Here is a 72,089-nt window from a genome sequence, read left to right as displayed (position 1 = left end):
AGTTAATAGGCTTTGGAACCTAAACCAGTATCTGTGTATTTTCTATAGTGTTAAGTGTTCACTTGAGCGTCGGTGACGCTCAAGCAGCTTTGTAGTTAGTCAGGTTACACAAGGTTGCACTTACACCCTGTATTCACATTAAGTTATTCTGTGTATTTCATTGGTATAAGGTTTAAACATTAAGGTATAGCGTTGTGAGCGTCTGCGCCGCTGGTGATCTCCTCGTGGTCTCGAGCGTCCGCTACGCCATAGCGAATCATTACTCTAGTCATAGCCAATAACGTGTCCTGTGATCGCTGGGCCGTGAGCGAACGTGACGCTTGAGCGTCTCGCCTACGGCTGAGCGATCGTTACGCAACTAGCGTACCATTACGGTACTTCTTAAGTAAACAGCGTACAGTGTTCTTAGCTTCATAAAGGGTTGTTTATACGACAAAGGAATCCAGCATTGTCAATTGGGGACTCGTCCTATCCTTCTCATATCTGCACTAGGTAGATCAGCAGACATTATCCCCCCAGCAAAGGGTGGGAGGTTGTCTCGCTGTGCTGACGGGATAAGCGTCTGCTTCGCTTAGATAAAGAGTGCTGAAGGAATCCGGGAACCGGAAGTAAGAACAAAACGCTTGTGTCTTTTAAAACTGTTTTATTTCTCTTCTGTCTTGCGTATACACGCACGCATACATTTATCTGCATTTCTTTTTCAAATTTCGTATATCACTATTCCTGTTTGCCAAGTTTTATAGTTGATAGAAAGTGCAAAAAGAGATTTGCTGTTATTTCATAGTAGAGGTAATAGTTAAAGTATAGACCAACACACGGCTTGTCTGGGAGATAAGACAGTCAGTGTGGTGTGCGGTAGATGATCAGGGATCACCTACATTGATAAAGGTAGAAATTGTGTTACGGTGGATCTTTGTTTTGCGTACACGTGTCCCTAACAAAAGACTTGCGTACGCAATCCAAACGGCAGACGCACGCAGCGTACATTACGCAACGTAGCGTCTGGTTACGCAACGTAGCTCAAGTCACGAAAAGTTGAATTAGCGCAAAGGCGATAAGTAACGCACAGCGGTAGATAACGCGAAGCGGTAAATAACGCAAATCTATTTTTGAAAAAAAAAAAAAATCTGAAATTTAGTTTAACAGATCCTGCTCCTAATTGGTAACACTGTTGGACTGAAGACAATTTCTGCGCAGAAATAGATATAGAAACAAAAGTGTACATGTGTTGAGTGAGTGTGGTTTTGTATACAAAAGTTTATATAACTTTAAGGTGGAACCAAAAGGAAAGTCGGGTACTCGTCAAGGGACACACGTGTAAGTGACATATACGGTGGCTAGGGAGGCATCCCTGGTTAAATAATATTTGAGCATTAGAGTATAGCGGACCATAAGGTAACAGACCAGGAGGTCACTAACAGAAGGTAACAAGACCAGGAGGTCGTAAGGTACTAAAGAGGTCCGCTATAAAAGTCCAGTGGCACAACGCCTGGGGTGTTGGTGCAGAACCCATATAGGCCATAAGCTCTTGCTGAAGGAATCGCGGCCGGAAACATCGATTCCATTGATCTTTCAGTACATGACAAGTAGTGCTTGTGTACTGAACGATTGGACCACACGTAATTGTGTGCAGTAGTTAGTAATCTGACCTAATACCATTAGAGTAAAGTGGTCACAAACGCTATCTGTACATTCTGACGTGATTTGTGTAATTTTTTATTTTTGGAAGGGAAGTTCGCTGGTCACTCAGGAACTATCTAACAACCCCAACTTTACTGGAAAGAGTAAGTGTCCTGCGGGTAACCCTCATATGTTCCAGTAAACTGAAGGTTCCATAGGGGCCCTGTATCGAGTACGCCAGCACCACGTCGGTGTGATCAGGTCGTATTGGTCGAGGTGGGCGAGTGAGTGGGGTACTCGGTAAACCGCCACCGCCGGCCTACTGTGGAGTAATTTGGTTGTCTGTAAAGGCTTGCTGAAAACCTTGATACAGAAATCCAAGGAGGACTAAGCAACACCTGCAGACTATGGGGGCCAGTTGCTCAGGTAGGGGGCGATCAACCCTGGTTCAGGTTGATTCTGTGAACCGACCAGTTGGGTCGGCACGATATGTAATGTGTGAAAAATATGGAATTCACACCGAATCTTTATGTGATGAATGGGAGAGAATGACTGTACAAGACAGGGACAAATTCCCAAGAATAGGTAGCTTTAGTCCAGAAGTGTTACAAAATTTAAGGAGGAGGATATGTCTCGTAAAATCAGCAAAGAGACGAATTCAGCATCATGATTATTTACAGTTATGGCACCAGGAAGGTGAGATACAGAGAGGTTTGGCTCTGGCGGCAGGATCTGGGGCAGTCAGGAAGCTGATAGCCACAGCTCCTCCTCCACCATACATTGCAGGAGAGAAGTTGATTGCGGAGAGAAACGCACTGGGTTGTAAAACACAAACTCTTAGTAACCCTGTAAATGTTAATGATGTTAACCAAATAACTCATGCAAGTATTAACCCGTGCAAGATGTACCCTGTTTTGAACCTTCCTCAGGAGTGTGATCAAGAAGACGATTCAGCAACAATTTCAGCTCTCTCTCTTGCAGCCACCATAGCAGAGACCACAGTAGGCACAGCGACACCCACGAGATTAGTGAAAGCCCCTAGCGGAGGGATAGGTGAGGTCGTGTCAACAGGTAAGTACGGCACCATGCACTACACTGAAACAATTGTACCACAACAAGCTGTAGAATCTACACAGGAAGAGGCTGTTAGAATTGCTCCTGTAAGGGTAATAGCAGTTCCCAATGGAAAAACAGATGTGTGTGGAGCCACTCCCATAAGGAACATTGCCATGTACACTCCATTTTCCAGAATGGAATTAAGAACAATAGTGTCCGAATTTCCTGACCCCAGAAAGGACTTAGTTGCTAGCCAAAAATACATCAGGGATCTAGGTAACACTGTAGAACCCAACAACAAGGATTGGCAGATACTGCTAAGAGCTTGTTTACCTTCCAATGTCGACGCAACTCAATTCTTAGTTGACTGCGCCTTGGATAAAGATGTACCGCTTACAGACGTGTACAACAAGGATAATGTAAAAAGGATAAATTTACAGCTAAAGGAGTATTTCCCAGCCGTTGTTAAATGGAATAAAATATTTTCCATTAAGCAAAAGGAGTCCGAAACGGCAGCAGAATATTTCCACCGGGCACTATCAGAAATGGCAAAATACACTGGTATAGAAGACATTAAGACCAATCCAAACCATCGAGAAGTAGCAGTATCTGTACTGATGGATGGTTTGAAAGAAACATTAAAAGCTAGGGTACAGACCACACAACCATGTTGGCGAGGTCTGTCAGTGTCCACCTTGAGAGAGGCTGCTATTGATCACGACAGAAACATCACTAGGCACAGGGAGTCGCAAAGTGATAAGTTGATGTCAGTAAGTATACAGGCGCTGACCACAAAGCAGCCTGCGTATGTACCACCGAATCCTGTGGGTAAGGCAAGTGTAATAACATGTTTTTCTTGTAACAGACCGGGACACTTTGCACGAGAATGTAGAACAAAGAATGTACAAAGATCTTTTCAACCCCCTAGACAACAACACAACACACGACATTGGGAGCAGGGTCCACAGAGGCGGAGTTTTGAGCCACATACAGGGGAAACCAAAAGATATCCCCCGAACAGAGATTGGCATGCCTCTGGTAGTTCCCAGCTAACCCCCGCACAAGTAGTCGCTGCCAGCGGGATTCAGGGAGGTCAGCATACCCACTAGGGGTGTGGCCATACCTGTAATCTGCAGCCAGTTAAGTTGATTGCCAGTCTTGGAAGTGAACCAGAGATTGCAATCAATGTAGCTGGTAAAACTTTAAACTTTCTTGTAGACACAGGGGCGGCCAAGTCAGTGATAAATTCGACAGTGGGCATGAGAACCACTGGTAGGACAATTCCAGCCATGGGAGTAACAGGAGTAGTCCAGCACTACCCTGTTAGCAAACCAGCCGAGATTACAATAGGGCCTTTGCATACCAAGCATTCCTTTTTGCTGGCTGCATCGGCACCAACTAATCTCCTGGGGAGAGACTTACTATGTAAAATGGGTTGCGTCATTTATTGTACTCCTGAAGGTGTATTCTTGAACATTCCTGAGAGTCACGCTCAGGAGGTACGAGACATATTAGACTCCCCATCAAAATTAATGTCACATTCCATTATGACAAATAGGAACCCATCCCAAGTAGAAGAGATGACATCTCAGATACCAGAGTCACTTTGGACAAAAGATGGACAGGACACTGGATTAATGGCAAATGTAGCTCCAGTAGTTGTACAAGTAAAAGATGGTAGGATAGCTCCAAAAATCCCACAGTATCCTCTGAAGCCAGAGGTGGAGTTAGGAGTTTTCCCAGTAATAGAGCGCTTGCTACAACAGGGCATTCTAGTAAGAACGTCCAGCACAGCAAATAGTCCCATCTTCCCTGTTAAAAAGAGTGGGGGGAGGGGTTACAGGCTAGTGCAGGATCTAAGGGGGATTAACAAAATAGTTGAAAGTCAGTTCCCCGTAGTGCCTAATCCAGCTGTCATCCTAATGCAAATTCCTCCCACTGCCAAATTTTTCACTGTTATTGACCTCTGCTCCGCATTCTTTTCGGTACCTCTGCACCCTGACAGCCAATATTTGTTTGCATTCACATACAGAGGAGTCCAATACACGTGGACTCGGTTACCCCAAGGTTTCATAGATAGTCCAAGTATATTTTCTCAGGCTTTGCATGATTGTTTACAGTCTTTCCAACCAGACAGTGGATCAGTATTGATACAGTATGTGGACGATTTATTACTGTGTTCAGATTCACTGGAAGCATCTCTGAAGGATACGAAACAGCTCCTGTTTCATCTTTCAGACACAGGTCACAAGGTTTCCAAAGACAAGTTGCAATTATGCCAAGCTAAGGTAAAATATTTGGGACACTGTCTAACACAAGGACTGAGACACCTGACCGCTGATAGAATCCAAGCCATTAGAGACATGACACTGCCACAAACCCAACAACAGATCAGGACGTTTCTAGGAATGTGTGGGTATTGCCGTAATTGGATCCCAGGGTTTTCCATATTGGCGCTACCTTTGCAGGAAATGGTCTCTTCAAACAAACCTGATCGGATTTCGCATACAGACGAATCTGAAACAGCATTTGAGAGACTCAAACAGTGCCTAACGCAGGCACCAGCACTAGGTATGCCAGACTATGGGAAACCCTTTGAACTATACGGAACAGAAAGTGCTGGGTGCGCAGCAGGTGTACTAACACAAAAACACGGTGACGCCAGCAGGCCAATTGCATACTACAGCGCCCAGCTAGACACGGTAGCGCGATCCCTCCCCACATGCTTGCGTAGCGTTGCGGCGATAGCATTGCTAGTGACAAAAAGCGAAGATGTTGTGCTAGGCCACAACCTCACAATCCATACACCGCATGCGGTATCTGCCTTATTGAATTCTGCCCAAACCAGACACGTCTCATCAGCAAGGTTTACGAGATGGGAATTGGCATTAATGGCCCCAGTAAACATCACCATAAGGAGATGCAGTGCATTAAACCCTGCAACATTTCTCCCAGGTGTGCCTGGTCAGACACAAAGGGTGGAAGGTGAGAGTGATGGGGAAGGAGGATTTAATGCAAAGGAAGATACACATGATTGTATGGAATATTTGACCCAAAATTTTACCGCAAGGCCTGACATCAGTGACAACCCACTGGAAGATGCAGAACTAACGTTCTACACGGACGGTAGTTGTCATAGACAGTCAGACTCGGGAGACTTGTGTACTGGATACGCAGTCGTAGATGACCAAGACACCATAGAAGCGGAACCGCTAGGCCCACCTCACTCAGCCCAGGTTGCTGAACTGGTCGCCCTAACCAGAGCATGTGAATTGGCTAAGGGTAAGTCAGCCAATATCTACACCGATTCTAGATACGCCTTCGGGGTAGTACATGATTTCGGAGCCCTATGGCGGCTCAGAAATTTCATGACGGCGGCTGGTACACCGATAGAGTGGCTGTTATCAAATGTAAAGCACATACATATAGCCAAGACCCAGTATCCCTTGGTAACAGCCGAGCAGACGAAGCCGCAAAGCTTGCAGCTGCTACCCCCATACAGACAGACACCACACAACTGATGGTATTTAATACCATCAACACACAGAAGTTGTGTGAGATGCAGAATTTGTGTTCCACACAGGAAAGAGCAGTCTGGAAGGCAAAGGGATATGGCCAGGAGTCCTCAGGGCTCTGGACGGATGGACATGGTAAACCGGTGGCCCCCAGGGCATACCTTCCATGTCTGGCTGAAGCAGCTCACGGGCTGACTCATCTAGGCAAGGAGGGGATGTGCAAATTGGTAAGAGCATACTGGTGCGCCCCAGGATTCTCCTCTCATGCGAGTAAAAGAGCAATGTCATGCCTTACCTGTCTGAGAAAGAATATTGGAAAAGCAATACCTACAGAACCATCCCATATCCCACCTGCCGGCGGCCCTTTCCAGGTAATACAAATTGACTTCATTCAATTACCCCCATGTCGAAATTTGAAATATGTACTTGTTTGTATAGATGTTTTCTCGAATTGGGTCGAAGCTGTCCCAGCAGCTACAAATACCGCTATGTTTACTGCTAAGAAAATTGTGCAGGAATTTGTATGTAGATATGGTATCCCTAGAATCATTGAAAGTGATAGGGGTACCCATTTTACAGGTGATGTCTTTCAAGGAATGTGTAAGTTGATGGGAATTGATAGTAAGCTGCACACTCCGTACCGTCCACAGGCGAGTGCGAAGGTCGAAAGAGTGAACAGCACTATTAAAAATAAATTGAGTAAAGTAATGACAGAGACAGGATTGACGTGGCCAGAAGCTTTACCCATTGTTTTGTATAGCATCAGAACCACTCCCAGGTCCCCCCTTAATCTGTCTCCTTTTGAAATCTTGTTTGGTCGACAACCGCATGTCATGATTAACCCTCAGGATGATTTGAAATGTAACAATGAAGTAACTGTAAAGTACTTGATTAACATGAGTAAACAGTTGAGGAATCAAAATGATAATCTGAAGTTGGTGATTCCTGATTTACCAGGTAGTAATTGTCATGACATTGAACCTGGGGATTATGTAATGATACGAAATTTTCTACGCTCAGGTTGTCTTATTGATAGATGGGAAGGACCATACCAGGTCTTATTGACTAGCACCACAGCATTGAAGGTTGCTGAGAGAGAGACTTGGGTCCATTCATCCCACTGCAAAAAGGTTGCCGATCCAGAGAAGTCCCGTGATAAGGAACAGACGGTAGAGGTTGTATCACTGGAGTGTCTGTTCCAGGAGGACTGAGGCGGCACCTGAGCCTTGAAGACCGAAAGCAGTTGTCGACTCCCTTCTCCCTTTTATTGTTTTTCTCCACTTCCCAGCCCCTCTCCCTTAAGATTTCTTTTTCCCCCTTCTCATTCTTCTCTATTTTTTCCTCAAAGATGGACTTGCCCCAAGAGACTGTGATCCGGATTTTGATGTTAACCATGATGTTGACCAGAGCAGTCTGTTCCGGCGAGAGTACCATAGAGGTCGAAAGAGGTTCTGGAATGGGTTCCGATTATGATGATGGAGGCGTAGTTTTCCAAGATCAACCAAACCAACAAGCAAAGGCGAGTATCAGAAAACGATCCGATAGAAGAAATTGTGATGGATTGTTAGCTGAAGAAAATTGTATCTGTAGGCTCTGTGATAATCTGGTTGAAGATGGATGCATAAAGAAATGCCAATCTAGTTTTAATATCCATATGGACCGGCATCCATTGAGTGACTATCACTCCTTAGTGGGTAACGTGTTAAACCAAACAGATTGTTGGGTATGCTCTCAAGTACCTCAGGGTCACAGCAAATCAGGGCTAGTACCATTTCCTTTAACGTTAGGGGAGGTACTTGAGCTAAGTGGTGGGAGACCGGTGGATCGGAGGTTTAACATCTCCAGCCCTCCTAGTTTGAAGCTCCACCAATACCATGTGGATAGGTCCCTCATATGTTTTAACATCTCCAATCCCAGAAAACCGGGAAATTGGGAAGTGTCATGGAGCAACCTTACCATGACCTTTTCACACAGAGCAGATAGAATGCCTACAGATGCAGAGCTCGTACGCCATATAGCCAGTAGAGGAAAATCTTTTCGGTATCGATATACCTTAGGAAATAGGATTACTAGAGTTGGAGAGGTATCACCAGGATACTGTGCACATATCGTACAAACTGATACGTGCATTAAGCAGATGGAAGAATTAGGGTCAGGAGATTTCACCTGGAAGGTTTGTAACATGGTCATGTCCTTCTCCGTCCCTTATGTTCTCCCCGATGATGCATATTTCATATGCGGGAGAAAGGCGTACAAGTGGCTTGCCCCAAACTCTGAAGGATTGTGTTATATTGGAAAGGTATTGCCTGAAGTGATGACTGTAACACATGACAAAATGAAGGACATACACCGTGGTGCCCAAGCTCCTTATACTCACACTCATTACGAGCACCGAGTTAAAAGACAACTGTCAGAAAGGTTAGAGCATCCGGCCTCTGATCTTATCCATGAATCCACCGGGATTCAGGTTCTGGTAGCGTTAGATTTCACTCGCACCGCTCGAGGTGTGATGAATTATAGATACATTTCCGCACTCGCCAATTTGTTAGATAATATCACTGAAATGTATGATGACACGTTTAGATACACTGGAAGAGAACTTCAAGCTTACAAAACAGAACTAGTTCAGCATAGGATGGTTCTTAATTATCTTACAGCAGTAACAGGCGGATATTGTGTTACATTGGCAACACAGTACGGCATAAAGTGTTGCACGTATATCACGAATAGCACCGAGGATCCGGTAGAGGTCATAGACCAAAAGATGGACGATATTCTCCAATTGAAGTGGGAATTTCGTCGAAAACACAATCTCACCCTTGCTGCTGTAGGTAATGAGCTGACTGGTTGGGTGTCATGGTTGAACCCGCGAAATTGGTTCTCCGGTTTGGGAGACTGGGCTCAAGGAGTCATAATGGATGTTGGAAAGTTTCTACTATGTATCTTGGGTGTCGTTATATCGATTGGATTGATATTTAGATGCGGGCAGGCTTTAATGAAGTGCAAACAAAGTACAAAAGTGATGAGCTTGAGGAGCGAGGAAACCGTAATTAACCTGGATTTGATTTATGACCCAATGATAGAAACCAGAATGTGATGAAAATGCGATTATACGGTCCGTTTCTTTCACCTGTTTTTCTGCTTTTCTCCAAGATACAAAGACCCCCTTGGACGAGGAAGTTGACGAGACGCTATACAGACAACAGACAAGCACCAAAGAAGAAGATTTGACAACTTTAAATATGGACACTTGATGAACTTTGCCATGGATCCCCAGTTTCCCTAGTATTTTTAAACTCACGCTAGCCCAACATTTTTGTAAATCTGATGGCACTGACAAAGCTTGTTGCTCATGCCTAAGGAGCAAAACAGCGCAAAGAAGACGACTCTCAACAGATACCGAACACAACTTCAACAACAGATGTACATTTCCCTGACATAGAATATCATTGCATTTTTCGTAAGTGTTCTTTATCTTCATCTCTACAACCCTCAGGTAACGACACACATAGACGATAGGGAATACAGGCACAGATATCAGCAACCACATACCTCCCCCATTCATGTATCATCAACTAAAATGTGCATCCCCATTTTGTTACAACCACAGCCGAAATGAGCTCGGTAGAGTTTGACAGCCCATCCACAGACCTGTACCACAGGATAAGAAGGAATTCAAATGTATACTTCGCAATACCTCGAAGCTAGATTTACCACACGTACGGCACGATGATACATGACCCTCCAAACATGGACTCATACACACATGCTTCTACTTTCTCACTAGGTCATACCCTCTTCACACCTACTCCACTCTTCTCCCCTACCCAACCATGGAAATCAATTAACCCCTGACTTACATTTTTCTCCTTAAATATTTTAGAAGGTGGCAGTTATTATTGACTGCCAAAGGGTGGACTGTCAAAGTCAGAAAAATGTCTCTATGCACGTTGCCATATTTGCACCGCACACTGGTCCGTGCTGCGCATGCGTACGCTCTCCCGTGAAGGCGCATACCCGCAATAGCGTGCACTCGCAGGCGCGGTATGCGTATTTACGGTAGAGTTTATGTAGTCGTAGCGTGCGACTCATTCGTTACAAATGTTCACAATTAATGTAGTTTGTAGATCATGGTCCCCTTGATAGATTCTGAAAGTTTGGTTAAAATAGAAGGTCCCTGGTTAAAGGAATCCCTCTTTGTATTGTACGAAGGGTCTGACAGGAATCATACAGCAGTGTTTGGTACCCATCGGAAGAGTATTTAATTAGTAATATTCCGGTGTTGGTTTGGAGCGTATTAATCGCTCGTGCGAATAGTTATGGACATAAGAAGTTTATGTCCATTTCTATTATTTACACATACTCAGGTATGCGGCGGGAAACCCAGTTTCCCACCCACCTGAGCTGTTGGAAATCGTCACAGCCCACCTGTATGAAACACCCTATGACCTTTTGTTATGATGCAGGGCCGAATTCCTTCGGCCAATGGACAATGGGATTGTAGGACCATGAGATTGCATTGTGTGTGGGGCATAAATAGGCAGGCCGACCACATCCAGCTCTCACTCTCTCATCAACGGTTATCTGCTGATAGCCGGGAGCTGGATATCGAGGCGCAGGCGATCATACCCTTTGTGCGTAAGTTTCTCTCCGTAATCATTGTCTTTCTGTGAGCCAATTTCTCTCATCTCTCCCCGTCTCTCTCTCTCTCTCTCTCTCTCTCTCTCTCTCTCCTCTTTTCTCTTATATCTCTCATAGTATTATAGCATTGTATTGTATTGCATTTAGGTCAGTGTAGTATTGTCTTTTTGTATTTATTGTTTAGTTCTGTGGTTAGGAAGTCTTTGTTATATTGTAGTGTATCATTTGTACTGTTATCCCCTTTTTACAAGTATATTAGATATAATACAGTTAATAGGCTTTGGAACCTAAACCAGTATCTGTGTATTTTCTATAGTGTTAAGTGTTCACTTGAGCGTCGGTGACGCTCAAGCAGCTTTGTAGTTAGTCAGGTTACACAAGGTTGCATTTACACCCTGTATTCACATTAAGTTATTCTGTGTATTTCATTGGTATAAGGTTTAAACATTAAGGTATAGCGTTGTGAGCGTCTGCGCCGCTGGTGATCTCCTCGTGGTCTCGAGCGTCCGCTACGCCATAGCGAATCATTACTCTAGTCATAGCCAATAACGTGTCCTGTGATCGCTGGGCCGTGAGCGAACGTGACGCTTGAGCGTCTCGCCTACGGCTGAGCGATCGTTACGCAACTAGCGTACCATTACGGTACTTCTTAAGTAAACAGCGTACAGTGTTCTTAGCTTCATAAAGGGTTGATTATACGACAAAGGAATCCAGCATTGTCAAGCTTATACACACTTCAGTTATTTTTTGCTAAGTCGTAAGGACACTTGTAAAACTGCATTACTGTCTGTCTGTGTGCAAAGCAGCTTGTCTGCAATAACAGTGATAGTGCGTTACATGAACTATGAGGTGTGATGGCTGATTTGAAGAACGTGTGGTGGCTAAGTCTGATTCAAGGTTAATGCCGTCTGAGCAGCCAGAGTGGGCTCTGGATATTTCAATAACTTTTCATGGTTCAATTTCTAAAGGTAATCATTGTTTGGCTTATAATTTACCTCAGTGTTACATTCAAACAATTCAATGCCACACCTCATGTCTCTGGAAGAAAGGCCAGGGTCACCTAGTGAGGTCACTCAGGGCCCGGTCCTTGAGAAACTCATCAGGGAGGTACACCAGGTGGTAGACTTCACTAACACATTGTTTACTAAGAGACAAAGTGGCGACTGTGTATTTCCTCATTCGGATTCCCTTAATAAGCAGTTGGCGTAAGCATGAAAAAGAAATCCAGATAAACATTTTTCTATGCCACAGCGATTTCCAGGTTATGACCACTAAATGGGAAAATGCGCCACCAATGGATTATTCAGTTTCAAAACTGTCAAAAAAGGAACTATTCCAGTCCCAGCTGCAACGACGCTAAAGCATGTGTCGGAGCGTAAACTGGAGGGAGTGTTAAAATCCAGGTATACAGCAGCGGGAGCGTTGCTAAGACCTGCTTTCGTTGGAATTTGCATTAACAAGGCGTGGTTGCATAGGCAAAACAACTCCGGTTAGGCCTACAACAGGGTCTTTCCTCAGACCAGCTTACACATTTCGCTGATCACATTAGTCAATCGACTGGGTACTTAGATTTCAGCTTCACTAATTACGGCCCGAAAGGCGCTTTGGTTACGTTCTTGGTTATCCAAGGCAGAGTCAAAACGAAGAATAGAAGCATTGCCTTATACTGGTGATATGTTATTTGGTCCTGCATTGGACAAATGTATTTCTCAGGCTACTGGGGGAAAGTCTGTTTTCCTACCATTTCCAGCACCAGTTCCTAAAAGACAATATGCTAGACCAGCGTTCAAATCTTTTAGAGCTCAGTCCTTTCGCGGCTGGGCTCAAGGAACAACCGTATAAAGTAGACCTGGTAGAGGATGTGGTTTTCAACAAACTACTAGCCGTCATCAAGACACAAAGTTAGCTGACAAACCAGTGGCATGACAGGCTTCCAGCCCATCTCGGATCTTCAGTTGTGGGAGCACGCCTTCAAACATTTCACTTGGCGTGGTTTCAAGACAGGTCTGCCTGTGTCAGCAGTTCAGTCTCTCGTACATTCAACAGTTTTAATTCAGGTACCCATACACCAACAAGGTCAGGAGTTTTATCCCAATCCTTTGTAGTACTAAGGCCAGACGGCTCTGTCACACCGATACTGAACCTAAAAGGGCTCAATCAGTGGTCACTTACTACAACTTCAAGATGGAATCCCTGCAGTCATAATATTGCAGGTTTAAAACCACAGGAATTCAGGATTCTGCTGGATCTCAAGAATGCGTACTTACACATTCCAATTTGGTCACCGCATCACGCGTACTTAACGTTTGCAGTATAATTTCAGGCACTACCGTTTGGCCTCTCATCAACACCTCGGGTATTTACAAAAGTGATGTCTGATGATAGCTCATCTCAGATCCCTGGTAGTGATAATAGTTCCGTACTTAAACGACCTTCTCATCAAGGCTTCGTCTCAACAAATACTCCTTCAAAATGCCTTAATGGACGTACAATGTACTAGTTCAGCACGGTTCGCTTGTCAACTTAAAAAAAAAAAATCAAGCCCGGTCCAATCTCAAATTAAATTTCTAGGAATGATTCTGGATACGGTAGACCAACGCATTTACCTGCCAGATGAGAACGCACAAAGTAATCATCATTTAGTAGTCTTGGTGCACTTGTGCATTCGACTGTTAAGAAAGATGGTGGCGTCTTTCGAAGCACTCCAGTTTGGAAGATTTCACTCACATCCTTTTCAACTGGATCTTCTCACAGAGTGGTCAGGCTCTCATTTACAAATTCATCATATGATGTGGTTGTCTCCAAGGGCCAGAGTATCACTACTCTAGTGGCTCCACATACAAAATCTCATCGCAGGAAAAAGGTTCGGAGTCTGGAATTGGATAATTCTGACGACGGATGCAAGTCTCAGAGGTTGGGGAGCAGTGGTCCTACATTGTCAGCTTCAGGATCTATGGTCAGACCGAGAACAATTACTGCCAATAAATATCCTGGAACTCAGTGCAAATTTCTACGCTCTGCGACAGGCAGTTCACATACTCCAGTCTCAGACTGTTCAAGTTCAGTCAGACAATGCAGACGGCAGTCGTATACATCAACAAACAAGGGACTCGAAGTCGCATGGCCATGCGAGAAGCTGCTTGAATCCTAAATTGGGCTGAGCATCACCAAGTGATATTGTCAGCAGTCCTCATTCCAGGAGTGGACAACTGGAAAGCAGATTATCTCAGTCGTCAGGATTTTCATCCAGGAAAATGGGCTTTACATCCAGGTGTTCCAGATGTTAGTCCAGTGGCGAGGTTACCCACAGGTGGATCTAATGGCATATCACCAAGATCAGACAGCCAAGTATGTGTCCAGAACAAGAGATCCAAAGGCAGTGGATGCTCTCACAATAGTGTGGCCGTACAGCCTCGTGTATCTTTTCCACCGTTTCCGCTGCTTCCTCGGGTGCTAAAGCGAATCAAACGAGTGTCCACAACAGTCATACTTAGTGGCAACTCATTGGCCTTGGAGAGCCAAGTACTCGGATCTCCGCAGTCTACTCGCAGACCATCCGTGTCCGCTTCCGCTACGTCCAGACCTTCTATAACAGGGTCCATTTCTTTACCCCGATTTAGCACTGCTGCGTTTGACGGGGTAGCTGTTGAAACCGCTCTCTTAGGACGAGAGGGCATTCCACAGTCGGTTATAACAACCATGGGGGTAATTCCAAGTTGATTGCAGCAGGAATTTTGTTAGCAGTTGGACAAAACCATGTGCACTGCAGGGGAGGCAGATATAACATGTGCAGAAAGAGCAAGATTTGGGTGGGTTATTTTATTTCTGTGCAGGGTAAATACTGGCTGCTTTATTTTTACACTGCAAATTAGATGTAGATTGAACACACCACACCCAAATCTAACTCTCTCTGCACATGTTAAATCTGCCTCCCCTGCAGTGCACATGGTTTTGCCCAACTGCTAACAAAATTCCTGCTGCGATCAACTTGGAATTACCCCCCATGTTAGGTGCTACAAAGCCAGTTACAGCAGTTCATTATCACAGGATTTGGCGAACTTATATTGGTTAGTGCGAAGTTTGAAAATTTCCGACATCATCTTTTAAGTTATCCAGTCTTGCTATTTTTACAGACAGGGATAGATGGAGGATTACGTTTAGCGACACTAAAGGTGCAGGTTCTGCTTTGTCAATTTTCTTTCAGCACAGTTTGGCTCTTTTGCCAACAGTGCATACGTTCCTGCAAGGTGTCCTTAGAGTTCAACTTCCGTTTATACCACCTACAGCTCCATGGAACTTGAATTTAGATTTACACTTGCAGTCCTCAACTTTTGAACCCTTACAACAAGTGGATGTTAAGTTTCTAACTTGGAAAATAGTTTTTCTATTAGCCGTAGCTTCGGCAAGGCGTGTTTCAGAATCGAGTGTGTTGTCATGCATGATGACACCGTAGCTGGTGTTTCATGATAACGGAGCGGACTTCAGACAAATCCCGCTTTTCTACCAAGGGTAGTATCCTCTTTTCATATAAATTAACCAATCGTAGTTCCTGTTTCTCAGAAGGTTGAGAAAATCCAGCTTCTTTGGATGTAGTTCATGCCCTTTGACTTTATGTAGTCCGAACATCAACAGTACGTAAAACAAATACATTGTTCTCTATTATACAGTCACGGTAGGTTGGCCAGCTTCCAAACAGACCATGGCTAGATGGATTAAGATGACCATTCGTCAAGCTTACTTTCATGTTAGTCTACAACCGCCTGCATCTATTTCAGCATATTCCACGCGTTCTGTGGGAACGTCATGGGTAGCAGGTCGTGGAGCTTCCACGACGCAACTTTGCCGTGCAGCTACATGGTCATCGGTGCACGTTTGTGCTTTTTCAAATTTCATAATTCTACGGCAGCAGCATCTAGCTTTGGGCGTCTACTGTTACAGGTGCTAACCAGCTCTCCCGCCCAAGGGAGAAACTTTGTAACATCTCAAGAGTACTCCAGTGACCCCTAGTGGATGAAAAATAAGAGTATTTTGGTACTTACCAGGTAAATCCTTTTCTTTGAATCCATATAGGTCACTGGACGTCCGCCCAGAGTAGTTTCACCTGTCTTGTGGTAGGTTCAGTAGATCTTATAGTAACACGTTATCACCAGCTTGTTGGAATGTTATGGTGATGGTTATCTGTTGTCGTGTTAACAATATGGTTGTCCGTTACGTTCTAGTGTTATATGTAATTCTCTATTGTTCATCCTCTTTCGCTCCAGCAAAAAACACTGAGGCATCTTGGGAGTATGGAGGCGAAGGAGGGTTATACATTTAAATATTTAAATGTGCCTATCCCTGCTATCGCACCTTCCATATCCCAAGAGTACTCCAATGAACCCTATGGATTCAAAGAAAAGGATTTACCTGGTAAGTACCAAAATCCTCTTTTTTCTTTTGTCTGAAAGCTGTACATAGCACGGAAGTCAAAGGGAAAAAGCAGCCCCACTCCTGTTGTGCTGCACCATTTTTATGACCCCTGACCTTGCAGTCAATAAAGGGCGCATGTGCAGACTGCAAAGACCGACACCATTGACGGGTACACACTAGATTCAAGCCGCACAGAGCTACCAGGGAAGTCTCCACATTCACTGGGTACGCACTACAATGTGCAACTAGCAGTACCAAGGGGGGTTATCAACATGGCTTGCGGCTCCAAGAGGTGTGTCGCCAGGTTGAATAACTGCAAGGTAAGCCCTGCTGCAGGAAGAATATAACAAACATCCCTACCTAAAAACAGGAAACAAAGACAGAGGGTAAATGGAGGCGCTAGACTATAAGGAGTGAGTGGTTAGTCTGTTTTAGAAGTTTCTGTCTCTACCTTGGGAACAGGTTACTAACCCATAGTAAGGCTGCCATGGGGGGCTGAAGAAGAAATAATGCTGCATTTTATCAAGACAGATGTGGGAACCTGTAAGGGACGCCCATGGTAATAGCTTCTTGGCTACCCTAAAACCCCTTTCACACCGCAGCTTATACCCGGTATTTTGCCGTTTTAACTGGCTTCCTAAACGGGTCAAGCTGCGATGTGAAAGGGTCCCCTTCAATTTACCGTTTTCAAAATACCGGTATTTTGAAACGGTAAAAAAGCAGGGTCCTACCCGTTTCAGTCCCATTTCACTGTGCAGTGTGAAAGGGTCTGAAACGGTATTTGCAAGCCCCAGAAGATGATAGGCTGTCTCCATGTGTGATGTCACCAGCCACAACCAGGAAACAGCTTGGAAAACACAGGAGACACATGAGAGAGTGGCTTTATAAACGTTTAAATGTGAAAAACACGGAAAAAAATGGCGTGGGGTCCCCCCTCCAAAGCATAACCAGCCTCGGGCTCTTCGAGCTGGTCCTGGTTCTAAAAATGCGGGGAAAAAATTGACAGGGGATCCCCCGTATTTTTAAAACCAGCACCGGGCTCTGCGCCTGGTGCTGGTGCAAAAAATACGGGGGACAAAACGAGTAGGGGTCCCCCGTATTTTTCACACCAGCATCGGGCTCCACTAGCTGGACAGATGATGCCACAGCCGGGGGTCACTTTTATGCCGTGCCCTGCGGCCGTGGCATTAAATATCCAACTAGTCACCCCTGGCCGGGGTACCCTGGGGGAGTGGGGACCCCTTCAATCATGGGGTCCCCCCCCCCCCCAGCCACCCAAGGGCCAGGGGTGAAGCCCGAGGCTGTCCCCCCCCATCCAATGGGCTGCGGATGGGGGGGCTGATAGCCTTTGTTGTAAATGAAAAGATATTGTTTTTTCCAGTAGTACTACAAGTCCCAGCAAGCCTCCCCCGCAAGCTGGTACTTGGAGAACCACAAGTACCAGCATGCGGGAGAAAAACTGGCCCGCTGGTACCTGTAGTTCTAATGGAAAAAAAATACCCAAATAAAAACAGGACACAGACACCGTCGACAGTAAAACTTTATTACACACTGCCGACACACACATACTTACCTATGTTCACACGCCGACATCGGTCCTCTTCTCCATGTAGAATCCAGGGGTACCTGAAAATAAAAGTTCAATATACTCACCTCAGCCATGGTCCAGAGATAAATCCACGGACTTGGCAAAAAAAGAAAACGAACACCCGGACCTGCGGACCGAAAGGGGTCCCATGCTAACATATGAGACCCCTCTCCCCGAATGCCGGGACATCACGTGACTCCTGTCACTGAAGTCCCTTCAGCCAATCAGGAAGCGCTACTTCCGTGGCGCTCACCTGATTGGCTGTGCACTGTCTGAGCTGTCAGACAGCGCATCGCAAAGCCGCTCCATTACTTTCAATGGTGGGAAGTTTGCGGCTAGCGGTGGGGTGACCCCACCGCTAGCCGCAAACTTCCCACCATTGAAAGTAATGGAGCGGCTTTGCGATGCGCTGTCTGACAGCTCAGACAGTGCACAGCCAATCAGGTGAGCGCCACGGAAGTAGCGCTTCCTGATTGGCTGAAGGGACTTCAGTGACAGGAGTCACGTGATGTCCCGGCATTCGGGGAGAGGGGTCTCATATGTTAGCATGGGACCCCTTTCGGTCCGCAGGTCCGGGTGTTCGTTTTCTTTTTTTGCCAAGTCCGTGGATTTATCTCTGGACCATGGCTGAGGTGAGTATATTGAACTTTTATTTTCAGGTACCCCTGGATTCTACATGGAGAAGAGGACCGATGTCGGCGTGTGAACATAGGTAAGTATGTGTGTGTCGGCAGTGTGTAATAAAGTTTTACTGTCGACGGTGTCTGTGTCCTGTTTTTATTTGGGTATTTTTTTTCCATTAGAACTACAGGTACCAGCGGGCCAGTTTTTCTCCCGCATGCTGGTACTTGTGGTTCTCCAAGTACCAGCTTGCGGGGGAGGCTTGCTGGGACTTGTAGTACTACTGGAAAAAACAATATCTTTTCATTTACAACAAAGGCTATCAGCCCCCCCATCCGCAGCCCATTGGATGGGGGGGGGACAGCCTCGGGCTTCACCCCTGGCCCTTGGGTGGCTGGGGGGGGGACCCCATGATTGAAGGGGTCCCCACTCCCCCAGGGTACCCCGGCCAGGGGTGACTAGTTGGATATTTAATGCCACGGCCGCAGGGCACGGCATAAAAGTGACCCCCGGCTGTGGCATTATCTGTCCAGCTAGTGGAGCCCGATGCTGGTGTGAAAAATACGGGGGACCCCTACTCGTTTTGTCCCCCGTATTTTTTGCACCAGCACCAGGCGCAGAGCCCGGTGCTGGTTTTAAAAATACGGGGGATCCCCTGTCAATTTTTCCCCCGCATTTTTAGAACCAGGACCAGCTCGAAGAGCCCGAGGCTGGTTATGCTTTGGAGGGGGGACCCCACGCCATTTTTTTCCGTGTTTTTAACCATTCCATCTTTAAAAAAAAATAATAATTTTAAAAAATATATAAATAATACTTGTGCCTCCAAAAAAGACAAACCAAGTACCTAATCCCATCTAATAAAAATAGATATGCTTCAAGCTGCTGGGTTCCATCGTACGACTATCCAAATTATTAATAATGAATTAATTAGTGATTAATAATAATGTGTGGGCCAGAAAAGTCCATTTATAATGACAACCACTGTTTTCTATGGGTGAAACGGGTTCAGTGTGAAAGGTACCAAAACGGGAATGAAATGGTAATTTACTGGTTACAACATGAGATGTGAAAGGGGTTTAACTGCTCAGACCCGTTTTAAGAACCGTTTCAAATACCATTTCAAAAGCAGGTTTTGCGATGTGAAAGCAGCATAAGATTGAGGGATCACATGCCAATCCCAGTAGAGACTGTTCCCTACATGCACATTCAGAGTGCACGCAACAGCTGCCAACAACACTACTGCATAAAAACTCATCACCATCATCTTGGATTAAAACAGAAATTAAATAAAAAAGTATAAATCTGTAACTTTTTTTTTTTTTTTTAAATGGTCAAACTATAAAAGACACGTTTAAAATGCAGCAAGATTTTAGCTAATACACTCCTCAAAGAAATAAATACAAACATACTGAGACATGCAATAACGTTAACAAATAAACCTTTATTTCAGAAACAGAATTTTCTGCTAAAAATAAATTAGAATAACGAAGGTGTAAACTTGTCACTGTGTTAGATCTCACTGAAACACTTTATACTTCTGTACACAGGTCATGGTAAGAGTACAGTCCAGAGGACTTCGCTTTAGTCATGATTGGCACCACAGAGACCCTGGCTCCAGTTTAAAAAGGAGATATTAATTTATGTTGGCAATTGCCTGTCGGATATAAAAATGTAACAAGCTGGGATCACCTCCAAGAGATGCAAGAAAATGAGAAAGATAAACAGCCAAAGAAAGCACTGCCATCAGTCCCCAACTTCTGGCATTTCACATATAACGAAGTGACACTTCCAAGGACGGACCTGGCAAACAGACAATTACCTGCTCTATTAGGTGCTCACTTTCTAGCACTTACGGTCTTGCTAGGTACACGTCTCTCACACCATCACTGTTGCGTAGTAACACTTACTCAAGCCGACACATGTTTTTGACACAAAAACAACAAAACACATTTTGTAAAATAAATAAGTAGGTGTTTAAATCTCGGGATAAATACTGCTCTGATCTCACAAGACTTCATAAGTCTCACAAAGAGTGTTGTACAGCTAAACACTACACAGCCATAGTTAATAAATAAACTAAGCAAAAAAGGCTAAACTCGCCATGGAAAGACATTTTTTGTGAGCTTTAAAACATCTTGGCATTGCGGCACCCCTTTATAACCATCATATGGCAAAATAATACCTAAACCCGGCTGCCAACACAACTAATACACTACAGCAGAAGCCATGGAAAATTGTAAGTGGAATAAAAATCAAAAAATACTTAACTGTTTATCCATTTGCCTGCCTGGGAGGTTGTCTGTGGTGGTCAAGTAGGGCAGGTGCACCTTCCAATCAGAGTCCAGTTCTACACTGAGTGTAAGCCACACAGCTGACACTCAGTAATACCCCTTTCACACCGCAGCTTGTACCCGGTATTTTGCCGTTTTAACTGGCTTCCTAAACGGGTCAAGCTGCGATGTGAAAGGGTCCCCTTCAATTTACTGTTTTCAAAATACCTGTATTTTGAAACGGTAAAAAAGAAGGGTCCTACCCGTTTCAGTCCCATTTCACTGTGCAGTGTGAAAGGGTCTGAAACGGTATTTGCAAGCCCCAGCAGGTCATAGGCTGTCTCCATGTGTGATGTCAGCAGCCACAACCAGGAAACAGCTTGGAAAACACAGGAGACACATGTGAGAGTGGCTTTATAAACATTTAGACTGCAAAGCCATTATAAAATGTCTAATTGGAGTGATGAAGAGGTGAGGGAGCTGCTTTAGGATCAGAGGGGATGAGGAAATCTGCTGCCAAATTACTGGGACAGTCAAGGATACCCTCATATATAAAAACATAGCAAAAATGCTTCAAGCTGCTGGGTTCCATCGTACGACTATCCAAATTATTAATAATGAATTAATTAATAATTATTAATAATGTGTGGGCCAGAAAAGTCCATTTATAATGACAACCACTGTTTTCTATGGGTGAAACGGGTTCAGTGTGAAAGGTACCAAAACGGTAATGAAATGGTAATTTACTGGTTACAACATGAGATGTGAAAGGGGTTTAACTGCTCAGACCCGTTTTAAGAACCATTCTAGTTAACCTCTTGCGCTATTGAATTAAAGGTAACATGACTTGAAGACACTTAATTAATGATTGAAATAGATTTAATATCCATAAAATAAATTATAAACATAAAAATGAATAGTTAAGTATGCGCATACACATAAAAAGATAAATACTAAACTTTACTAATGAGCATAAGAGGTGGATCATATAATTAATTGTGACCATGTATGACTAATCAGTATTCATACGTTGACAGTGTCCTTTAATTGGTATTTTCAACATGGAACAGTCCCATTAATTGTGCTCGTAGAAATGAGTTTAGGTGTATACCAAGTGGGTAAACCGAACCACTATATCAGTTGTAAATGGTCCTTTTGTACATGGAGAAAATCTCCAAACAGCACGGAGAGGATAAATGTCACCTGGGGTTTGGTGCACAGCAAGCACCTATGTGAAACTCCCGGTTACCACTGTCCGTGGATGGTGTACTCCGTCTTCTGCTGTGTCAGGTTATCACACACACACACACCTTACTTCGCATTAGGGGATGGAGGTCGTATCCGGCTCCCGGAGCTTTGCGCACTGCAGGCGCTGATTAGATGATTCCGCTCCCGTCTTCAAGCCGCCGCATATAGCGTCCTCCCGTCTCCCGCTTATCGGTCTCAGGCAGTATTGTGCATCAATAGGACCTACTGTCAATTGTCCGTTAGGTCACACAGGGAGAGAGAAGGAGCCCTGTGTGACCTAACGGACAATTGACAGTAGGTCCTATTGATGCACAATACTGCCTGAGACCGATAAGCGGGAGACGGGAGGACGCTATATGCGGCGGCTTGAAGACGGGAGCGGAATCATCTAATCAGCGCCTGCAGTGCGCAAAGCTCCGGGAGCCGGATACGACCTCCATCCCCTAATGCGAAGTAAGGTGTGTGTGTGTGATAACCTGACACAGCAGAAGACGGAGTACACCATCCACGGACAGTGGTAACCGGGAGTTTCACATAGGTGCTTGCTGTGCACCAAACCCCAGGTGACATTTATCCTCTCCGTGCGGTTTGGAGATTTTCTCCATGTACAAAAGGACCATTTACAACTGATATAGTGGTTCGGTTTACCCACTTGGTATACACCTAAACTCATTTCTACGAGCACAATTAATGGGACTGTTCCATGTTGAAAATACCAATTAAAGGACACTGTCAACGTATGAATACTGATTAGTCATACATGGTCACAATTAATTATATGATCCACCTCTTATGCTCATTAGTAAAGTTTAGTATTTATCTTTTTATGTGTATGCGCATACTTAACTATTCATTTTTATGTTTATAATTTATTTTATGGATATTAAATCTATTTCAATCATTAATTAAGTGTCTTCAAGTCATGTTACCTTTAATTCAATAGCGCAAGAGGTTAACTAGAATTATTTTTGCTACACCTGGTTTTAATCAGGTGTGATTGTGTTGGCCATTTCCACAGGCCATTTCACCTTGTTTGCGGCTATTTAAATTGTATGAGCTGTAAGAGAATTATCTATTTATTTATACACTATTTATAACTGTTGATAGCGCCTGACATTAGTACTAGTATTTAGACCGTTTTAAGAACCGTTTCAAATACCATTTCAAAAGCAGGTTTTGCGATGTGAAAGCAGCATGAGTAACATTTGTAAGATAGTGTCACATACCACGTACTAAGCAGACAAAACACTCTGTTACCTACCACAGAGTTACGAATGGGCCATGAGGAGAAAACAGCTAGTTAAGAGCGTGAAACATGTAAAGCAACCAATGTAATAAGTCTGATTTGTAGCCCCATAGCGTAACAACTGTGCAGGCAACATTTTGTAAATGGCCAGCTAATAACTAAAATAATTAACAGGAATTATCTGTGAGCAACTGAGCATCCAATTAGCAAATGTTTTCATTACTTGCGACATGTTCAGGTTTAGCAACATTTCATAAAAGACCAATTAATGATGAGAATAATTAACAGAAATGACCTGTCAGAGTAAGTATTGATTAGCTACATGTGTATTGTTTGTATATTTTACAACAATGTAATTACAATATCTGATTAGTGTGTTGCTTTCTCCCGTTACATTTTTAATACAGATTTTCCATAGCAACCACCCTGGGGAATGTACTCCTGTCCTATTCCACTGCAGGCAACTCTCCTCACTGACACTACATACATGCAAGCTGGGCAGGAACACAAAGCACAGATTGAATCATCTATCAATCTCATTCTAATAATACCATTTGTATAGTTGTATTGGCGAGACCTAAGATACTGCTTACATATAGGCAAGTTAGTGTAATCAGGGACACTGATTCTGTAGTGGAAATACAATTAGCTCTCATGAAGTGTCATCCTGTGTTTGCATTTAGTTCTCTGCTGCAATCATTCACATTCATGGCATTAATCTATTCTGGACCTTTGGTGCCACTTTAATAAAGTAGTGTAGTACGCGCAGTCACTATACGTATGTACAAGTTTACTACTAGCAATACAGTCTATGCTAACTGGACGTAGACATAAAATCAGTGGAAAGGAGGAAAATACAGAGAGGAAGATCCGCTACTTCCGCTTGCTCTTGGTGTCTGTGGTCTGGAAAACACTGGAAGCCGACATGAGATTCTCAATGTACTGTCCAAGAACTTGATTTTCTGACTTGAGCTTCAAGTTTTCCTCTTTAACAGCGTCAACTCGAGCAGAGAGATCTATGTGGGAGAAAAGTGTACATTACCAAATATGACTGCACATTATACACAAGCTCTAAGCCACCAAGACATAGAGGAGGCTACATTTGGAAGTGTCCAGTCATACTGTAGTACATAAGAGTCCTGGATGCATACTGATTTACAGTTATTAGGTAGCAATTGAATTCAACAACTGAGCAAAAAACAAACCAGAAGTAAAACACAGAGGATGATAAACGTTACTGTGTGGGACTCAGGGTGCCAGCGTCATCACCCTATTCTGTCTAACACTGGGTGCGTTGGTTAATGCAATTTGATTGATTCTGATTGGATTATCTCAGGTGTCTGCCTCATTTTTGCACGACTTGTGCTGTGATATCAGGCCAACTGCCTGGCACTGTACCAGGCTCAGAGAGTAGCACCTGCTTCATAGTTTTATAGTATTGTAATTCTTTTATGAACAATGATTGGCATTACAATTAAGCTGCCAATGTTATAAAGCAGAGAGATGTGGTCCCTGTATCCACCAATGTTTTAGATCCATTATAAACAGATTGCAAATGCATGTAAACTTGTCTTTCTCTAACGTCCTTGAGGATGCTGGGACTCCGTAAGGACCATGGGGAATAGACGGGCTCTGCAGGAGATAGGGCACTTTAAGAAAGCTTTGGACTCTGGGTGTGCACTGGCTCCTCCCTCTATGTCCCTCCTCCAGACCTCAGTTTTACACTGTGCCCAGAGCAAGATGGGTGCACTGCAGAGAGCTCTCCAGAGTTCTCTGCCTAGAAGCATTTTTGTTTGGATTTTTTTTTTCTACCTTTTACTACTTTTTCACATGGAGCACTGCTGGCAACAGGCTCCCTGCATCGAGGGACTGAGGAGAGAGGAGCAGACCTTCTTGTCAAAGATAGGCTCTGCTTCCTCGGCTACTGGACACCATTAGCTCCAGAGGGGGTGAACGCAGGTTCTTACTGAGCGTCCACCCCCAGAGCCACGCCGCCGTTCTCCTCACAGAGCTAGAAGTACAGAAGACAGAAGTCGTCAGGCGGCAGAAGCCTTCAGCTTCACTGAGGTAACGCACAGCACTGCAGCTGTGCGTCATTGCTCCCATACACCTCACATACTCCGGTCACTGTAAGGGTGCAGGGCGCAGGGGGGGGGGGGCGCCCTGGGCAGCTATATAAACCTCTGCATGGCAAAAAGACTATATACATGTACAGGTGGGCGCTGTACATGTATATAAAAGAGCCCCCACCATATTTTACTAAGTTTGAGCGGGACAGAAGCCCGCCGCCGAGGGGGCAGGGCTTCTCCCTCAGCACTCACCAGCGCCATTTTCTCTCCACAGCACTGCTGAGAGGAAGCTCCCCGGACTCTCCCCTGCTTACACACGGTGAAAGGGTGCTTAAAAGAGGGGGGGGGGGGCACATAATTGGCGGTTTACATATTATACAGCGCTGCTGGGGAAAAACATTTTGTGTTGGTCTCCAGGGTTATTGCGCTGGGGTGTGTGCTGGCATACTCTCCCTCTCCAAAGGGCCTTGAAAGGGATACTGTCTTCAGGAAAGGGGTTCCGTGTGTGTGTGTGTGTGTGTGTGTACGTACGTACGTACGTACGTACGCGTGTGTCGACATGTTTGACGAGGAAGGCTCGCTTAATGTGGAGGGGGAGTGCTTGAATGTCAGGTCGCCGTCGGCAACGCTGACACCGGAATGGGTGGATATGCTGAATGTCTTGAATGCAAATGTCAATCTATTGCATAAAAGATTAGACAAGGCAGAAGCTAGGGATCAGTCAGGTAGCCAGTCCATGCCTGTCCCTGGGGCGCCAGGTCCTTCGGGGTCTCAGAAGCGCACCATATCCCAGATCGATGACACAGATACTGACTGTAGTGTCGACTATGAAGATGCAAAATTACAGCCGAATGTGGCTAAGGGTATACGGTACATGATTATTGCCATTAAAGAGGTTTTGCATATTACTGAGGAATCCCCTGTCCCTGACACGAGGGTACACATGTATAAAGGGAAAAAGCCTGAAGTCACTTTTCCATCCTCATTTGAATTAAGTGACTTGTGCGAAAAGGCTTGGGAATCTCCGGATAGGAGACCACAAGTTCCCAAAAGGATTCTCATGGCGTATCCTTTTCCACAAACTGATAGGATACGCTGGGAATCTTCGCCAAAAGTTGACAAGGCGCCGACACGTTTGTCCAAAAAGGTGGCACTGCCTTCTCAGGATACGGCTTCCCTCAAGGAACCTGCTGATCGCAGGCAGGAAATTACCTTAAAGCACATTTACAATCATTCCGGTACTATTGCTCGACCGGCTATGGCGTCGGCCTGGGTTTGTAGTGCGGTTGTGGCATGGGCAGATTCCTTATCTATGGAAATTGACACCTTAGATAGGGACGCCATTCAAATGACCATAGAGCATATCAGAGATGCTGCCTTGTATATGAGGGATGCTCAGAGAGACATTTGTTTATTAAGCTCCAGAATAAATGCTAAGTCTATTTCTGCTAGGCGGCTCTTGTGGACCCGACAGTGGACGGGAGATGCCGATTCAAAGCGGCATATGGAGTCCTTGCCTTACAAAGGGGTGGAGTTGTTTGGAGACGGCCTCTCGGATCTTGTCTCTACGGCTACGGCTGGTAAGTCAAATTTCTTACCTTATGTCCCCCAGCAGCATACAAAAAAGGTACCTCATTATCAAATGCAGTCCTTTCGTTCCAATAAAAACAAGAAGGTACGTGGATCATCCTTTGTTGCCACAGGGAAAGGCAGGGGAAAAAAGCTGCACACAGCTAGTTCCCAAGAGCAGAAGTCCTCCCCTGCGTCTGCAAAGTCCACCGCATGACGCTGGGGTTTTCCGAGGGGAGGCAGATCTGGTGGGGGCTCGTCTTCGGTTTTTCAGCCACGTCTGGGTTCACTCGCAGGTGGATCCCTGGGCATTAGAGATTGTTTCTCAGGGATACAGGCTGAAATTCGAAGACTTGCCTCCTCGCCGATTTTTCAAATCGGCTCTGCCGGCTTCCCCGTCAGAGACGGAGCTAGTGTTGGCAGCAATCCAAAAATTGTATATTCAACAGGTGATTGTCACAGTTCCTCATCTCCAGCAAGGAGAGGGATATTACTCAACCCTGTTTGTGGTCCCGAAACCGGATGGTTTGGTCAGACCCATTTTAAACCTGAAATCTCTGAACCTGTACTTGAAGAGGTTCAAGTTCAAAATGGAATCACTCAGGGCGGTCATCGCCAGCCTGGAGGGGGGGGATTGGATGGTGTCTCTGGACATAAAGGATGCTTACCTTCATGTTCCGATATTCCCCCCGCATCAGCGTTCCTGAGATTTGCAGTGCAGGACTGTCACTACCAATTTCAGACGTTGCCGTTTGGGCTTTCCACGGCCCCGAGAATTTTCACCAAGGTAATGGCGGAAATGATGGTGCTCCTGCGCAGGCAGGGGGTCACAATTATCCCATACTTGGACGATCTCCTCATAAAAGCGAGATCTCGGGAGAGGTTGCTGGACAGCGTGTCTCTGTCCATGAAGACGTTGCAGATACACGGCTGGATTCTCAATATACCGAAGTCCCAGCTAATCCCTACAACGCGTCTGACCTTTTTGGGGCTGATTCTAGACACAGACCAGAAAAAGGTTTTTCTTCCGATCGAAAAGGTTCAGGAACTCATAGCCATGGTCAGGAACCTATTAAAACCAAAAAAGGTTTCAGTGCATCATTGCACGCGGGTCCTGGGGAAGATGGTGGCTTCCTACGAGGCCATCCCTTTCGGCAGGTTCCATGCGAGGACTTTTCAATGGGACCTCTTGGACAAGTGGTCCGGGTCCCATTTACAAATGCATCAAAGGATCACCCTGTCTCCCAGGACCAGGGTATCTCTCCTGTGGTGGCTGAACAGTGCTCACCTACTAGAAGGTCGCAGGTTCGGCATTCAAGACTGGGTCCTGGTGACCACGGACGCAAGCCTCCGAGGCTGGGGAGCAGTGACACTGGGAAGAAATTTCCAAGGTCTCTGGTCAAGCCTAGAGTCTTGTCTCCACATCAACATCCTGGAGTTGAGGGCCATATACAACGCCCTGCGTCAAGCGGAGGAATTGCTTCGGAGAAAACCGGTTCTGATTCTGTCAGACAATGTCACGGCAGTGGCTCATATAAACCGCCAAGGCGGAACAAGGAGCAGAATGGCCATGGCAGAAGCAACCAGGATTCTACGCTGGGCGGAAGGCCATGTAAGCGCGCTGTCAGCGGTGTTCATCCCGGGGGTGGACAACTGGGAGGCGGACTTCCTCAGCAGGCACGACCTGCATCCGGGAGAGTGGGGACTTCATCAAGAAGTCTTCGCACAGATCACGGATCGTTGGGGACTGACTCAAATCGACATGATGGCATCCCGTCTCAACAAAAAGCTAAAGCGGTATTGCGCCAGGTTAAGGGACCTTGAGGCGGTAGCAGTAGACGCTCTGGTGACACCTTGGGTGTTCAGATTGGTCTATGTGTTTCCTCCTCTTCCTCTCATACCCAAGGTGTTGAGAATAATACGAAGAAGCAGGGTCAGAACAATACTCATTGTTCCGGATTGGCCACGGAGGACTTGGTATCCGGAGCTGCAAGAGTTGCTCGCAGGGGATCCGTGGCCTCTTCCTCTAAGGCAGGACCTGCTGCGACAGGGGCCCTGTCTGTTCTAAGACTTACCGCGGCTGCGTTTGACGGCATGGCTGTTGAACGCCGGATCCTAGCGGCAAAAGGGATTTCGGAGGAAGTCATTCCTACCCTGATCAAGGCTAGGAAAGATGTGACGTTAAAACATTATCACCGTATATGGCGGAAATATGTTTCTTGGTGTGAGGCCAGAGCTGCTCCTACGGAGGAGTTCCATTTGGGCCGTCTACTTCACTTCCTTCAAACAGGAGTGACTTTGGGCCTAAAATTAGGGTCCATAAAGGTCCAGATTTCGGCCTTATCCATTTTCTTTCAAAGAGAATTGGCCTCTATTCCTGAAGTACAGACCTTTGTGAAGGGAGTGCTGCATATTCAGCCTCCCTTTGTGCCTCCGGTGGCGCCTTGGGATCTTAACGTGGTGTTACGTTTCCTCAAGTCACCTTGGTTTGAACCACTCAAAACTGTGGAGTTGAAATACCTCACGTGGAAAGTGGTCATGTTGTTGGCGTTAGCTTCGGCAAGACGTGTTTCCGAATTGGCGGCTTTATCACATAAAAGGCCATACTTGGTTTTTCACCTGGATAGGGCGGAGTTGAGGACTCGCCCTCACTTTCTGCCAAAAGTGGTCTCATCTTTTCATGTGAACCAACCTATTGTCGTGCCTGTGGCTACACGGGACTTGGAGGATTCCGAGTCCCTGTATGTAGTCAGGGCTTTGAAGATTTATGTGACCAGAACGGCTAGAATCAGGAAGACTGAAGCTTTGTTCGTTCTGTATGCGGCCAACAAGGTTGGTGCTCCTGCTTCAAAGCAGACTATTGCTCGCTGGATCTGTAACACGATTCAGCAGGCGCATTCTACGGCAGGATTGCAGTTACCGAAATCGGTTAAGGCCCACTCTACTAGGGAAGTGGGCTCTTCTTGGGCGGCTGCCCGAGGGGTCTCGGCATTACAGTTGTGCCGAGCAGCTACTTGGTCGGGGACAAACACCTTTGCAAAGTTCTATAAGTTTGATACCCTGGCTGAGGAGGACCTCCTGTTTGCTCAATCGGTGCTGCAGAGTCATCCGCACTCTCCCGCCCGTTTGGGAGCTTTGGTATAATCACCATGGTCCTTACGGAGTCCCAGCATCCTCAAGGACGTTAGAGAAAATAAGATTTTACTTACCGGTAAATCTATTTCTCGTAGTCCGTAGAGGATGCTGGGCGCCCGTCCCACGTGCGGACTTCTGCAAGACTTGTATATAGTTATTGCTTACATAAGGGTTATGTTATAGTTTTTCGGTGGAACCGTGGCTATGTTGTTGTTCATACTGTTAACTGGGTAAGTTTATCACAAGTTATACGGTGTGATTGGTGTGGCTGGTATGGATCTCGCCCTTAGATTTACAAAAATCCTTCCTCGTACTGTCCATCTCCTCTGGGCACAGTTTCCCTGACTGAGGTCTGGAGGAGGGGCATAGAGGGAGGAGCCAGTGCACACCCAGAGTCCAAAGCTTTCTTAAAGTGCCCTATCTCCTGCGGAGCCAGTCTATTCCCCATGGTCCTTACGGAGTCCCAGCATCCTCTACGGACTACGAGAAAAAGATTTACCGGTAAGTAAAATCTTATTATTACCCTCCTATGCACCACTCTATGATATTGGGCAGAAGGTACACGCTGATCCATGTCTCCAATCTACCACTGCAAAAGCAACCTGTATCTACTGTAAGAGCCCGTCACGCTGTTAGAACACCGCTTACAGCAATGTAATATGATCTATAGACATGCTTTAGAAGGGGATTTAACAGGTTTGTGTAGTCAGTTTGTGCTGAGAAATACTGCATTACCATGTAACTAATGGCCCAGGTCCCTCTATGACTGTTTATCCACAAATATTCTTGGTTTTCCATAAGTAATGCATGTCAAAATATTTTTCCCCAGTTCACAATTCAAAAGTACCTGATGACTTTCCCACTACGTACAGAGCACAAACTGACGTAACAAAACATTAGCATTCAATATAATAGAAACTTTCCTATATAATGGTAAGCAATAACATTGTGTTTAGCAATAACAACTCTTGGAGTGGTGATGGCCTGTCAGTTATTTCCTACTGAGAAAACAGGCACGCAGGTGCTTTCCTCAGCACAGTAAAGGGGGGTACACACGGAAAGATCAGAGGGGTACACACCTAGAGATGTGTGCTGAGCGATCTATCACGGGTCGGGGGGGAGGGACTGTTCACTTCATACAGCACTGAAGTGAGCGACCTGCGGCTCAATCTAGCACAGACAATAGCAATGTGTGGGGCCGCGTATCGCGATCGCTGGGGGCATAAACACGAGAGATCTGTGCTTAATTTCTAAGCAATCTAGTCAGATTGCTTAGATTTTAACCACGGATCTCTCCGTGTGTACCCCCCTATCCATGCTTAATTTCTAAGCAATCTGATTAGATGGCTTAGAAATTAGGCACGGATCTCTCCGTGTGTATGCCCCATAGCGATAGTGATGCACAGCCCCACTCATCGCTATCGCCGGTACTAGATTGGCCTGCATGCAGGCACAATCTAGCAGATCGCTCACTTTACCGCTGTGTGAAGTGAGCGTGCCCCTCCCCCCCTCGCTCAGCACACATCTCCACGTGTGTACCCCCCTTAAGGATGAACAAACATTCGAAAAAAGTAAACTGAGCAGGAATAAGTGACAGAAGAAAGCAGAGACACACACAATCTTATACCTTCTAATGTATGTTGAAGTTCCAAAACCTGGTTGATGAGTCGCGTCTTTTCCTCTAGTTCCACTTGGTTTTCTAATTCAAGCGCTATGAAAAGAATCACTTATTAATATTAAATAATACAACAGACAGGATTTCGGCAACAATTATAGTAGTGTAACCTGTGTACACTGCATTTATAAAACCTGAGCAACAAAAAACTGTAATGGACTAAAAATTTCATTTATTTATAAATACTGGATTTAGTTTATCTAGATGTAACCCCATATTGCAGCTAAACTGGTACTTACCATTTTGTAAGTGTTGTGCCCAATTTGTTTGCAGGAAGAGGAAATATCCTCTTTGGGGCAGTACAGAGGGTGTAATAATTAGCATTACTGCCTCACAGTACTGATGTCATGGGTTTGATCCCTAGAACAGCCCTGTGTGGAGTTTGTATATTCTCCCCATGCTTGCATGGATTTCCTCCCACCCTCCAAAAATATCCTTGTAGGTTATTTGGCTCCTGACAAAAAAAATTACCTTACTATGGGGGTAATTGATTGCAGCAGCAAATTTGTTAGCAGTTGGGCAAAACCATGTGCACTGCAGGGGAGGCAGATATAACATTTGCAGAGAGCGTTAGATTAGGGTGGGTTATATTGTTTCTGTGCAGGGTAAATACTGACTGCTTTATTTTTACACTGCAATTCAGATTTCAGTTTGAATACACCACACCCAAATCTAACTCTCTCTGCACATGTTATATCTGCCCCTGCCCCCCCCCCTGCAGTGCACATAGTTTTGCCCAACTGGTAACAAATTTGCTGCTGCGATCAACTCTGAATTAGGCCCTATGTGTTTGCATGTACATGTGTTAAGAGCAGACTAGATGGGCCAGGTGGTTCTCATCTGCCTTCAAAAGTCTCAGTTTCTATGTCCTGTACTGGACCCGATTCAGTAGGAGTTTAAATTAGCAAAACTGCTAACGATCACATGCTGGGGGCCACCCAGCACAGGGAGGGGCGCCCAGCATGCTAAACACAACGCTGTCCCCGCAAAATAAGGGATGCCCCGCTGCCTGCACAGCCTGGCTACGAAGGTAGGCGCATCGCGGCCATCTTACCTGTTGCAGCGTCCACATGTAACATCACAAGGCTTCCCCAAAAAATGGCCCGGACATGCCTGCGTTCCCGTCACCACAACCCCCGCAATGTCGCCCCGCGAATGCCTCTGCCTGCTAATCAGGCAGAGGTGTTAGCATCAATGCGCATGTGTAACACGGACCCTGCACATGCGCACTGGGTCGAAAATCGTCCACATGCAAACGCATGGCTCTTGCGATGCTAGCTGCATAGGGCCCTCTGTGCATTATAAATGTAGTACTATTGCATACATACAGAGAAATTCTTCCACAATTGCACTATAAAGTCAGGGCCTGGCTTAACTCGCCAACTAAAACTGGTTCTAATTGTGTAGGCATACATAATAATGGCAGTAGGAGAGGTTTATTAGAAAAACCCTAATCAAAATAAACTGTGGGGGGGGGGGGTGAGGAGAGATAAAACAGATGTACAATACCCCTCACCTGCTTGCATATTAACAGAGACTGAATGCACACTCTGAAAATGTATTAGGACAAAAAAAGAAAACCAGCAAAAAATAGGATTTTAATACCTACTGGTAAATCCTTTTCTCTTAGTCCGTAAAGGATGCTGGGGATGCTTCAAGAACCATGGGGTATAGACGGGACCCGCAGGAGACATGGGCACTTTAAGACTTTAAATGGGTGTGAACTGGCTCCTCCCTCTATGCCCCTCCTCCAGACTCCAGTTATAGGAACTGTGCCCAGGGAGACGGACATTTCGAGGAAAAGGATTTATTGTTAAACTAAGGGTGAGATACACACCAGCTCACACCACAAACACGCCGTACAACATGGCATTAGCAAAAAAGTCCAGTCAACGGCTTGAACAAAATCAGCAACAGGCTGACCATAACCGAAACACAACCTTTGTGTAACACAAGCAATAACTATTAAACAAGTACTGCAGATAGTGTCCGCACAGGGACAGGCGCCTAGCATCCTCTAAGGACTAAGAGAAAAGGATTTACCAGTAGGTATTAAAATCCTATTTTCTCATACGTCCTAGAGGATGCTGGGGATGCTTTAAGAACCATGGGGTTTATACCAAAGCTCTAGAACGGGCGGGAGAGTGTGGATGACTCTGTAGCACCGATTGACCAAACAAGAGGTCCTCCTCAGCCAGGGTATCAAACTTGTAAAACTTTGCAAAGGTGTTTGAACCCGACCAAGTAGCAGCTCGGCAAAGCTGTAATGCCGAGACCCCTCGGGCAGCCGCCCAGGATGAGCCCACCTTTCTGGTAGAATGGGCTTTTACCGATTTCGGTAACGGCAATCCTGCCGTAGAATGAGCCTGCTCAATCGTATACAGATCCAGCATGCAATAGTCTGCTTTGATGCAGGAGTCCCAATCTTGTTGGGAGCCCACAGGACAAACAGAGCCTCTGTTTTCCTAATCTGCGCCGTTCTGGCGACATAGATCTTCAAAGCTCTGACCACATCGAGAGACTTCAAAACCACCAAAGCAGCAGTAGCCACCGGCACCACAATAGGCTGGTTTACGTGAAATGATGAAACCACTTTTGGCAGAAATTTCTGACGCGTTCTCAACTCCGCTCTATCAGCATAGAAGATTAAATAGGGGCTTTTGTGAGACAAAGCCGCCTACTCAGATACCCGCCTTGCGGATGCCAAGGCCAACAACATGACTACTTTCCAAGTAAGGAATTTTAGCTCAACCTTACGTAAAAGGTTCAAACCAATGAGATTGCAGGAACCGCAAAATCACATTAAGATCCCACGGTGCCACAGGGGGCACAAATGGAGGTTGGATGTGCAACACGCCTTTCACGAAGGTCTGAACTTCTGGAAGGGAAGCCAATTCTTTCTGAAAGAAGATTGACAAAGCCGAAATTTGTACTGTAATAGAGCCCAAGATTAGGCCCGCATCCACACCTGCTTGCAAAAAATGGAGCAAACGCCCCAGCTGAAATTCTTCCATAGGAGCCTTCTTGGATTCACATCAAGACACATATTTCCTCCAAATACGGTGGTAATACTTTGCCGTTACTTCTTTTCTAGCCTGAAGAAGTGTGGGAATGACTTCACTGGGAATACCCTTTCGGGCTAGGATTTGGCGTTCAACCGCCATGCCATCCAATGCAGCCGCGGTAAGTCTTGATACACGCACGGTCCTTGCTGTAACAGGTCCTCCCATAGAGGAAGAGGCCAGGTATCTTCTATGAGTAATTCTTGAAGATCTGGATACCAGGCCCTCCTTGGCCAATCTGAAACAATGAGTATCGCCTGAACCCTTGTTGTTCTTATCATCTTTATCACTTTTGATGAAGACCCCACTCTCCTGGATGGAGATCGTGTCTGCTGAGGAAGTCCGCTTCCCAGTTGTCGACTCCTGGAATGAAGACCGCTGACAGAGCGCTTGACTGTCTTTCCGCCCAGCGAAGAACCTTCGTGGCCTCGGCAATTGCCGCTCTGCTCTTTGTTCCGCCCTGGCGGTTTATGTACGCCACTGCTGTTATGTTGTCTGACTGAATCAATGCGGGCAGACCGCGAAGATGTTCCGCTTGCAGAATGCCGTTGTAAATGGCCCTTAATTCCAGAATATTTATGTGCAGACAAGCTTCCTGGCTTGACCATTTTCCCTGAAAATTTCTCCCGTGTGACTGCTCCCCAGCCTCGGAGACTTGCATATGTGGTCACCAGGATCCAATCCTGAATCCCGAACCTGCGTCCCTCCAGAAGGTGAGAACTGTGCAGCCACCACAGAAGGGAGATCCTAGTCCTGGAAGATAGGATTATTTTCCGGTGCATGTACAGGTGAGACCTGGACCACTTGTCCAACAGGTCCCATTGAAACACCCTGGCATGGAACCTGCCATACTGAATGGCCTCGTAGGCCGCCACCATCTTCCCCAGCAACCGTGTGCATTGAAGAATCGACACTCTTGACGGTTTCAGAATCTGTTTTACCATGTTCTGTATTTCCAGAGCCTTTTCCACTGGAAGAAAGACTCTCTGTAATTCTGTATCCAGAATCATACCCAGGAACGACAGCCGTGTCGTCGGAACCAATTGTGATTTTGGCAAGTTTAGGAGCCAACCATGTTGTTGCAGAATCATCATCGTCCAAGTACGGGATAATTGTGATTCCCTGCTTGCGCAGGAGAACCATCATTTCCGCCATAACCTTGGTGAAAATCTTCGGAGCCGTGGACAGACCAAACGGCAACGTCTGAAATTGGTAATGACAATCCTGAACAACAAACCTCAGGTAAGCCGGATGTGGAGGATATATAGGGACGTGTAAGTAGGCATCCTTTATGTCGACCGACACCATAAAATCCCCTTCCTACAGACTGGAGATCACTGCTCGGAGAGATTCCATCTTGAATTTGAATTATTTTAGAAAGAAATTGAGGGATTTTAGATTCAGAATCGGTCTAACTGAGCCATCCGGCTTTGGTACCACAAACAGACTTGAATAAAAACCCTCCCCCTGTTGTTACGGGGGTACCGTAACAATGACTTGATTTTGACACAGCTTTAGTATCGCGGCGCATACCACCTCCATTTCTGGAAGAGAAGTTGGCAAGGCCGATTTTAAAAAAAATCGGTGAGGGGGCACGTCTTGAAACTCTAATTTGTACCCTTGGGTCACTATTTCTAATATCCAAGGCCGAGCGAGCCCAGACCTGACTGAAGAGTTTGAGACGTGCCCCACTGGTGCGGACTCCCGCAGAGGAGCCCCAGCGTCATGCGGTGGATTTGGTAGAAGCCGGAGAGGACTTCTGTTCTTGGGAACTTGCCACAGCCTGTGACCTTTTTCCCTTTCTTCTTCCTCTCGCAGCAAGGAAGGAGGATCCTCATCCTTTTTTGTATTTATTGGGCCGAAAAGGACTGCATCTGATAGTGGGGCGTTTTCTTTTGTTGCGCAGGAACATAAGGTAAAAATTATGACTTACCCGCGGTAGCCGTAGATACCAAGACAGTGAGGCCGTCACCAAACAAGACACTACCGTTAAACGGTAGAGACTCCATAGCCTTCTTCGAGTCAGCATCAGCATTCCATTGATGAATCCACAATGCCCTTCTAGCCGAGACAGCCATGGCATTGGCCCTTGCTCCCAAAAGGCCAATATCCCTTGCAGCTTCTTTTAAATATGCTGCAGCGTCCCTGATATGACCTAGAGTCAAAAGCACGTTATCCCTGTCCAGGGTATCTATCTCAGACGACAAGTTATCTGCCCATTTTTCAATAACGCTACTCACCCATGCCGAAGCAACGGCAGGCCTGAGTAGCGAACCTGTAGTGACAAATGGATTTTAGTGTATTTTCCTGCTTACGATCCACAGGATCCTTTAGGGCTGCCGTGTCCGGAGATGGAAGCGCCACCTTCTTGGACAGGCGCGATAGAGCTTTGTCCACTGTGGGGGTTGACTCCCACTTTACCCTGTCCCCCGAGGGAAACGGATATGCCACTGGAATTCTTTTGGGAACCTGTACCTTCTTGTCAGGAATTTCCCAAGCCTTTTCAAAAAGAGCGTTCAGTTCACGAGAGGGAGGAAACGTTACCTCAGGTTTCTTTCCTTTAAACATACAGACCCTAGTATCAGGAACAGCAGGGTCCTCCGTGATATGTAATACGTCTTTTATCACCACAATCATGTACTGAATGCTTTTAGCCAGTTTAGGATTGAATCTGGCATCACTATAGTCGACACTGGAATCAGAGTCCGTGTCGGTATCTGCTATCTGGGTAAATGCACGTTTCTGTGACCCCCGAAGGGGTCTGAGCTTGTGACAATGCATCTTCCATGGATTTCCTCAATGTCTGGTTCTTAGACTCTGATTTATCTAATCTCTTAGTCAACCGAGTCACATTTGCATTCAAAACACTCAACATATTTACCCACTCAGCAGTCGGCGGTGCCGACAGGGTCACTCCCACCTCCTTTTCTGTCCCCACTCTGGCTTCCTCCTGGGAAGAGCACTCAGCCTCAGAAATGTCAACACACACGTACCGACACCTACAATCACACTGGGCTATAGGGGATAGACCCACAGCAAAGCCTGTTAGAAAGACACAGAGGGAGTTTGCCAGCTCACAACCCAGCGCCCAACCCGGTATTGAGACTTTACATACAATGCCTCAGACCTGCTAGCGCTTTTATAATAAAGATAATAGCACCAAATCTACTGTGCCACAGAAGTAGGTCTGCTTCTCTCCCCTCAGTCCCACGATGCAGGGAGCCTGTTGCCAGCAGTGCTCCCTGAACATAAAAAACCTAACATAAGTCTTTTTTCAGAGAAACTCAGTAGAGCTCCCCTGTGTGTGACCAGTCTCCCTGGGCACAGAATCTAACTGGAGTCTGGAGGAGGGGCATAGAGGGAGGAGCCAGTTCACACCCATTTAAAGTCTTAAAGTGCCCATGTCTCCTGCGGATCCCGTCTATACCCCATGGTTCTTGAAGCATCCCCAGCATCCTCTAGGACGTATGAGAAATATATTGTATTTTTTCATATTGATTTGTTTATAAGTTTGCATGTATTCCTATGGAGGATGCAATAAATGGGGAAAAAAATAAGAATTTACTTACCGATAATTCTATTTCTCGGAGTCCGTAGTGGATGCTGGGGTTCCTGAAAGGACCATGGGGAATAGCGGCTCCGCAGGAGACAGGGCACAAAAAAGTAAAGCTTTTACCAGATCAGGTGGTGTGCACTGGCTCCTCCCCCTATGACCCTCCTCCAGACTCCAGTTAGGTACTGTGCCCGGACGAGCGTACACAATAAGGGAGGCAATTTGAATCCCGGGTAAGACTCATACCAGCCACACCAATCACACCGTACAACTTGTGATCTAAACCCAGTTAACAGTATGATAACAGAAAGAGCCTCTTAAAGATGGCTCCTTAACAATATAACCCGAATTTGTTAACAATAACTATGTACAGTATTGCAGATAATCCGCACTTGGGATGGGCGCCCAGCATCCACTACGGACTCCGAGAAATAGAATTATCGGTAAGTAAATTCTTATTTTCTCTATCGTCCTAAGTGGATGCTGGGGTTCCTGAAAGGACCATGGGGATTATACCAAAGCTCCCAAACGGGCGGGAGAGTGCGGATGACTCTGCAGCACCGAATGAGAGAATTCCAAGTCCTCTTTTGCCAGGGTATCAAATTTGTAGAATTTTACAAACGTGTTTTCCCCCGACCACGTAGCTGCTCGACAGAATTGTAATGCCGAGACCCCTCGGGCAGCCGCCCAAGATGAGCCCACCTTCCTTGTGGAATGGGCCTTAACAGATTTAGGCTGTGGCAGGCCTGCCACAGAATGAGCAAGTTGAATTGTGTTACAAATCCAACGAGCAATCGTCTGCTTAGAAGCAGGGGCACCCAACTTGTTGGGTGCATATAGTATCAACAGCGAGTCAGATTTTCTGACTTCAGCCGTCCTTGAAATGTATATTTTTAAGGCTCTGACAACGTCCAACAACTTGGAGTCCTCCAAGTCGCCAGTGGCCGCAGGCACCACAATAGGTTGGTTCAGGTGAAACGCTGATACCACCTTAGGGAGAAAATGCGGACGAGTCCTCAGTTCTGCCCTATCCGAATGGAAGATTAGATAAGGGCTTTTATAAGATAAAGCCGCCAATTTAGATACTCTCCTGGCGGAAGCCAGGGCCAGTAACATAGTCACTTTCCATGTGAGATATTTAAAATCCACCTTTTTCAATGGTTCAAACCAATGGGATTTGAGGAAATCTAAAACTACATTTAGATCCCACGGTGCCACCGGAGGCACCACAGGAGGCTGTATATGCAGTACTCCTTTAACAAAAGTCTGTACCTCAGGAACTGAGGCCAATTCTTTTTGGAAGAATATTGACAGGGCCGAAATTTGAACCTTAATAGATCTCAATTTGAGACCCATAGACAATCCTGATTGTAGGAAATGTAGGAAACGACCCAGTTGAAATTCCTCCGTCGGAACACTCCGATCCTCGCACCACGCGACATATTTTCGCCAAATGCGGTGATAATGTTTCGCGGTGACTTCCTTCCTTGCCTTAATCAAGGTAGGAATGACTTCTTCTGGAATGCCTTTCCCTTTTAGGATCTGGCGTTCAACCGCCATGCCGTCAAACGCAGCCGCGGTAAGTCTTGAAAGAGACAGGGACCCTGTTGTAGCAGGTCCCTTCTCAGAAGTAGAGGGCACGGGTCGTCCGTGACCAACTCTTGAAGTTCCGGGTACCAAGTCCTTCTTGGCCAATCCGGAGCCACTAGTATTGTTCTTACTCCTCCTCACCGTATAATCTTCAATACCTTTGGTATGAGAGGCAGAGGAGGAAACACATATACTGATTTGTACACCCAAGGTGTTACCAGTGCGTCCACAGCTATTGCCTGTGGATCTCTTGACCTGGCGCAATACTTGTCCAGTTTCTTGTTGAGGCGAGACGCCATCATGTCTACCATTGGTCTTTCCCAACAGTTTATTAGCATGTGGAAGACTTCTGGATGAAGACCCCCCTCTCCCGGGTGAATATCGTGTCTGCTGAGGAAGTCTGCTTCCCAGTTGTCCACGCCCGGGAAGAACACTGCTGACAGTGCTATTACGTGATTCTCCGCCCAGCGAAGAATCTTGGCAGCTTCTGCCATTGCACTCCTGCTTCTTGTGCCGCCCTGTCTGTTTACATGGGCGACCGCCGTGATGTTGTCCGACTGAATCAACACCGGTTTTCCTTGCAGGAGTGGTTCCGCCTGGCTTAGAGCATTTTAGATTGCTCTTAGTACCAGAATGTTTATGTGAAGAGACTTTTCCAGGTTCGTCCATACCCCCTGGAAGTTTCTTCCTTGTGTGACTGCTCCCCAACCTCTCAGGCTGGCGTCCGTGGTCACCAGGATCAAATCCTGTATGCCGAATCTGCGGCCCTCCAATAGATGAGCCTTTTGCAACCACCACAGAAGATATACCCTTGTCCTTGGCGACAGGGTTATTCGCAGGTGCATCTGAGGATGCGACCCTGACCATTTGTCCAACAGATCCCTTTGGAAAATTCTTGCATGGAATCTGCCGAATGGAATTGCTTCGTAAAAAGCCACCATTTTTCCCAGGACTCTTGTGCATTGATGTACAGACACCTTTCCTGGTTTTAGGAGGTTCCTGACAGGTCGGATAACTCCTTGGCTTTTTCCTCGGGAAGAAAAACCTTTTTCTGAACCGTGTCCAGAATCATCCCTAGGAACAGCAGACGTATCGTCGGAAAACAGCTGCGATTCTTGGAATATTTAGAATCCAGTCGTGCCGTCGAAGAACTACTTTAGATAGTGCTCTTCCGACCTCCAACTGTTCTCTGGAACTTGCCCTTTTTAGGTCGTGCAAGTAAGGGATAATTTAGATGCCTTTTTTCTTTGAAGAAACATCTTTTCGGCCATTACCTTGGTAAAAAGGCCCGGGGTGCCGTGGATAATTCAAACGGCATCGTCTGAAACTGATATTGACAGTTCTGTACCACGAACCAGAGGTACCCTTGATGAGAAGGACAAAATTTGGACATGGAGGTAATCCTTGATGTCCAGGGACACCATATAGTCCCCTTTTTTCCGGTTCGCTATCACTGCTCTGAGTGACTTTATCTCGATTTGAACCTTTTATGTAAGTGTTCAAAACATTTTAGATTTAGACTATGTGTCACCAAGCCGTCTGGCTTCAGTACCACAATATAGTGTGGAAAAATAATACCCTTTTCCTTGTCGTAGGAGGGGTACTTTGATTATCACCTGCTGGATATACAGCTTGTGAATTGTTTCCAATGCTGCCTCCCTGTCGGAGGGAGCCGTTGGTAAAGCAGACTTCAGGAACCTGCGAGGAGAAGATGTCTCGACTCTCCAATCTTTACCCCTGGGATAATACTCGTACGATCTAGGGGTCAACTTGCGAGTGATCCCACTGCGCCCTGAGACTCTTGAGACTACCCCCCCACCTTGAGTCCGCTTGCACGGCCCCAGCGTCATGCTGAGGACTTGGCAGACGCGGTGGAGGGCTTCTTTTCCTGGGAAAGGGCTGCCTGCTGCAGTCTACTTCCCTTACCTCTATGTCTGGGCAGATATGACTGGCCTTTTGCCTGCATGCCCTCATGGGAAAGGAAAGATTGAGGCTGAAAAGACGGTGTCTTTTTTAGCTGAGATGTAACTTGGGGTAAAAAAAGGTTGGATTTCCCAGCTGTTGCTGTGGTCCCCAGGTCCGATGGACCGACCCCCAAATAACTCCTTCCCTTTATACAGCAATACTTCCATCTGCCGTATGGGATCTGTATCACCTGACCACTGTCGTGTCCCTGACATCTTCTGGGAGATATGGACAACGCACTTATCTTGATGCCAGAGAGCAAATATCCCTCTGTGCATCTCACATACATATATATAGAATGCATCCTATTAAATGCTCTACATGAATAAAATATTTTCAGTCAGGGAATCCGACCAAGCCAACCCAGCACTGCATCTCCAGGCTGATGGCGATCGCTGGTCGCAGTATAACCACCGTATGTGTGTATATACTTTTTAGGATATTTTTCCAGCTTCCTATCAGCTGGCTCCTTGAGGGCGGCCGTATCTGGAGACGGTAACGCCACTTGATAAGCGTGTGAGCGCCTTATCACCCTAAGGGGTGTTTCCCAACGTACCCTAATTTCTGGCGGGAAAGGGTATAACGCCAATATTTGCTATCGGGGTAACCCTACGCATCATCACACACTTCATTTTATTTTATCTGATTCAGGAAAAACTACAGGTAGTTTTTTCCACTCCCACATAATACCCTTTCTTGTGGTACTTGTAGTATCAGAAACACGTAACACCTCCTTCATTGCCCTTAACGTGTGGCCCTAATGAGAAATACGTTTGTTTATTCACCGTCGACACTGTATTCAGTGTCCGTGTCTGTGTCTGTGTCGACCGACTGAGGTAAATGGGCGTTTTTAAAACCCCTGACGGTGTTTCTGAGACGCCTGGACCGGTCCTAATAGATTGTCGGCCGTCTCATGTCGTCAACCGACCTTGCAGCGTGTTGACATTCTCACGTAATTCTCTAAATAAGCCATCCATTCCGGTGTCGACTCCCTAGAGAGTGACATCACCATTACAGGCAATTTCTCCGCCTCCTCACCAACATCGTCCTCATACATGTCGACACACACGTGCCGACACACAGCACACACACCGGGAATGCTCTGACAGAGGACAGGACCCACTAGCCCTTTGGGGAGACAGAGGGAGAGTCTGCCAGCACACACCAAAAACGCTATAATTATATAGGGACAACCTTATATAAGTGTTTCTCCCTTATAGCATCTTTTATATATATACAATATCGCCAAAATCAGTGCCCCCCCTCTCTGTTTTAACCCTGTTTCTGTAGTGCAGTGCAGGGGAGAGCCTGGGAGCCTTCTCTCCAGCTTTTCTGTGAGAGAAAATGGCGCTGTGTGCTGAGGAGATAGGCCCCGCCCCTTTTACGGCGGGCTCGTCTCCCGCTATTTTTGAAGTTAGGCAGGGGTTAAATATCTCCATATAGCCTCTGTGGGCTATATGTGAGGTATTTTTTGCCTCTAATAAGGTTTTTATTTGCCTCTCAGAGCGCCCCCCCCAGCGCTCTGCACCCTCAGTGACTGTTGTGTGAAGTGTGCTGAGAGGAAAATGGCGCACAGCTGCAGTGCTGTGCGCTACCTTTATGAAGACTCAGGAGTCTTCAGCCGCCGATTTTGGACCTCTTCTCTCTTCAGCGTCTGCAAGGGGGCCGGCGGCGCGGCTCCGGTGACCATCCAGGCTGTACCTGTGATCGTCCCTCTGGAGCTAGTGTCCAGTAGCCAAGCAGCAAATCCACTCTGCACGCAGGTGAGTTCACTACTTCTCCCCTAAGTCCCTCGTTGCAGTGATCCTGTTGCCAGCAGGACTCACTGTAAAGTAAAAAACCTAAGCTAAACTTTCTCTAAGCAGCTCTTTAGGAGAGCCACCTAGATTGCACCCTTCTCGTTCGGGCACAAAATCTAACTGGAGTCTGGAGGAGGGTCATAGGGGGAGGAGCCAGTGCACACCACCTGATCTGGTAAAAGCTTTACTTTTTTGTGCCCTGTCTCCTGCGGAGCCGCTATTCCCCATGGTCCTTTCAGGAACCCCAGCATCCACTTAGGACGATAGAGAAATATTTTTGACTAGAACGGAATACCTTTATCATTAACAAGCACAGAGGATGTCAAGGAATGTTATTATACAAAATCCTCTCAAGCGCTGGTTTTCCTATTTTGTCCTAACATAACAGGAGTGCAAGGAGTACAGACATGAACCTAATTCAGGGACATGTCTACCCGCTCCTATGCCTCCATATCTACTGCTCCGTCCAGTCCTGCCCTCACTCCACTGCTCTGTACCATGCTCAGTCCAGCACCACCTTCTGCCTTCTCCAACTCCGCCCCCAATCAATCTGCTGCTCCGTCCCATCCCTCAGCTGCTCTCAACGTCCTGCAAACTTTCCTGTTCTCATAAGGTCCTCCTCCTCTCTGGCTAGGCTATGTCCCATTACTCACTGTAGTGGGGAGCTGTTGGAGGGACGGCACATGCCCAGACTCCCACTGTGCATGCATGTTGGAGAAGGGACAGACCTTAGGAGATTATTATAAAGATAAATATATTTTTTTTCTCCCGTGAATATTGTACATGTAATCAGCAGGGGGCTCTCTTGTGCGAAAAAGGAAACGTTATTACTCCTAAGCTGATGTCCCCAGTCCACTAGCATGGCCAGTAAACCAATATACCATATTGAACATTCTCACTTGGATCCTTCTTTGAGAGAGATGCTTGTGACCACTGGCACCTATCTGTTAATATATAAATTAGTTCTGCTTTGTGACAGCTGCCGTAGATGCTTGCCTTTATTATGCTGAAAACAATTCCAGAGAGAGAAGCAGAAGGAACAGTTGCATACTGAGCTGGCTGATTTCCCCATGTCATTCTGTGCGGGTGGTCTTCAGTATGCCGACTGACGGGATCCCGGGATCCCAACAGCCGGCATACCGACACTTATTCTCCCTCGTGGGGGTCCACGACCCCCCTGGAGGGAGAATAAAATAGCGTGGCGCGCGTAGCGCACCACCGTGCCCGTGGCGAGTGCAGCGAGCCCGCAAGGGGCTCATTTGCGCTCGCCACACTGTCGGTAAGCCGGCGGTCGGGCTCCCGGCGCCGGTATGCTGCCAGCCGGGAGCCCGACCGCCAGCACACCGTAGTGAACCCTTCTGTGCTACTTTATGAGGCATTACCTGTGATAAGCCTGTGCTTGGTAAAACCATGACCATTTAAGTCCATTAGAATGCATTTTAAAAAGAAATTGTACATTTTTATTATTAAAATCTGCAATAGCACTCAGTGGTATAAATATAAATAACCATCTGCAGGATTATAGTAACCCAGCTATTTTACTTTTCTCTGACAGGGACATGGCATCATTTAATATAGTAAAATCCAGAAGTGCTAGGGTTAACAGAGTGACCACTTAATGAATTAAACAAGCTGGAATGCAGCACTAGAATAAGCTGAAATGAAGGAATACATACGAATGACCGGCGGACGGGATGCCGGCTGTCAATATACTGACAGCCGCACCCCGTCCGCCAGAATGCTGGCAGAGGGGCGAGCGCAAAGAATCCCCTCCCGGGCTCAGTTGCTCACCACAGGATCTATTCCCACTCTATGGGTGTTGTGGACTCCCATGAGTGGCAATAGGCCCTGTTGTGCCGGGATTCCGGCTGTCGGTATTGTCAGCTGTCAGCATCCTGAACGCCGGGATCCCGACAGCTGCCATGTTAATTGCCATCCGACATGCATTGTGCAGGGATACCGCATGTACATGAGAAAAGTGCAGGGCACATTATCCCTTCTGGTTGTACAGTCTGAACAGTCTATGGAAGCAGCTAAGCCAGCTGGTGTGCAGGTCGTCACTCCAGCACCCACATCCTAACAATGTCACTGCACCGAAGATTTCCAGAGCTCCATGCCATAGCTTACACAGAGATCTTTGCCCATTACTACAGTTTACGTTTTGGGTAGCGTTCACAACTAATACAGTGATGCCTACCATCCATGTCAGAATTCATCATTGTAGAGGATGGTTCTTGTTTTGTGAAACACAACTGTAGTGCACTAAAATCTGTGGAACAAGTTAAAGAAAAGAAGGTCAATGTAGAATCAGTAGACTCACAAACAGGACAAAAATACTACAACGTTCACACTTGTTGTTTGGGAGACACAGCTAATGTACATCAGGATTAGGAAAGCAGACATATCAGGCCATCTAGTGATGATGAGGACTGCACAAATGTCTAATGCTAGTCCTCTGTTACCACCACCTTATATGAATGGAAGATTGAAGCTTGGCTGCACAGGGTCATACATTTCATCAACAAAAAAACACCCTTACAAAACATATAAATGTAATCCATTTCCAACTGGTATATCTGCAGGAATACACTTAGCCTAAGGTTACGTGAAAAAGGGAAAATGGGCACCAGCTGCTAGTCAATTTAATGCCACTCTGATTGCCAACAGATTCAAGACAATTTTTCCATCTATACCATGTATCCCTGTGAGTGTTCTCATTTATAAACCCATTTATTTGTCATTGCTTCAAGAAAGATCTGCTCTTCAGACTAAGTACTGCAATCATTGCTTTTAGAAACCAAGTATTCCAGGAAACTATTCAGCAGCTCTTCCAGCAGATACATTAACCATTACAGGAAAGCACTAATGTACATGCATCTAACAATGAGCAGCACTGCAGTACTGGCTTTGTAAGAACTCTTCTGCTCCACGAAGTTGTATAGACTGGTGATTATCTGGAAGTTTCATGTTATTCTGCAGAATAGTGATGGGACCGATATCTGGGGTCTCATTTATCATGAGGTATTTGGTCGTGAGATTTAAATAAAAACCGCATGTGGTTTACGTTTAATGCTATTGCTGCAGGCCTAGGTCTATTGCAGACTGCAGCTGAAGGGGTGAGCAGATCTATGACGTGCCCAGTCTATTATTTTATCCCATGGACAGTTTCACTCATCTCTGCCATAGAAAACAGACTCTGCACCAGAGTTTTCATAGCCAATCCCTTTTTACACTGAAGCATGGTATGCTGTCTGCCATATTATATCAGCTAAAATCAGGACTTAACAGAAAAAGATTGTTTTTTTTACCTTTTGTGTTTTGTGCAATTTGAGCTGTAATTCTCCAAAATAGCGATTTTGCCTTCTATGAACAATAACAAGTCCTAATGTTTACCTATTTTTTGCAACTGACTGAGAATAGAATATTGTAAAATCAGAGTATTCGTAAAATGATCACAAAACAATGGGAATTTAAATTCTGACTGTCTTACACTTCCTATGTTTCCAGTTCAGCTGTTACACATATGATTTTTACCATAAACTAACAAAAGCAGATCAACTGCTGAGGCAATTCTTTACTTAAGCATATAATATCCAGGTCTATCCTTCTTCTAGGTTCTAAATTAGTATACAACACAATGCAGGAATTGTTTGAAAAATCAGTTGAGTGTCTATTTTTTTCCTGTCTGTTAGGAAAAAACAGACACTTGACCGACTTTTCAAACAATTGAATATCCCCCACTGTATGGTGGATTTCTCCGTGGAGGGAGTAGTGCCACCTTTTTACAGTACGTGCTTGTCGGGTGTAGCCTTATCAATATATGGAATTACCGATCTCTTCCTCAGAACTAGTGGTGGAAAGGTGTCCTCCCTCACTTCCCTTTTGATATACAACATATCTAAAAATAATTTTTGGGTAGCATGAGTATGTAATAACATGAATATAAGGAGCATTAGATAATCTATGAATTTTTATTTAGGCAGTCTGTCTATATCCAAGTGGTTGAGCAGGCCTGCCTTCTCAATGAGTACAAAATCTGGCTTGGTGGCACTGAGTAGTGTTCATTCTAGCACCCTGCACCTGTCACAACCCGTGTGGTTCCTCTTTCCTGCCTGGGGTGTCGCTCTCTGCTGTGGTGCTTCTAGCACAATCCGCTGTGTATCTCAGCACTGAGATACACTCCAAAGTGCGCGAGAAGCATCCAGAGCAGAGCGTGACACCCCAGGCAGGAAAGAGGACATTACTGAGGATGGTATGACAGACAGCAGATGGTATACATGACTTTTGAACAATATTTACTGGTGACGACAGTGTCTGAGCTTGAGGTGTTCAGAAGATTCTTAATAAACAGTGGGGTCGATTCAATTCGGCAACTTATGAATAGCGCCGGGAATTAGCTCCCGACGCTATTCAATTCAGCTAAAGTTAAGTCGGCGAAAGCCCGTTCTCGACGACTAAACAGGTTGAATTGTCGGGAGAACGGGCATTCTCCGACTTAACTCCCCGGTGCGAGGCTAATTCCCGACAGAATCAGCCTTGCGCCGGCCGCGAGGCAGCACTTTTGTCGGGTTTCTTCTCTCATCCCTGCGGGTAACTAGCAGCTGAATTATTCATAAATTGACTAATTAAATCGACCCCACTGAAGCCTTATATAGTATCTGTAAAGCCAGTGTGTTGTTAATTGTAACTACTATGACTAATAGTGATTGCCTGTGAGCTGTTTCTCACTCATTTCTAAGTCATGTCTACAATGCACACCTGACTGAACACGCTGCATGTGCTCAGTACATGTATTCATTTCAAAGCTTATCCGATGACCCCAAAACATAGGTAAATAGATCCAGGAGTACACTTTTAGAGAAAACATTTGCTTCACTTTGTATCAATTTCACCAAATACTCCCCAGATTTCATTATTGTTAGTATTCAAAATACATTGAATGGGAATTCCCTATCACAGAGGTTCCCAAACTGTGTGCCGTGGCTCCCTGGGGTGCCTCGGGACACTTGCAGGGGTGCCCTGGGTTGGTGGTCCAGGACCAATTCAAATTATTTATGGTCAATGTAATAGGCAAAACCAGTGATTCAAATAAGTTTGGAATCCACTGCCCTATCACTTACACGGAGATCTTAAAAACATGTGTGTTGGCTGACTTTCTAAGCATGGTTTCCTACACTTATTCTATACTGTATATCTATATATGCATAATCACAGACTGATAGGTTGGCAAACACTGTCATGCAGCAAGTCTGCTGGTCTATGTGGAAAATAAATTTTTAGACATGTCACTTATAGTAAATATGCCAGGCTACAACTTAATAAAGCAAATACTGTTATATTGGAGCATAAATAAAAGCAATCCACATCTGGCAGCACAACAGAGATCATTGCCAACGGGAAACGTCCTAATTAAAGGCCAGGCAGTGGGTATAATCAAGAGAGCTATGTAATACCAATGACAACAGTAACATGAATTTACCTGTCCAGGCCCTGGTGCTATCAGCAGCGAATATAATGTATACACTAAATACATACACAGTGATATCTGCTCCCCTGCTAGACCCTCCTCTGCGACACCACCGGGCTGGGCTGTCAGTACGTGCCTTCCAACTCGAAAACGTAACCAGAGCCGAACGTAGGCAGTAGACTTCTATACGTGTCTCCAGTACAGGAGACATTTTTCAGGAGCTTCCTCTGTTAGCGCAGCAGCAGCAGTGACTTTGCAAAAATGGCCGTTACACTAGAAGGTGGAAACTGAGCGAAAGACAATATTTTCAGGCACTGACAATATCTCAGCGCTCTACTGGGCAACAACCACAACGAAGACTGCGATTGGTTACCCTGAGCCAATCACACAGAACTTATGGGTTAGAGCAGTTCATTGGCTGACGGCGGCTCATGCGCACAGTGAATGTGTTTATTGCTGTACTACTATCTATCACAACGAACGAGTGGCTGATTATGCAAATGCATATGACATACCTCCCAACATGACCCTCTCCAGGAGGGACACAATGCTCTGCTACTAGACTTTTCTCTTAATCTATGATTGCCGGCACCTGTGTTGAACAGGTTAATGGATAAGAAAGGTGTTTCAGCACAGGTGAGGGCAATCATAAATTAAGAGGGAAGTCCAGGAGCAGAGCATTCTGTCCCTCCTGGAGAGGGTCATGTTGGGAGGTATGATATGATATGATATGATATGCGTCAAAGTAATGTATGTATTACTGTAGGATAGGCTTTTTTGACCTCGGTCTTAAAGGCACACTGTCACTCCAGGTTTTAGTGATATCCATGCTTGAGCACAGGTGACTTAATTAGTACCTCAGTTATTTTCATTTCTCTGACGTCCTAGTGGATGCTGGGAACTCCGTAAGGACCATGGGGAATAGCGGCTCCGCAGGAGACTGGGCACAAAAGTAAAGCTTTAGGACTACCTGGTGTGCACTGGCCCCTCCCCCTATGACCCTCCTCCAAGCCTCAGTTAGATTTTTGTGCCCGGCCGAGAAGGGTGCATTCTAGGAGGCTCTCCTGAGTTTCTTAGTAAAAGTTTAGTTTTAGGTTTTTTATTTTCAGTGAGACCTGCTGGCAACAGGCTCACTGCATCGAGGGACTAAGGGGAGAAGAAGCGAACCTGCCTGCTTGCAGCCAGCTTGGGCTTCTTGGCTACTGGACACCATTAGCTCCAGAGGGACCGAACACAGGCCCAGCCTCGGAGTCCGGTCCCAGAGCCGCGCCGCCAGCCCCCTTACAGAGCCAGAAGCAAGAAGAGGTCCGGAAAATCGGCGGCAGAAGACATCAGTCTTCACCAAGGTAGCGCACAGCACTGCAGCTGTGCGCCATTGCTCCTCAGGCACACTTCACACTCCGGTCACTGAGGGTGCAGGGCGCTGGGGGGGGGGGGGCGCCCTGAGCAGCAATAGAAACACCTTGGCTGGCGAAAATACATCACATATAACCCCCAGGGCTATATGGATGTATTTTAACCCCTGCCAGAATACAGCAAAAAGCGGGAGAAAGGTCCGCCGAGAAGGGGGCGGAGCCTATCTCCTCAGCACACGGGCGCCATTTTCCCTCACAGCTTCGCTGGAAGGACGTCTCCCTGACTCTCCCCTGCTGTCCTGCACTACAGAAAAGGGTAAAACAAGAGAGGGGGGCACTAATTAGGCGCAGTATAAATAAAACAGCAGCTATAAGGGGAAAAACACTTCTATAAGGTTATCCCTGTATATATATAGCGCTCTGGTGTGTGCTGGCATACTCTCCCTCTGTCTCCCCAAAGGGCTAGTGGGGTCCTGTCCTCTATCAGAGCATTCCCTGTGTGTGTGCTGTGTGTCGGTACGATTGTGTCGACATGTATGAGGAGGAAAATGGTGTGGAGGCGGAGCAATTGCCTGTAATGGAGATGTCACCCCCTAGGGAGTCGACACCTGAGTGGCTGAGCTTATGGAAGGAATTACGTGACAGTGTCAGCTCTTTACAAAAGACGGTTGATGACATGAGACAGCCGGCTACTCAGCTCGTGCCTGTCTAGGCGTCTCAAAAGCCATCAGGGGCTCTAAAACGCCCGTTACCTCAAATGGCAGATACAGACGCCGACACGGATACTGACTCCAGTGTCGACGATGAAGAAACGAATGTGACTTCCAGTAGGGCCACACGTTACATGATTGATGCTATGAAAAATGTTTTACATATTTCTGATAATACAAGTACCACTAAAAAGGGTATTATGTTTGGTGAGAAAAAACTGCCTGTAGTTTTTCCTGCATCTGAGGAATTAAATGAAGTGTGTGATGAAGCGTGGGTTTCCCCCGATAAAAAACTGATAATTCCTAAAAGGTTATTAGCATCATACCCCTTCCCGCCAGAGGATAGGGCACGTTGGGAAACACCCCCTAAGGTGGATAAAGCGCTCACACGTTTGTCAAAACAGGTGGCACTACCGTCTCCTGATAGGGCCGCCCTTAAGGAACCTGCTGACAGAAAGCAGGAGAATATCCTAAAATGTATATACACTCACACGGGTGTTATACTGCGACCAGCAATCGCCTCAGCCTGGATGTGCAGTGCTGGGGTGGCTTGGTCGGATTCCCTGACTGACAATATTGATACCCTAGATAGGGACAGTATATTACTGACTATAGAGCATTTGAAAGATGCATTTCTATATATGCGTGATGCACAGAGGGATATTTGCCGACTGGCATCAAGAGTAAGTGCGCTGTCCATTTCTACCAGAAGAGGGTTATGGACGAGGCAGTGGTCAGGTGATGCTGATTCCAAAAGGCATATGGAAGTATTGCCTTACAAAGGGGAGGCGTTATTTGGGGTAGGTCTATCAGACCTGGTGGCCACGGCAACTGCTGGGAAATCCACATTTTTACCCCAGGTAGCCTCTCAACATAAGAAGACGTCGTATTATCAGGCGCAGTCCTTTCGGCCCCATAAGGGCAAGCGGGCAAAAGGCTCCTCATTTCTGCCCCGTGGCAGAGGGAGAGGAAAAAGGCTGCAGCAAACAGCCAGTTCCCAGGAACAGAAGCCCTCTCCCGTTTTCTGCCAAGTCCTCAGCATGACGCTGGGGCTTTACAAGCGGACTCAGGCACTCCCCTAAAGTCTGCTTTACCGACGTCTCCCTCCGACAGGGAGGCGGTATTGGAAGCCATTCACAAGCTGTATTCCCAGCAGGTGATAATCAAGATACCCCTCCTGCAACAGGGACAGGGGTATTATTCCACGCTGTTTGTGGTACCGAAGCCGGACGGCTCGGTGAGACCTATTTTAAATCTGAAATCCTTGAATACATACACAGGTTCAAATTCAAGATGGAGTCACTCAGAGCGGTGATTGCGAACTTGGAAGAAGGGGATTATATGGTGTCTTTGGACATCAAGGAGGCTTACCTCCATGTCCCAATTTACCCTTCTCACCAAGGATACCTCAGGTTTGTGGTACAGAACTGTCACTATCAGTTTCAGACGCTGCCGTTTGGTTTGTCCACGGCACCCCGGGTCTTTACCAAGGTAATGGCCGAAATGATGATACTCCTTCGAAGGAAGGGAGTTTTAGTTATCCCGTACTTGGACGATCTCCTGATAAGGGCAAGATCCAGGGAACAATTGGTAGTCGGGGTAGCACTATCTCAAGTAGTGTTGCGGCAGCACGGTTGGATTCTCAATATTCCAAAATCGCAGCTGATCCCGACGACACGTCTTCTATTCTTAGGGATGATCCTGGACACAGTCCAGAAAAAGGTGTTTCTCCCGGAGGAGAAAGCCAGGGAGTTATCCGAACTAGTCAGAAACCTCCTAAAACCAGGCCAAGTGTCAGTGCATCAATGCACAAGGGTCCTGGGAAAAATGGTGGCTTCCTACGAAGCAATCCCTTTCGGCAGATTCCACGCAAGAACTTTCCAGTGGGACGTGCTGGACAAATGGTCCGGATCGCATCTTCAGATGCATCAGCGGATAACCCTGTCACCAAAGACAAGGGTGTCTCTCCTGTGGTGGTTGCAGAGTGCTCATCTTCTAGAGGGCCGCAGATTCGGCATTCAGGACTGGGTCCTGGTGACCACGGATGCCAGCCTGCGAGGCTGGGGAGCAGTCACACAGGGAAGGAATATCCAGGGCTTATGGTCAAGTCTGGAGACATCACTTCACATAAATATCCTGAAGCTAAGGGCCATTTACAATGCTCTAAGCTTAGCAAGACCTCTGCTTCAAGGTCAGCCGGTGTTGATCCAGTCGGACAACATCACGGCAGTCACCCACGTAAACAGACAGGGCGGCACAAGAAGCAGGAGGGCAATGGCAGAAGCTGCAAGGATTCTTCGCTGGGCGGAAAATCATGTGATAGCACTGTCAGCAGTGTTCATTCCGGGAGTGGACAACTGGGAAGCAGACTTCCTCAGCAGGCACGACCTCCACCCGGGAGAGTGGGGACTTCACCCAGAAGTCTTCCACATGATTGTAAACCGTTGGAAATAACCAAAGGTGGACATGATGGCGTCCCACCTCAACAAAAAATTGGACAGGTATTGCGCCAGGTCAAGGGACCCTCAGGCAATAGCTGTGGACGCTCTGGTAACACCATGGGTGTACCAGTCAGTGTATGTGTTTCCCTCCTCTGCCTCTCATACCCAAGGTACTGAGAATTATAAGACGGAGAGGAGTAAGAACTATACTCGTGGCTCCGGATTGGCCAAGAAGGACTTGGTACCCGGAACTTCAAGAGATGCTCACAGAGGACCCGTGGCCTCTACCTCTAAGAAGGGACCTGCTCCAGCAAGGACCCTGTCTGTTCTAAGACTTACCGCGGCTGCGTTTGACGGCATGGCGGTTGAACGCCGGATCCTGAAGGAAAAAGGCATTCCGGAAGAAGTCATTCCTACCCTGATCAAAGCCAGGAAGGATGTGACCGCAAAGCATTATCACCGCATTTGGCGGAAATATGTTGCGTGGTGCGAGGCCAGGAAGGCCCCAACGGAGGAATTTCAACTGGGTCGATTCCTGCATTTCCTGCAAACAGGAGTGTCTATGGGCCTAAAAATTAGGATCCATTAAGGTTCAGATTTCGGCCCTGTCGATTTTCTTCCAGAAAGAACTGGCTTCAGTTCCTGAAGTTCAGACGTTGTCAAGGGGGTGCTGCATATACAGCCTCCTTTTGTGCCTCCAGTGGCACCTTGGGATCTCAATGTAGTTTTGGGGTTCCTAAAATCACATTGGTTTGAACCGCTTAAATCTGTGGATTTGAAATATCTCACATGGAAAGTGGTCATGCTGTTGGCCCTGGCTTCGGCCAGGCGCGTGTCAGAATTGGCGGCTTTATCTTATAAAAGCCCTTACCTGATTTTTCATACGGACAGGGCAGAATTGAGGACTCGTCCACAATTTCTCCCTAAGGTGGTTTCAGCGTTTCACCTGAACCAGCCTATTGTGGTACCTGCGGCTACTAGGGACTTGGAGGACTCCAAGTTGCTGGACGTTGTCAGGGCCCTGAAAATATATGTTTCCAGGACGGCTGGAGTCAGAAAATCTGACTCCCTGTTTATCCTGTATGCACCCAACAAGCTGGGTGCTCCTGCTTCTAAGCAGACTATTGCTCGTTGGATTTGTAGTACAATTCAGCTTGCACATTCTGTGGCAGGCCTGCCACAGCCAAAATCTGTAAAAGCCCATTCCACAAGGAAGGTGGGCTCATCTTGGGCGGCTGCCCGAGGGGTCTCGGCTTTACAACTTTGCCGAGCAGCTACTTGGTCAGGGGCAAACACGTTTGCTAAATTCTACAAATTTGATACCCTGGCTGAGGAGGACCTGGAGTTCTCTCATTCGGTGCTGCAGAGTCATCCGCACTCTCCCGCCCGTTTGGGAGCTTTGGTATAATCCCCATGGTCCTTACGGAGTTCCCAGCATCCACTAGGACGTCAGAGAAAATAAGAATTTACTTACCGATAATTCTATTTCTCGTAGTCCGTAGTGGATGCTGGGCACCCATCCCAAGTGCGGATTGTCTGCAATACTTGTACATAGTTATTGTTAACTAAATCGGGTTATTGTTGTTGTGAGCCATCTTTCCAGAGGCTCCTCTGTTATCATGCTGTTAACTGGGTTCAGATCACAAGTTGTACGGTGTGATTGGTGTGGCTGGTATGAGTCTTACCCGGGATTCAAAATCCTTCCTTATTGTGTACGCTCGTCCGGGCACAGTATCCTAACTGAGGCTTGGAGGAGGGTCATAGGGGGAGGGGCCAGTGCACACCAGGTAGTCCTAAAGCTTTACTTTTGTGCCCAGTCTCCTGCGGAGCCGCTATTCCCCATGGTCCTTACGGAGTTCCCAGCATCCACTACGGACTACGAGAAATAGAATTATCGGTAAGTAAATTCTTATTTTAACCATCTATGCTGCAGCTTGGATTTCACTAAAACCTGCAATATTACTGTGCCTTGAGGACTGCGGTTGGGAGTGACTGCTATAGGGTATCAACTATCAAGCAACCAGTTATTCACTCTTACAGAAGGTAGGTGCCTGTACAGACTGCCCTCCACACACATTGTATCCATGTCTTCACATGTAGGAAAAAACTTGCTATACTGTCAAACTTGTTTAGTAAAAGCTTACTTCCCCCATAGAGTATTCTCTTGATGGGTCATCTTATACATCCTTCTCATCAAGGCATCCCAACGGTTCAGGTATTAAATATATCCATGCTTGGCAATAGGTGACGTAATTAGTACCTCAGTCAATTTGATTTAACCATCTATGCTGAGCCATGGCAATATTTAAAACCTGGACCGTTGTGGTGTGTTTGAGAGGGTGTGGATCATAGGGTCAACAGTCTTTAGGTCGACCACTATTGGTCACCACCTGAAATAGGTCGACATGGAAAAAGGTCAACATAAGTTTTTTTAATATATTTTTGTTGTTTTCTTCGTAAAGTGACCGGGAACCCCAATTAGTGCACCGTGTCCCCTCGCATGGCTCGCTTCAGGCAAGGTGCGCTCGGCGCAGGTTACTATTACTAATCGTCCACGTGGATCGGAAAGTATGAAAAAGTAAAAAATAAAATGTGAAATACTCATGTCTACCTAGTGACCATGTCGGCCTAATGACCATGTCGACCTAAGTGCTGTTGACCTAAAGACCGGATACCGTTTGAGAACCTCTGTCATAACGATTGAGAGGACATACATTGCTACCCATAGACATGGTATCATTGTTTCAAATATAAAACAATCTTGTTTCACCTCACGCAATTTGGACTAAATAGTGAAATAAATGACTATAGGAAGGCTGCAAGAAGTGTTCACCCTGCCACCTGTGACCTTTTTCTCATTTTATCAACGTATTTGGAAATGCTTACCTCTGATAATCAGAAAACACATTATAACATCAGATACATTAAAACTGGTATATGTGGGAAATGTCTTAGCCAGTTTTTTCAGGGCTAAGTGACATCCTGCATTGTCATCTAGCACAGCAATATAGGATGTCTATAGCACTGAGGGGGGTATCCAATTAGCCATGGTCAATTACCGTGGCTAATTGTCTTGCCGGGGGCTATCCAGTTAGCCCCAATAAGCTGGAGTGAGACGTGTTCTTTCTGAGATTTTGTTTTACCTGCCTCAAGCAGGTGAAATCAAATCCCCGGAAAGAGCAACAAGGCTGTTTCTCCCGAAAAATACACAGGTTTCACTGGATAACCTGTAAAAAATATCTGTGAAACAGGGAAAAAGTGGAAATTTTTCGCACCCGATGTTTAATCTCATCTAATTGGATACCCCCCTCTAATGTAATAATAAGAAAAACCACTGAAGAGATACACCCCTTTCACATCGCACAAATAACCTGGTATCGACCGGGTATATTGCCGGGTCGACACTGGTCACTGTGCGATGTGAAAGGGGCCATGGAGAATTCCCGGGTCGCCTAACCTGGTAATTCAACACGGGTTATAAGAAGGGTTATTCCCGGGTTAAATACAGAGTCAGTGGCAGTGTGAACCCGTTCACTACATAGGGAACGGGTTCACACATAGCACCCCGCTGCTATGGCAACCCGACCCGACATATTGCTGGGTCGGGAAGCCTGCTGTTAGGGACCAATGCCCGGATCCCACCCGGGAAGGACCCGTTTCCAATTCCCGGGTGGGATCCGGCATTGGCAGTGTGAATGGGGTAATAGTGTCCTATCTTATCCTCCCCAATAGATTGTTAGCTCTTCAGAGCAGGGCCCTCTTTCCTCTTGTTATCTAAGCCCTCGTCTCAGCATATTTCACTCACAGCTCTCCCCTACTCAACGACCATCTTTATCCTGCTGGTAAAGGCTCATCTCCATCTATAACCACCAGCCTCTAGTAGTACGATGAGCACTCCATCAATACTTACATCTTAGCTGTATTATGTCCTGAGAATGTGTGGTGCTCTGTTACCTGTACTCTATTTCTGTTATTTATTTACTGTAATGCAATGTTTTGTCCCCTGTACTGTCCTTTGTACGGCGCTGCGAAACACATGTGGCGCCTTATAAATAAAATGTAATAAATAAAATGTAATAATCTCTGGCAATCTCTGTCCTGCCTATATTACATCAGCCTAGAGCTGTTACAGTACACGATGTCTAAACCGTGAGATCTCATTATATACCAATGGCACATGCACAAAGATATTGGGAAGGCGGTGGGACTGGTAAGTTTTGCATAGCGTCAGTCTTTTAATTAATTTAGCATTTAGAAAAGCGGTATTAACCCATTTTTCAACAAAAACACCAGAAAATGGGTTATCCATCATCCTGAAACATGTACCCCTTAATCACAAATACAAAACAGTAATGATATAATTATTCATCCGATTTGCCAAGATGCATCTTAACCTTGCAGTTGTCTTTGGAGATCTCATAATTTATTATAGTACACCTGTGTACAATAAAGTGTTTCAGCTGATGTAAAAAGTAAGTACGTTTGTCTGTGACAGGTCCCATAGTTGGTCGGTATATTTTCAGACGAGCTTAGACATTAAGATCGGGGCTGCCATCAGAAATTGTGGGGCCCGGGACTGACAAAATAGTCAGCCACCCCCCTTCCCCCCACGGAAAAAAAAGTGACATAAAAATAAATATATACTTTAAAAAAAACTAAAATAACATTTCTATGCACACACGTAGCAACACAATATTATGCCCCTTGCACCATATTAAGTCCTTACAGCAGGGGTTGCCAGACTTTTGGAGTCGGTGATCTACTTTGAAAGCTGTAAAGCTTTTGTGATCTACCTAGGTGGGGCGTGGCATAACAAAAAAGTGGGCGTGGTATAACAAAAAAGGGATGTAGCCTTACTGCACAGAGTGTAATGATTGTCTCGCACGAAATAACACATTGGACCCCACAGGTAAAAACCTCAAACACATATGCACCCACAGTATCAGATACACATATGCCCCACAGTGCCAGATACACATATGTCCCCACAGTGCCATGTGCCCACAGTGCTAGATATGCCCCCACAGTGCCAGATAACATGCCCCACAGTGCCACATATGCCCCCACAGTGCCAGATACACATATGTCCCCACAGTGCCATGTGCCCACAGTGCTAGATATGCCCCCACAGTGCCACGTATGACCCCACAGTGCCATGTGCCCACAGTGCCAGATATGCCCCCACAGTGCCAGATACAGATATGACTCCACAGTGCCATGTGCCCACAGTGCTAGATATGCCCCACAGTGCCACGTATGACCCCACAGTGCCAGATACAGATATGCCCCCTCAGTGCCATGTGCCCACAGTGCCAGATATGACCCCACAGTGCCAGATACAGATATGACCCCACAGTGCCATGTGCCCACAGTGCTAGATATGCCCCCCACAGTGCCATGTGCCCACAGTGCCAGATATGCCCCCATAGTGCTGCTCACCGTTTTGCTGCTGTGTTCGGAGCGCAGCGCGCGCCTCTCCTGCCTGCCGCCCTGCCTCTCAGTCGGGTCTCCGGTGGTGACGGCAGCGTGTATTTCTCAAATCAGGCGCCGGTCCGCTAACTCTGATTGGCTAACGAACCGGCATCTGATTTGAGCTATACACTCCGCCGTCACTGCCGGAGACCAGACTGAGGGGCAGGGTGGCAGGTAGGAGAGGCGCGCGCTATGCTCACCTCATGTGGATGGGCGGCGGATCGCGATCGACTGGTCGCATGTCCGCGATTGACCAGTCGATCGCGATCGATTGTTTGGCCACCCCTGCCTTAAAGTAATGCCCGTCACCATATTATGCCCCACACAGTAATGCCCCTGACACCATATTATGCACCCACATTAATGAACTTGTCACCATATTATGGCCACACAAGCACCTGCTCGTTGTCAGGGGATACCTCCCTCCCCCCCCCCCCCCCATTGCTGCCTCTGTCGGGAGGGCCCGGAATGCTCATGTCGCTGCCTGCCCACCCGCCCCCGTCGTTCTGCTGCTGTCATCCGTCCTCCTGCAGCTCTGTATTGAAAACATCCCTCCCAAAATGGCCGCCTCCTCCTAGGAGACAGTTATTAAAGCTACTAGAGGGCTCCTCTAGTATCTTGAATAACTGTCTCCTCTGTGGTGGCCGCTATTTTGGAAGGGACGTTTTCAGTACAGACCCAGCTGGATGGCGGAGGATAGCAGCAGAACAGCGGGGATGGCAGCGGGCAGGAGGCTACATGAGCATCCCGGGCCCTCCCCTCTCTGGCAGAGAGGCCGGGCTCAGGACAGCTGTGCCCCCAGCACCCCCTGATGGCGGCTCTGATTAAGATCAAAGACTTTTTAAAGCAAATCTAAATAGAGTATTTGAAAACAGACCTAGCTATGAGCATGGAAAAATTAATCATTGAGAAATGAGAAAATAGAACTGTGAATTTGTGTAGACCATTTTCCAAAGCTGAGCACCTGTCTGAGAAGGGCACTTATTAGAGAAGACGCTAAGACCAGTTGCCTATGGCAACTCTGACACGGTTAGAGTCTTCTGTGGGACACACTGGGTCTGATTCAGAGATGTAAAGCTCTGATGGTGTAATGCTGGGTACACACTTGACCGACACATCGGCAGACCCGCCGTTGTACCAACCAAGCAGCTGATCAAGGTTAGTGTAGACACTTACCAATCAGTCGCTCGACGTGTCTATCAGGATCCCCAGCTGGACGGGCATTTGAATTTGCCCACACAGCTGTGACATCGGCCCCCCGCAGCAAGTGTACTGCCAACCCACCCATACACACAGTCAGATGGCTCAATATATCTGCAGATATATCGGCTGTGCTGCACAGCCAACACGATATGTCTGTGAATTAACGTCGTTTACAGACATATCAGGGCTACTCACGATATATCGCCCAATGTGTGACCAACTTTAGATCTGCGCATACGCAGGATCTGTACTGCACATGCTCAGATGACTCATGTTCTCGGACGCAGCAGCGGATCAGAGAAGCAGGCAGGAGGCATCTATGTACATAAGGCGCATATTACACAGCCGCCACATACAAAGATGCAGCGGCTGTGTAATATCCGTCCTTCTCTGAATCAGGCCTACTGTACATGAAACCAGGGGTTAAAGTGAGCCGGAATGGGGCTGAACTGCGTTCCGTCAGTTCCACTTGGAGACAGAACGCAGTTCCGCCTCCTCCGGCTCACCTGGCCTGATGTGTGCCAGCGCCACAGGGAGATTCCAGGCGCCCGCTGAGATTGTGTTACCAGCGGGCACCTGGCTCTTTCTCCACAGTGGAAGCCGGCGGCAGGAGCTCACTACTGAGCTCCGGCTCCTGACCCTGTCAGTGCGCGCTATGGGAGAGACTTCATGACGTCTCTCAGTGCTGGGTAGCCGGACGCCAGGAGGATCACAGCGGTCGGACGCGGGAGCGGGGCTTGGCAAGTATGTTTTTTTTGTTTTTGTTTTTAAGTGTGTTAGTGGCGTGTCTACTCTGGGCAAACTACAAGGGGTATACTACTGGGGGCAAACTACAGGGGCACATTACTACTGGGGGCATAACTACAGGGGCTAAACTACTGGTGGCATTACTATTTGGGGGCTAAACTCCAGGGGGGCAAAACTACAAGGGGCAAACTACAGGGGGCATTACTGCAAGGGGGCTAAACTACTGGGGGCATTACTACATGGGGCAAGCTACTGGGGCAAACTACAGGGGCACATTACTACTGGGGACATAAGTACAGGGGGGCATTACTACTTCAGGCAAACTACTGGGGGTATAACTACAGGGGCTAAACTACTGGGGGCATTACTACTTGGGGGCTAAACTACAAGGGGGCAAACTACAGGGGGCATTACTACTGGGAGCTAAACTACAAGGGGGCTAAGCTACTGGGGGCATTACTACATGGGGCAAACTACAGGGGCGCATTACTACTGGGGGCATAACTACAGGGGCGCATTACTACTGGGGGCATAACTACAGGGGCGCATTACTACTGGGGGCATTACTACTGGGGCATTACTACAAGAGGGCAAACTACAAGAGGGCATTACTACTTGGGGCAAACTACATGGGGCTAAACTACTGGGGGCATTACTACTGGGGGGGCTAAACTACTGGGGGCTTAACTGCAGGGACTAAACTACTGGGGGCATTACCACTGGGGGCTAAACTACATGGGGCAAACTACATGAGGACTAAACTACAGGGGCATTACCACTGGGAGGCTAAACTAAAGTGGGGGTAAACTACTGGGGTCATAACTGCAGGGGCATTACTACTGGGGGTTAAACTACAAGGGGCTAAACGACTGGGGGCATTACTACAGGCAACATTACTACTGGGGGCAATACTACACAGGGGCATTAACATTAAGGGCATTACTAATGGGGGCACTACTAATGAGGGCATTGTAAAGGGGGCACTTCATAAGGGACATCACTCCTGGGGACATAAGGGGCACTACTACTGGGGGCATTGCATAAGGGGCACCACTACTATGGGCTCTATATAAGGGGCACTACCAGTACAATGGACATTGCATAAGGAGCACTACTACTGTGGTCATTGTAAAAGGGGCGCTACTGCTGTGGGCATTGTGTATTACGGGGTGCTACTACTGTGGGCATTACTACTATTGTGTGACCACGCCCTTTCTTTTTGAGATCACGCCCCCTTTTCTGGGGTGCGTGCCTATGGTGCGTGCAATACTTTTATTGCATGGGTGCCGGGGGGAGGGGGAGTTCCACCACCTCTCTAGGACCACTTTAAGCACATACAGTAATTTAAGGATTACAGTCTGGTGCATCACCTATTTTATAACCAATTTCCCATTTTCTGTGTGACTTTCTTTCCTACAGCTGAAGTTATTGCAGTTGGAGAAGTGGACAGACAAACCATGGCTGATGATTGTGTCTGAGGGAATCCGAGTTATGTTAGTGAGGAGATATTAATCATTGTTAGAAATATCACCAAAGGAGAATTTGTTATTTCAGAAACTGGCAGCAAGGGTGTACATTAGTCTGCACTGAGTATCTCATTTCTCCAATATATCAATTTAATATTAATGGGTGGAAGAAGATTTTTTAGCACCAAAGGCAAATATGACAAATTGCTTCTTTCCTTTTCCCCCCATCCATTGTGTAAAATAAAATAAGAACAACAGACTATTTTTAAAAGATGAATGATATAGCGGAAAAATACAGCGGTATATTTATTTAGGGGAAAAAAGATTTTGTGCTAGCGAAAACAGAAGAAAGTGATGCCCTGGGGTGGTTTGGCTGGGGTGGTCTGGGGGTGCTCTGCGTCCCGGAGGTGAACCCCTATAGTGTTAGGGACCTGTCCGATGAGGTCACCGTGAAGCAGGTGGGCAGGCTCATATACTGGCCAATATATGCCAAGAACCTCAAATATTATATTATGGTTATAATAATTTTAATGGTGTATGGTGCACCTGCACCCTTTGTTCCTATGTTGTAGTATTAAGGGGGGTACTCACGGAGCGATCGCTGCTTAAAATCTAAGCAATCTGACTAGATTGCTTAGATTTTAAGCACGATCGCTCCGTGTGTAGCCCCCTCAGCGATAGCGATGCGCAGCCCCGCGCATCGCTATCGCTGCTGCTAGATTGGCCTGCATGCAGGCCAATCTAGCGGGTCGCTCACTTCACCCGCTGGGTGAAGTGAGCGCCCCCCCCCCCCGTCTCCCCCCGCACGCTCAGCACAGATCGCGCTGTGCTGAGCGCCCGGAGAGATGTGTGCTGAGCGGTTCGCTCAGCACACATCTCTCTGACATCGGCCAGTGAGTACTGGCCTTTACAGTACTTAGTCCCAGCAAGGTAGCACATCCCATTATAATAAGATAGGGTGTGCAGTCCAGGCCCCGTTTCCATATAGTCTATATTATGTGTGTGTATATACACACCTGAGGGATTGGGACAGCCCTCATCTCTGGATTAGCACCCCACCCACTGCCTCTCAGGCTTTTAAACAGGGAACCGGCACATTCTGACTGCACAAAAGACATAGGTATGATCCTTTTAATTATATACAAAGTCAGTTTGGGGGTGAGCTTTTGGGGCGTGGGGCTCCCTATATTGCTCTGGCTGGGCCACCTTGGGGCATCATCACCTTACATTTACTTTTAACACTTATATCACATTGTGTTTGTTTTATATTTATGTAGCTTTTTTCACATTTTTTACACTTATAACACTGCTCAGCTAAACTTCACATTCTAACACTCTGACACTCTACTGCTGTCCTCTTCTTTTCTTTTACATTCAGCAGCCTCTTTCATTTGCTTAACACTGATCTTTCACTCCTATCCTTTTTCTGTGTGATGCCCTGGGGTGGTTTGTCTGGGGTGGTCTGGGGGTGCTCTGCGTCCCGGAGGTGAACCCCTATAGTGTTAGGGACCTGTCCGATGAGGTCACCGTGAAGCAGGTGGGCAGGCTCATATACTGGCCAATATATGCCAAGAACCTCAAATATTATATTATGGTTATACAGGTTGAGTATCCCATATCCAAATATTCCAAAATACAGAATTTTTTGAGTGAGAATGAGATAGTGAAACCTTTGTTTTCTGATGGCTCAATGTACACAGACTTTGTTTAATACACAAAGGTATTAAAAATATTGTATTAAATGACCTTCAGGCTGTGTGAATGTAAATGATTTGTGTGAATTTGTGTGAATGTACACACGCTTTGTTTAATGCACAAAGTTATTAAAAATATTGGCTAAAATTACCTTCAGGCTGTGTGTATAAGGTGTATATGAACATAAATGCATTCTGTGCTTAGACTTAAGTCCCATCACCATGATATCTCATTTTGGTTTGCAATTATTCCAAAATACGGAAAAATCCCATATCCAAAATACTTCTGGTCCCAAGCATTTTGGATAAGGGAGACTCAACCTGTAATAATTTTAATGGTGTATGGTGCACCTGCACCCTTTGTTCCTATGTTGTAGTATTACAGTACTTAGTCCAAGCAAGGTAGCACATCCCACTATAATAAGCTAGGGTGTGCAGTCCAGGCCCCGTTTCCAAGGGTGTACATTAGTCTGCACTAAGTATCTAATTTCTCCAATATATCAATTTAATATTAATGGGTAGAAGAAGATTTTTTAGCACCAAAGGCAAATATGACAAATTGCTTCTTTCCTTTTCCCCCCATCCATTGTGTAAAATAAAATAAGAACAACAGACTATTTTTAAAAGATGAATGATATAGCGGAAAAATACAGCGGTATATTTATTTAGGGGGAAAAAAATTTTGTGCTAGCGAAAACAGAAGAAAGTGAATAAAAATTATTTTAATTAATATTTCTCATACGTCCTAGAGGATGCTGGGGATGCTTCAAGAACCATGGGGTATAGACGGGATTCGCAGGAGACATGGGCACTTTAAGACTTTAAATGGGTGTGAACTGGCTCCTCCCGCTATGCCCCTCCTCCAGACTCCAGTTAGATTCTGTGCCCAGTGAGACTGGATGCACACTGAGAGGCTCTCCAGAGTTTCTCAGACAAAGACTTATGTTATGAAAAATAGCGGGGCTGAAGCGCGCCATCGAGGGGCGTGGCTTAGCCCTCACAGCTCTTATCAGCGCCATTTTCTCTTCACAGAGCTGCAGAGACGCTGGTCCTGACGACCTACACTGCTGTACAAGTAACAGGGTGCAAAACGGGGGGGGCGGGGGCACAGTATCTTGGTGCTGATATATATATATATATATATATATATATATTCTATTTTTTAAGCGCTAACAGGTCTGAGGCATTGTTTAATACTTTCAGTAACGGGATGGTCGCTGGGTTGTGAGCTGGCAAAACTCCCTCTGTGTTTCTCTAACAGGCTTTGCTGTGGGTCTGTCCCCTATAGCCCCGTTGTGGGTGTCGGTACGCGTGTGTCGACATGTCTGAGGCCGAGTGCTCTTCCCAGGAGGAGGCTGGAGGGGGGACAGAAAAGACTGTGGGAGTGACCGTGTCGGCACCGCCGACGGCTGATTGGGTAAATATGTTGAGTGTTTTGAATGCAAACGTGACTCCCTTGAATAAGAGATTAAATAAATCTGAGTCTCAGAACCAGACATGGAGGAAATCCATGGAGGATGCATTATCACAAGTACAGACCCCCTTGGGGTCACAGAAGCGTTCATTTACCCAGCTAGCGGATACAGATACCGACACAGACTCCGATTCCAGTGTCGACTATAGTGATGCCAGATTGAATCCTAAACTGGCTAAAAGCATTCAGTACATGCTTGTGGCGATAAAAGACGTATTACATATTACGGAAGACCCTGCTGTTCCTTGATACCAGGGTCTGCATGTTTAAGGGAAAGAAACCGTTTCCTCCCTCTCATAAACTGAATACGCTTTTTGAAAAAGCTTGGGAAAATCCTAACAAGAAAGTACAGGTTCCCAAGAGAATTCCGGTGGCATATCCGTTCCCCTCTGGGGACAGGGATAAGTGGGAGTCGACCCCCACGGTTGGCAAAGCTCTATCGAGGCTGTCCAAAAAGGTGGCGCTTCCGTCTCCGGACACGGCAGTCCTAATCGATCCTGCGGATCGTAAGCAGAAAATACACTAAAATCCATTTATGTCACTACAGGTACGCTGCTCAGACCTGCCGTTGCATCGGCATGGGTGAGTAGCGCTACTGAAAAGTGGGCAGATAACTTGTCATCTGAGATAGATTCCCTGGACAGGGATATTGTGCTCTTGACACTGGGTCATATCAGGGACGCTGCAGCCCTTCTAAAGGAAGCTGCGAGGGATATTGGCCTTTTGGGATCAAGGGCCAATCCTATGGCAGTCTCGGCTAGGAGGGCATTGTGGATTCATCAATGGAATGCTGATGCGGACTCTAAGAAAACTATGGACTCTCTGCCGTTTAACGGTAGTGTCTTGTTTGGTGACAGCCTCACTGACCTGGTATCTACGGCTACCGCGGGTAAGTCACCGTTCCTACCTTATGTGCCTGCACAACAAAAGAAAGTGCCCCACTATCAGATGCAGTCCTTTCGGCCCAATAAATACAAAAAAGGACGAGGGTCTTCCTTCCTTGCTACGAGAGGAAGAGGATAGGGGAAAAGGTCACAGGCTGTGGCAAGTTCCCAAGAGCAGAAGTCCTCCCTGGCTTCTACCAAATCCACCGCATGATGCTGGGGCTCCTCTGCGGGAGTCCGCACCGGTGGGGGCACGTCTCCAATTCTTCAGTCAGGTCTGGGCTCGCTCGGCCCCTGGATCCTTGGATATTAGAAATAGTAGCCCAAGGGTACAAATTGGAGTTTCAAGACGTGCCCCCTCACCGATTTTTCAAATCGGCCTTGACAGCTTCTCTTCCAGAAAGAGAGGTAGTATGCGCTGCAATACTAAAGCTGTGTCAAAATCATGTCATTGTCACGGTACACCCGTCGCAAAGGGGGAAGGCTTTTATTCGAGCCTGTTTGTGGTCCCGAAGCCGGATGGCTCAGTCAGACAGATTTTGAACCTAAAATCCCTCAATTTCTATCTAAAAAAAAAAAATTAAGATGGAATCTCTCCGAGCAGTGATCTCCAGTCTGGAGGAGGGGGATTTTATGGTTTCGGTCGACACAAAGGATGCCTACTTACACGTTCCCATATATCCTCCACATCAGGCTTACCTGAGGTTTGCTGTTCAGGATTGTCATTACCAATTTCAGACGTTGCCGTTTGGCTTGTCCACGGCTCCGAGGATTTTCACCAAGGTTATGGCGGAAATGATGGTTCTCCTGCGCAAGCAGGGAATCACAATTATCCCGTACTTGGACGATCTCCTGATAAAGGCGAAATCCAAGGAGCAATTACTGAAAAACGTTACGCTCTCCCTGACAATTCTGCAGCAACACGGTTGGCTCCTGAACTTGCCAAAGTCACAGTTGGTTCCGACGGCACGACTGTCGTTCTTGGGTATGGTTCTGGATACAGAATTACAGAGAGTTTTTCTTCCAGTGGAAATACAGAACATGGTAAAACAGATTCTGAAACCGGCAAGAGTGACGATTCTTCAATGTACTCGGTTGCTGGGTAAGATGGTGGCGGCCTACGAGGCCATTCAGTTTGGCAGGTTCTATGCCAGGGTGTTTCAGTGGGACCTGTTGGACAAGTGGTCCGGGTCTCACCTGTACATGCACTGGAAAATGAATCCTATCTTCCAGGACCAGAATCTCTCTCCTGTGGTGGCCGCACAGTTCTCACCTCCTAGAGGGGCGCAGGTTTGGGATTCAGGATTGGATCCTGGTGACCACAGATGCAAGTCTCCGAGGCTGGGGAGCAGTCACACAGGGGAAAAATTTCCAGGGATAATGGTCAAGCCAGGAAGCTTGTCTGCACTTAAACATTCTGGAATTAAGGGCTATTTACAACGGCCTTCGGCAAGCAGACCATCTTCTTCGCGGGCTGCCCGTCTTGATTCAATCAGACAACGTAACAGCAGTGGCGTACATAAACCGCCAGGGCGGAACAAAGAGCAGAGCGGCGATGGAGGAAGCCACAAAAGCTCTTCGCTGGGTGGAGAAACATGCAGGCGCTCTGTCAGCAGTCTTCATTCCGGGAGTGGACAACTGGGAAGCAGACTTCCTCAGCAGACACGATCTCCATCCAGGAGAGTGGGTTCTTCATCAAGAGGTCTTTGCAGAAGTGACAAGTCGTTAGGGAATTCCTCAAATAGACATGATGGCGTCTCGCCTCAACAAGAAACTTCAGAGATATTGTTCCAGGTCGAGGGACCCTCAAGCAATAGCGGTGGACGCCCTGGTGACACCGTGGGTGTTTCAGTCGGTCTATGTGTTCCCTCCACTTCCGCTCATTCCGAAGGTGCTAAAGATCATAAGAAGAACAAAGGTTCAGGCGATCCTCATTGTTCTGGACTGGCCAAGGAGGGCTTGGTATACAGATCTTCAAGAATTACTCATAGAAGATCCCTGGCTTCTTCCTCTACGAGAGGACCTGTTACAGCAAGGACCGTGCGTGTCTCAAGACTTACCACGGCTGCGTTTGACGGCATTGCGGTTGAACGCCAAATCCTAGCCCGAAAGGGTATTCCCAGTGAAGTCATTCCCACACTACTTCAGGCTAGAAAAGAGGTAGCGGCGAAGCATTACCACCGTATTTGGAGAAAATATGTGTCTTGGTGTGAATCCAAGAAGGCTCCTACGGAAGAATTTCAGCTGGGGCGTTTACTCCATTTTTTGCAAGCAGGTGTGGATGCGGGCCTAAAGTTAGGCTCCATTAAAGTACAAATTTCGGCCTTATCTATTTTCTTTCAGAAAGAATTGGCCTCCCTTCCAGAAGTTCAGACCTTCGTGAAGGGCGTGCTGCACATCCAACCTCCCTTTGTGCCCCCAGTGGCACCATGGGATCTTGATGTGGTGTTGCAGTTCCTGCAATCTCATTGGTTTGAACCTTTGCGTAAGGTTGAGTTGAAATTCCTTACTTGGAAAATAGTCATGCTGTTGGCCTTGGCATCCGCAAGGCGGGTGTCTGAATTGGCGGCTTTGTCTCACAAAAGCCCCTATTTAATCTTCCATGCAGATAGAGCGGAGTTGAGAACTCGTCAGCAATTTCTGCCAAAAGTGGTTTCGTTGTTTCACGTGAACCAGCCTATTGTGGTGCCAGTGGCTACAGACGCCTTGGCGGAATCGAAGTCTCTCGATGTGGTCAAAGCTTTGAAAATCTATGTCGCCAGAATGGCTCAGATTAGGAAAACAGAGGCTCTGTTTGTCCCGTGGGCTCCCAACAAGATTGGGGCTCCTGCTTCCAAGCAGACTATTACACGCTGGATCTGTAATACGATTCAGCAGGCTCATTCTACGGCAGGATTACCGTTACCAAAATCGGCGAAGGCCCATTCTACCAGAAAGGTGGGCTCATCCTGGGCAGCTGCCCGAGGGGTCTCGGAATTACAGCTTTGCCGAGCTGCTACTTGGTCGGGATCAAACACCTTTGCGAAGTTTTACAAGTTTGATACCCTGGCTGAGGAGGACCTCTTGTTTGGTCAATCGGTGCTGCAGAGTCATCCGCACTCTCCCGCCCGTTCTAGAGCTTTGGTATAAACCCCATGGTTCTTGAAGCATCCCCAGCATCCTCTAGGACGTATGAGAAAATAGGATTTTAATACCTACCAGTAAATCCTTTTCTCTTAGTCCGTAGAGGATGCTGGGCGCCTGTCCCTGTGCGGACACTATCTGCAGTACTTGTTTAATAGTTATTGCTTGTGTTACACAAAGGTTGTGTTTCAGTTATGGTCAGCCTGTTGCTGATTTTGTTCATGCCGTTGACTGGACTTTTTGCTAATGCCATGTTGTACGGCGTGTTTGTGGTGTGAGCTGGTGTGTATCTCACCCTTAGTTTAACAATAAATCCTTTTCCTCGAAATGTCCGTCTCCCTGGACACAGTTCCTATAACTGGAGTCTGGAGGAGGGGCATAGAGGGAGGAGCCAGTTCACACCCATTTAAAGTCTTAAAGTGCCCATGTCTCCTGCGGATCCCGTCTATACCCCATGGTTCTTGAAGCATCCCCAGCATCCTCTACGGACTAAGAGAAAAGGATTTACCGGTAGGTATTAAAATCCTATTTTTTATAATTTTTGTATATCTAATTATCGATTAATTTATATGCATTTTTTAAAAACGTTTGTATAAAAGGCAAAACCATATTAGTTTCTTTAAATTATTGCCGCTTTAAAACTACGGGCCTGTGCGCAAGACACTTATGCTAACTCCTCTTTGCCATCCAGTAACCCCCATTCAACTAGAAGTGAGATGTGACTGGGATTAGCATGAATGAGTAACTTGCAATTGCAATAAATTGTATATGCAGACAGCACCAGGGCCGGCAACAGAAATTTTGGGGCCCGGTACATTGCTATCTCTGGGGCCCCTCAACCCCCAGTGATCCTGCACTTTGAAAGCAGAGGGCGCATTTAAAAAAATAGAGTGTGTATATGTATATATAGGGCCGGCAACAGAAAATTTGGGGCCTGGTACACTGTGGTCTCTGGGGACCCCTCAACCCCCAATGATCCTGCTTTATTTTATATATATATATATATATATATATATATAAATATAAAATAATTTCTGCTGCAGGGTACACTGGGTTCCACAGGGAATAACATCGGGGTGTAGAGTAGGATCTTGATTCGAGGCACCAACAGGCTAAAAGCTTTGACTGTTCCCAGAATGCATAGCGCCGCCTCCTCTATAACCCCGCCTCCGTGCACAGGAGCTCAGTTTTGTAGTTGGTGCCATGCAGTGCAGGCATACAACAGGTGGGCTGCTCCAGCAGCCCTCAGAAGAGCTTTCTTAAGTGAATATTGAAACTTCAAGGGCTGCAGCACAGGCACTGTGAGTGTTAGATGTCAGTCAGACATCTCCTGCTGCAGTTCCATCACCTTCCCCAGCGGCACTGTACACTCCCGTGTCCTGGTTGCCGGGTACTTACAGCGGAGGCTCCAGTTTTCATCTGTCAGCACTGTGCATTTTACAGGACACTTAAGTATTCTACATGTCTGCTGACAGTGTTAGTTAAGAAACAGTGCATTTAGTCAGGGTTATATAGTACAAGTACCCTGTGATATAGCAATCTATTGATTGTCTAGCTATACTTAGTATTACTTTGCATTGCTAGTCCAGTGCAGTGTTATTGCATGTCATAATTTCTGCATTGTACACTGTGACTATGGGGGTCATTCCGAGTTGATCGTAGCTTTGCTAAGTTTAGCACAGCTACGATCGTTAACTCAGACATGCGGGGGGACGCCCAGCACAGGGCTAGTCCGCCCTGCATGTCAGTGCCCCCCCCCCACCCCCCCGCACAAATGCAGAAGCATCGCACAGAGGCGATGCCTTTGTATTTGAGGAGTAACTCACAGCCAGCGCAGCTCATGCGGCTGGCTGGGAGTTACTCGTCGCTCCTGCTGGACGCAGCGGCTGCGTGACACGTCACGCAGCCGCCGCGGCCCGCCCCCCCAACAGTCCGGCCCCGCCTGCATTGGCCGGACCGCTCCCCCTAAACGGCGGCTAAACGCCGCCGTTCAGCCCCCTCTCGCCTAGCGACCGCCTCTGTCTCAGAGGCAATCGCTAGGCAACGATGACTGCCATGCGCCGGCGCACTACGGCGCCGGTGCATGCGCAGTTCCGACCTGATCGCACGGCTGCGAAGAAGTGCAGCGTGCGATCGGGTCGGAATGACCGTGTGTGTGTGTGTGTGTGTGTGTGTGTGTGTGTGTGCATATAGCTGCTGCATGACTTCCATTTTGTGTATCTCACTCAGATTGCTATCCCTATATTCTGTAACCTGAGGGGGCTAAGTGCGTCAGGGTTATTATTTAATATAGGTGTTTCACAGGATATGCTTATTGTGTATTTTTAGTCACCGTATACTTCTTGAATCCTCTGTTTGTGCTGATACACTACACGGGGGGGTTCTTGTCAGGTATACGCTGCTGATATTGTACTGGGTTGCC

The 72,089-nt window shown here is 46.6% G+C and overlaps 1 protein-coding gene across 1 annotated transcript; it reads right to left on the bottom strand.

Annotated features, from left to right (window-relative positions):
- Window positions 1–23,522: 23,522 nt before the first annotated feature.
- Window positions 23,523–49,365, bottom strand: SCOC (short coiled-coil protein). Its single transcript, XM_063920375.1, has 4 exons — window positions 49,111–49,365; window positions 45,829–45,900; window positions 31,615–31,698; window positions 23,523–24,230 (listed from the first exon to the last, which is right to left on the bottom strand). Exons 1-4 carry the CDS (start codon window positions 49,307–49,309, stop codon window positions 24,088–24,090), a joined length of 498 nt encoding a protein of 165 aa, XP_063776445.1. The 5' UTR covers window positions 49,310–49,365; the 3' UTR covers window positions 23,523–24,087.
- Window positions 49,366–72,089: the final 22,724 nt, after the last annotated feature.

This window comes from Pseudophryne corroboree, chromosome 1, assembly GCF_028390025.1.
Source record: "Pseudophryne corroboree isolate aPseCor3 chromosome 1, aPseCor3.hap2, whole genome shotgun sequence".
NCBI classification, from domain to species: Eukaryota; Metazoa; Chordata; class Amphibia; order Anura; family Myobatrachidae; genus Pseudophryne; species Pseudophryne corroboree.
The sequence above is the reverse complement of the archived record's forward strand: the minus strand, read 5'-3'. Positions and strand labels throughout refer to the sequence as shown.

Coding starts and splice junctions, on each gene's coding strand:
- SCOC (XM_063920375.1), bottom strand. CDS start 49,309: ATGTCTCCTGTACTGGAGACACGTATAGAAGTCTACTGCCTACGTTCG. Junction 31,699..45,828: donor GATGAATTCTGACATGGATG/GTAGGCATCACT, acceptor TTCTTTTCATAG/CGCTTGAATTAGAAAACCAA. Junction 24,231..31,614: donor ACTTCAACATACATTAGAAG/GTATAAGATTGT, acceptor TCTCCCACATAG/ATCTCTCTGCTCGAGTTGAC.